The following is a 71899-nucleotide window of genomic DNA, read 5'->3' as shown; positions in this document are numbered from 1 at the left end:
GACCCAAAAAATGTATTATTAAATACATGTAAATAGCTGCAAATTGATTAATGTCCACATCAGTTGCTTAAGACAAAGTTATTAATTGTGGTTATTGTCAGTTTGTTTTTTAAATTTATATCTTGTCCCATGATATGGTGTAATAACATAAACACGTGGCTACTTGAAGACAGACCTTGAAGTAGCATGTGAGTGATGTTCATTAGTGTAGGAGTTGTTTGAATTATTCAATCTTCATCCTCTTCAACCTTTGCCTTTTTACAATGAAAGATATACTTGCCACCATTTTGTGATAGATTCATATAAATTATGTTTAAATAGGATGACGTAATATAGATTTTTTTAATAATTTTAGTTGATAACAATAAAATATTTGTATGATTTTAATTGTAAGAATATTAGAATAATATGGAGAAGAGATGATAGGTTCATTATATTTTTTAAAATGGGAAATTGTCATATATAATTGAAGTATTTGGTTGTGAGAGGCAAATGATTTGAAAGCTTTATGTTTGATTCGGACTGGGATGGTGTAAGTTTTGAAATAAATGGAAAGGTAATATACTTTCATGAATTGATTTATTAGAAAATCGAAAACAGAGGATGTTGAAGAGTTTTGCAATAAAAATTTGTAAATTATGTTTAAAGGTAAAATAAAATATTTTTTTTGGCTGTTAAGTTACAGCACTATTGAGCAACATAAAGAGGTCCTTTTATTTTTCTAACGACATTCAATTATAAAATTTGATATCAAATTACTAATGAATCAATTATTGAAAGTAGTATATGTATGGTAATGGGTAAGATTTTGGCAAAGTAGTTGGTGGTAGTATATTTAGGTTCCTCAATCAAATGAAATCCACCTAAATGAATTAGATTTTTTTTTTTTTTTTGAAATACAACATTGTTTGTATTTTAACACATTTTTTATAAATAAAAAAATTAAAAGATGAGAGAAAAAAAGAGATATATATATTTATATATATTTGAATAGATTAGGAGGATGTGGTTTAATTTAGATGTTAAATTAAAAGATGATGTTTTGATTGTCAAATAATGAAGTTTGTAATTAAACTTAAGTGAGTATATTTCATGAAACAGAAGTAGCTATAGTTGCTGGCTAGTATTGAAGCTTCTTCTTCTTTGATGACTTTTGTTTTGTAACTTTTCAATGATTGATTAGATCTTGAAGGAACATGTTATCGTCATTTGGTTCTGCATCTTCAACATTAGAGGCAGAACTCATTGATGGGATGGCATCATCATTGTCTTCTTGTTTTGATCCACTTGCATCATTATTTGCGTTTGTTAATTGTTTTGTATGAAGAACTTAAAATCTGTTTTTGTCTGAAGTTTGATCTGCTTTTTTCTTGATTTCATAGTTCTCCAATGTTTCCTACACCAAAGTATGTTTATTAAATTATATTGTAGATATTTTTTTTGAATGAATTTGCAAATAAATATAGCAGTAGAAAGCTTACTGTTGTGGTATCAGCATTATTTGTGGGTGGATCACTTGGATCATTATTTGTGTGTGGGGATGGTTTTGTATCAATAACTTCAAATGTTTTGTTGTCAAAAGTCTATTCAAGACTTTTCTTGATTTCATCCTTTTGCGGTGGTTCCTAAAACACAGTCTGTGGATTAAAACACAATGTTTGATTTTGCAAATAATGGTAAGTTTGTAATTGTTGACAGCTTACTATTGTGCTATGATCAAGTTTCATTGCCATTTGATCATTTGAAATGTTGTAAAACAACTTTTCAATTGTATATAATTCCCAAGAAAAGTATAAAAATAAAAAGACACAGAAAAAGTACTATGGAAACCCAATGAGGAAAACAAAAACCATAAATACATGTGACCAAATCTAATAGTGGAGAAGTTCTTGAGTAAATGTAGCTTATTTGATCAGAGTAACGTAAAGAGTAATCATTTAATTATCACTGGCTTGGGCGTGAACATTTTTACAAATGCCTCTGATTGAATAGTATGCAATAGTAGTCTAAAAATTGTCAAATTTAAAAGTTACATATCCCCTATCGAGATATTGCAATAAAAAATTGCCTGCAATTTAGGCCTTCCTTCCAATTTCATTAAAAAATTGCCATTAAAAATATATCATTCTCACATGAAATAGATCTATAAAAATAATTAAAAATATTTTTTCATAAATTAATTACATACTTTCAACTTCAGATATTAAATGGGAAAGACGTATTGAAAATATGTGGAAGTCGTATTGCTCAAAAAAGAACTAAAGACGTAATTTATATAATGTTTGAACTAAAGAACTAATTTGCCCTGCTTTTTTTTTTTATAACTAATTTGAACTAAAGAACTAATTTTTTTTAACTAATTTGAACTGAAGAACTAATTTTTTGAAGTATGTAATTAACTAATTAACTAAATAAGAGCAAAACATCTTATATTATGTCTTTCAAGTTAATTACATATTTAATGGTTAGTTGAAACTTGCAAGTAAGAACCACCCAGATTAATAGGATGCATAAAATGTTTACTATAATGTTTTGCTCTTCTTGAAAGACGTATTTTAATGGGATGCATCAACTTTCCAAACATCTTTCAACTTAATTACATATTTAATGGGAAGTTGACTAAAAAACACAATTACGCAGAAAAATTAGGCCTTCTAAATCTCGACTAGAAAACACAATCTTAGCACAAAATAAAACACTTGCATAGTGACTTAAAATTGAAACCATGAATATCAAACCATGTCTAAACCAAAGACCATGATAAACACAATTATGCAGAAAAATTACTGCAAAAATTGAGACACCGGGAAAACAATTTGCTTTGATTCTAAAATCCAATCCATGTTATACAATCATGATATTGAAGTACACTCTGATATCAATTGTTGAAAAACAACAAAAGCAAATAGAATTAAAAACCTAGCAATCAAAAAACTCAAAATGAACAGACCCAAAAGAGGTAGAGATCTAATTAAAAAACCCAGCAATCAAAAATTCAACACCCTAAAAAAGATGCAATAAACAATCAGCCACACCATAGCAGCCTTATAAATCTTGATTACAAAACACAATCTTAGCACAAAATAAAAACACTTGCATAGTGACTTAAAATTAAAACCATGAATATCAAACCAAGTCTAAACCAAAGACCACAATAAACACAATTATGCAGAAAAATTACTGCAGAAAATTGAAACACCAGGAAAACAATTTGCTTTGATTCTAAAACCCAATCCATGTTATACAATCATGATATTGAAGTAGACAGTGGAAGCAAACACCACAACACTATGCTAAGAAATCAGAGTCACACTAAGTAGTTGGAATCATATAGAATTATAACAAAATCTAATAAGGGAAACAGAAACCATAAAGCAAAATAATGGGGCAAAAAAGAACTGAGATGTAGAGATACCTCAACCGAAGCTGGCAAGTTCTGTCAGTATTTATACATCGTGTGGAAAGGAAGACAGGAAGGAAGGAAATCAGATAGGCAACCGTTACTGTGAAACGGTAGAGCAGGAAGGTGTGTAGCTTTCAAACTCTTTCTTTTCTCATGCAATACTTGAAGGCTTCAACTTTTTTTTTTTTTTTAAAGCTTCCCTCCATGTTACAATCTTCGAACTCTTTGTCTCCTCACATTTCTATTTGGTCACGCAAAACCCTAAAGGCTTCAACGTTTTTTTTTTTTTTTTTTTTTTAAGCTGAAAAGGCTCACACAAAACCCTAAAGGCTTCAATATTTTTTATTATTTATTTTTTCCTTTAAGATGAACTAAAAAGGCTTTGGGTTGGGCTTGATAGTGTAACTAAATAAATAAGAGGTGGGCTACATTAATTATACAGATTTATTATAGGGTGATAGTGAAAGTAAATAAATAAGTAGTGGGCTGGATTTATTATAAGGTGATAATGGAAGTAAATAAATAAGTAATAGGCTGCATTTATGGGGCTGAGATTTATAGGGCTGGAAAATTGTAAAAACAATTTTAAAATTGTAAGACAAATTTTTATTTTTTTTTAAAATGACGTGGTAGCTGATGTGGCGCAACGTGAGAGTAGCAATATTAAATGCTGCGCTTTAGCTTTTAGTAATACTAGTCGCAGACCCGCGCATTGCGCGAGATAATTTTTTTTAAGGGTGATCTTATTAAATATATTTGGGGTAATAAGTAATAACACTCTCCCATTCTGTTTATATTAATAACAAAATATTTTAACTTTATTTAAAAATCTGTTTATAAATGTTTAACCATGGTTAGTAAAGACATTACTCATAATTTTAGAATTAAAATACAAATTTATAAAATACCAAAACATTTGAAATGACAAATCTCTCCATAACTCATTGGGAAAAGAAAAGGAAAAGAAAAGGAAAAAAAAAAAGGAAAAGACATTACTTAATATTTTGAAATAGACTTTAATTTAAAATTTTAAAATAAGAGAATTTAATTTTAAAATTAAGGTTAATTTTGGAACCCACCTTAAGCACATGCAAGTTAGTACACAATATTTTAATATTAATTTAACAAAGTTTGGTCAAACAAATGTAAAGGGTGAAAATATTTTTTCCTTTCAAGTTTGAGGTAGAATGTCATTTCTTCAAACCTCAAGAAAGAGGAATGTAATTACCTCTATATTATTATTATTGTTGTTGTTGTTGTTGCTGTTATTAATAATTGATTTTTCATTTTCTTCTAAGTTAATAAAAACCTTACATATACCTTTTTATTTATTTATAGAATATACATTTTTTTAACCTTTACATATCTTATTTTTTAATGTCAATCTTTACATATACCTTAAGTAAACTCTATAAATTCCACTTCTTTAGATGTGCAAAATCATAGACTACTACTTCATAATGATAGTAGCTAATTAGTTTTATCACTCTTTTTCATAATTTCATTTATAACTTTTTTTACTATTATCATAATTTCATTTCTTATGTAATTTCTATTATTTCATGAGAACATCTCCTTTTAGTTATGAATTAGAGTTTGATTAGTTTTAAGTTTAAATATATTGCTATGATTGTGTTTAATTATTGATTATTGATTCAATTTTTTAAGTGAATGTAACAGTTGATTTTATTGCACTATAAATTTTTAATGTTCTTCATATTGGTCATATTTATTTTTTATTTTTACTTCTCCTTACAACCTTTTTGTTTTCCAATTAATAGTTACTAATTGACATTTGATTTTTTTTTCTTTACCATCTCTCTCTCTCTCTCTCTCTCTCTCCATAGGCAATCTATTGTTTTCCAAAACTTGATGATTATTTTATTGCATTAAATATGCATTGTAGTTTTTTTTTTTTCATTTAATTTTGCTACCCTTAAGTTAGTATATCCATAACTATTAGTTTATTTATATTATATTTGGTTTGATATCCTCATTATTATTATTATTATTATTATTAATTTAGTGTTTCCCAATTGGCATTTGTTTTGTATTATATTTTTTCTTTGATGTATTGGGTTTGAGAATGAGTGTGTCCCTAGTATTACTCCACTTTATGAGGACACTTTTATTTATTGAATTTAAGTAAAATTTTAAAATTTTAATTTTTTTTAAATAAAAAAGGAGAGAAATTAAAATATAAATAATTTAATGATATGGAAGATGTGGGGAGATGAATAGTGATATTAAGGTAGAAGGTAGTGGGGAGATGAAAAGATAAAGGTAAGGAAAAAGCTTGGACAAAGTGTAGATGAAAAAAAAAAGAGTACAATTTTTTAAGGATAATTTTATTGATTTAAATTTAAATAAAATATTCCATGTTTAATTATTATATATATATATATATATATATAGATGTGACTGAATTTAACTGTTGAATAACATAAGATGAGAAGAAAAAAAAGGAAAAATAAAATATATAACAATAAATACCAATAAAGAGAACAATTGCACATAAAAGATTTTTATTCTTTCTTATAACTCTAATTAAGATTGATGATTTTTTTTTTAATATGTGGTTTTAGAATTGTGTTTTTTTAATTTCCCATTAGAAAGTCTTTTCTTTCCCTTTTATAATTTTCAATGAATTTTGGTTTGGATTAATACTTAGTTGTTCTTGGAAATAGGAATTTGAATATGCCTACCAATTTTTTGACTAATAAATTATTATAAAATCTATTTTTTATTTCTTTAGTTTTATTTTAATTTTGGTTAAGTTAACCTTGTAATTTTGTGATGATTTTTTATTATTATGGTAATTTCCTTATTCCATAAGAGATGAGTTGTATATTAAGCAAATGTAACACACTACAAAAAAGTTAGAAGAATATAGTTCACCTTAAAAAATATTAATGAAATACACAAAAAAAAAATATTAAAATGATATCCACCCCAAATGTTTTCCTATAATGACAAGCTTTATCTTTTAACCTTTAAGAAATACAATGCAATAACCAAAGGATATGCCCCTTTAATATATTGTCTCTAATCAAATAAACAAAGGCTCTTGTCCCCTTTAGGTACAGGTTTATATGGAATTCAATTGTTTTCAATTTCTTCTTTCCTCTGTAAGAAAGAACCATCAACCTTAACTAACCAAAAAAAAAAAACCATCAACATTAATTAGAGTTATAAGAAAGAACAAAAATAGGATAACATTTAACAATTAAAGAGAGAAAAAAAATTTAAAAACAAATCTAAATGGCATTAACCAATGTGGAGTTTTAATGAACTCTTGGTCTACCTATAATATAATAGAGAAAATAAAAATGAGACTAATACTGATTCTAGGAAACATATATAGAGAAATAGAAATAAGGATGCTAATTAAAGAACATTGACAATACCATCAATCCCGTTTAAAGCTTAATCATAGCTCCACTAATTTGCTGACTTTCAACTTTTGGCTAGTATATATTCAGGCATTCTCCAATGCCATAAAATTCCTTATTGCCTGGTTTTACTTGAATTCCGGCAAACTACCCAATCAAATTAAGGAGAAAATAAGAATAATGATTCTAGTGTAGAAAAAAAAAATCCCAAAGATTAGTAATTTGGCATAAATAGAAGAATATATAAAAAAATTCATCGAAAAATTGAGAGAGAAAGAGAGAGAACCTTTTTTTGAATTCTGGCAAACTACCCGATTAAATTAAGTGAGAAAATGAGCATAATGATTCTAGTGTAGAAAAAAAAAAAGAAAAAGAAAAGAAAGGATTCCCAAAGATTAGTAATTTGGCATAAATAGAAGAATGTATAATAAAATTCATTGAAAAATTGAGAGAGAGAGAGAGAGAGAGAACCTTTTTTTTGTGAGAGAAAACCATGCATAGAATGGAATAGATAGTTACAAATTTATAGTAAGAGAATGTAAATAAGAAGAGACAAAATAAAGGAAGTTGAAGAGAAAGAAGAAGAAAATATTTATGTAGAGGGTAGTGGAAAGATGAAAAGAAGAAGAAGAAGAATATTTATGTAGAAGGTAGTGGGGAGATGAAAAGAAAAAGAAAAATATTTATATACAAGGTAATTGGGAGATGAAAAGGTAAGGGTGGAGAAAGTGTGGAAAAAGTGTAAATATTAAAATAAAATAAAAAGTAAATGTTAAAAACAATTATAGGAAAATTGAAAAGAAAATGATAATGAGGTGGACAATGATGTGGCTCAACTGGAGCGTAGCAACAATAAATGCTACGCTTCAGCTTTTAGATATAATATAGATTCCGGCAAACTACCCAATCAAATTAAGGAGAAAATGAGAATAATGATTCTAGTGTTGAAAAAAAAAATCCCAAAGATTAGTAATTTGGCATAAATAGAAGAATATATAAAAAATTCGTCGAAAATTTGAGAGAGAAAGAGAGAGAACCTTTTTTTGAATTCTGGCAAATTACTCGATTAAATTAAGTGAGAAAATGAGCATAATGATTCTAATGTAGAAAAAAAAAAGAAAAGAAAAGAAAGGATTCCCAAAGATTAGTAATTTGGCATAAATAGAAGAATGTATAAAAAATTCATCGAAAAATTGAGAGAGAGAGAGAGAGAGAGAACCTTTTTTTTGTGAGAGAAAACCATGCATAAAATGGAATAGATAGTTACAAATTTATAGTAAGAGAATGTAAATAAGAAGAGACAAAATAAAGGAAGTTGAAGAGAAAGAAGAAGAAAATATTTATGTAGAGGGTAGTGGAGAGATGAAAAGAAGAAGAAGAAGAATATTTATGTAGAAGGTAGTGGGGAGATAAAAAGAAAAAGAAAAATATTTATATACAAGGTGATTGGGAGATGAAAAGGTAAGGGTGGAGAAAGTGTGCAAAAAGTGTAAATATTAAAATAAAATAAAAAGTAAATGTTAAAAACAATTATAGGAAAATTGGAAAGAAAATGATAATGAGGTGGACAATGATGTGGCTCAACTGGAGCGTAGCAACAATAAATGCTACGCTTCAGCTTTTAGATATAATATAGATTTGATATTTTTATTATTATATAAAATCCTTAGTTATACACAATATGCATTCATTATATAACCCAATGTAAAAGATTACTTTATTTTTATTATTTAATTTTAATTAAATTAATAAAAAATTTCATCAGTGCATATTATTCTTGATTAAACTGTGCATCGCACGAACATAATTCTAGTATATAAAAAATATAAAAATTGGAGGCCTTGAATATTAATTAAGATTGCTTCCTGCTGTTTGCCACGTAGGATTCGTTGTCCACTCTCTCCCTTCTTCTTCGAAACCGTTTCAGATCGCCAGCTTGTTGGTTTTCCTATTTAAAATGGTCGTTTACACCTGACCACTTATAAAGACAGCGGTAATGGCAATTGAGTAGATGCGACGCCAATATGTGAGTCGGTCTCAATGATCATGGAGGCAGCAGCACTGTTAGTAGATGATATGACAAGAACTTTTTTTTCTTGATAACCAATATGACGAGAACTTTGTACAAAAGAAAAGGGGTGGTATCAGAAACCAGTCACAAAGCATGGAGACAGCTTATGTTCCGACATTGACAACTTGAAATACCCAACAAATATGCAGCATATACCCAACAAATATGCAGCATATACCCAAGCTACCTAATGGTTTTTTTTTAATCAGAAAAGATATTATTTCAAAACAAACAGTGTTACACAAGGCCTCAAAGGGCACTAAACAGCTTGCGAATGAGCAAGCCTCTGTAACACCAGATACAGAACAGAAGCACAGCAGTACAATCTTCAAGATTACACAAGGCCCCAAGGTACTATGATAATCTAAGCCACAACATGGTAAACACGGAGCATCACAGCACCCTAACCAGGGGCGGAGCCAGGAATTTTTGTCTGGAGGGGCCAAGTTGCAACACTAATATATTTATCAAGACAACCCTATACACACACATAAATACACATGTTTTTTTTATTATATATACACACTTTTTTATTTGATAAGTTGTATATATACACACATCCAACAAAAAAAGAGCTTAATATTTTCAATCAAAATTATGTTTGATAGCTATCTTTCTTAAAATTAATAAAATACATTTTCACAATTTTCATGGTGAAATTCTTAAAAAGTTTCATTTTCTATAAAAATTATCAAATTTTATACTATTGTAAGTAAAATTATTCAATTGAACTAATGTAATTTTCAAAAACAAGAATGATCCAAAACTTGGAGGAACAAATTAGGCTCCAAACATATTTGAAACTATTTTGCTTTGACCCATTATGTGGCAACTAAAGAGACATTTCATGTGTAGTTTTAGTGACAATAATTTTATAATGAGTCAATGACTTGTTAATCGCCACATAACAGGTTGAAAAAGATAAATTCAAACATGTTTGGTGCCAAACATTTTCAAATATTTAACATATATAAAAGCACACTTTACAATAAAAAATAGAATTACGAAAAATAAAGTTGTCACTATAACTATTAAACTATTTTTTTTTTTTTTTAAAGCATCATTGGACTAATTCAAATACTTAGGGGGGGCAACTCTTATTTTTTAGACTAAATTTTAAAAACATTAAAATAATTATATATATATATTTAAAAAAAATTCAAAATTTTGGGGGGGCCATGGCCCCCCCACCCTTCAACGTGGCTCCGCCCATGACCCTAACGCCAACAGGGTACCGAGACTAATAGATACACAGCAGCAAACACAGACAGCCTAACATGGCCTTTTACACAGAAAAGCAGGGTTAATGCCCCATTTGCAACACAATATTCTGTTAGGCACTGAGTCAATTGCTCTACTTTTGCTCTCCACTCTGCCTTTGATATCCCTCTAAATATCCTTAACTATCTGCTCCTATGTTTATCTTCCTTGAGTGGATTACAGCTCTTCTGCCATAGATAATACACAGCAGCCCACCAAGCCAATTTTCAAATAGCTGCTTTAGAGCTATTGCCTTTGAGATGAGTGATAGCCCATTCAAACAATTCCAGCCAACTGCATTTAACTTTTGAGATCAAACAAAGCCGTGTTTTAATAGTCGTAAAAGACCCTTTTTTTTTTAATGGAACAAAGGGAGATATAGGCTACTCTTTGAGTATGAAATATGAAGTGCCGCAATTTTTTTTTTCTTTTTTTATATTGATTCATGTAGCATTTCTACATCTTTGCCATAAGTGTGTGCCTTTAATTTACAGATAATTTTATAAGAATAAAAATGCAATCATTGACCTTGTTTGATCTTTGGTTTTTGCCATGTCCAGGTCCTATTTTTCAGGATCTGCCTTGTTGCTTGTTGATTCTGTATCATGTTGGTAGCCAATGTTCATAACAGGAAAAGACAGGTTGGCAGCAGATCTCATGGTATTCATAGTAAAATCAGTCTTCTGTTGTAGTCATGGGCTAAGGCCATTGCAGCAGTGGCAGTAGATTCCCGCTCCTGATAGAACAAATAGTTAAATTTTGGCTGCAAAAAGCAATTACAATCTGCTTCTTCTGAAATTTAAAACTTTAGCAGTTCTGCATCCAAATAACTTCTTAGAGCCATGGAAATGCTAACAACCACTACCAACATATAGCAACTACTGCCAATATATGCATACATAAATTATTGCAAGTGGAACGTGCAGGTACCATCACCCTTCTTTTTTTTTCTTTTTTCTTTTTGTGGGGTTAAGGTCTATGATTACCTTAACAGAGACTTGATTCAATTTTCAATACCAGAATTAAATTAAACTATACATTCTTTGGAGTTGCTAAGTCTGCAGCAACTGTAGAACACTTATGTTCATATGTTCCAGACACAAGCCAGTCTACTGAATCTGAAAACAGATTAGGCAATACTGAGGTTAATAGAAGACCAATTTGTGTGCAGACTCACACAATATAGTATACAACAAAGGATGAAGCTTCGCAATTGTCAATCTTCCAAGCAACACCTCAAACATTATACTTGTAGTTTTAAATCTCTTGATTAAAATAACATGTTCTAAAAATTCTCTTGAAGAAAACCAGAATACAAAAGCTTTAAGAGCCGAGCTGCACTTCCTGCACTTCATACATTACAAATCCAATTCAGTGGTGCTTTTGTCACTGGATCCTGAAATGCAAGCTACTTCAAATTATGAGAACAGAAAGCTGTAAAACCAAAGATTTGGAACACATTACAGGAGGTACCAAAAACAGAGTAATCCATGTGAAGAAAAGCATTCTTTTAAGCTAGGAACAGAAATTTCCAATGGGGTAGCAACTTGAACCTCAGTTGTCCTTCCATTATGGGTATATTGAGCCACAAGCATTTTCTGGTAGGATGATAGCATGAATATCAGATACACTTCCTCTGCCTACCTTGATTAAACTTAATTGTCCAGCAGCTCAACACACCTAAGAATCTACTGAGGAGCCAAATATGACAGCCAAATCCAAGAGAATGTCTTGCCCTGTGATCCTACAACCATAACGGAAACCAATTAGTCACCAAGTTGCAGAAACCCGCCATCCAATATACAGTTAACCGGAAAACACAACGAATCTCTACAATCTTACGCATTATCGGATTAACACTAAAAGTGAGGTCAATGATTGCTCAATAAACCAATGCACGTAGAATATTAATCGCCTGTTTAGTGAGAGAAGTAGAAACTTAGGTAATCATCAACAAGAAGTTCCCAATTGTATGGAAAAATTTTACCAAAACTAATTATTTTTAAGTTCCAGTTGTGTAGGAGGGTAAAATAATATAGACAGTTAAGGCTCCTAACAAAGAGAGAGAGAGAGAGAGAGTTAACCACCAAAAGAATTATCTTGCAAGAACAGAGGAGATATGCTGAACATAGAAACCAAGAATTAAATTATTCTTAAGCAAAAAATCTAGACCAGGTACTCTCAACAAATCTATAACGAGTCTTGATTCATTAAATATATGTGGAACAAAAAGTACCAAATTTGGACTGTGAAAAAATTAAAGTGACAATAATAAGTAACATTATTATTAGAAAAGAAAATATTACTTTTATGGTGTAAATCCCATCGAGCAATACTAGCAACTTGTGTAAAAGCCGCTTCCTCGCATGGGTTGTTGTATAACACATTTGATAGATAGTAACCTAAGGTTTACTGTTATGAGCAATATAGTCCTGTGTTCGATTGTAGAGGGACACAAGGCCAGAGAAAAGCTGCAGATTCGTATTCTGCAAACGCAAAACCTAGAGGTTTATCTCGGGGAACGTACAAGTCTACCACCCGCCCTGCTTGAATCAATATATCATACAAGACCCTATCGCTCTCCCTCTCATGCAGATTGCCTTTGTATGAAAATGAATAATAACCACCTCAGAACAAATTGTGCCTATTGATAACTGTTAAGGGGAATTTTTCTTTTTAAAAAGAAAAGGCAAGAGAATCCCCACCTCACTAACAATTTGAATTAAATACACTTCTTTCATATTGATATCGCTCCGAATCAGTAAGGTGGATGATCTGGCTTCGGTGGGCTACTGAAGTGGTTGAAGGCCTACAAGAAGCAAACACAGTCAAAGAAGAGACCCGAGAAGACCGGCCAAACCCCCTCCGATGAAAAAGTTAGCCTCGCAGAGAAGGAAGTTCCAAGTATTTGGGAGTAGTGTCTCAGAAAAATTCTTTCCTCTCTCGGGTTCAGACCGGTCCTTTATATAGAGATCCTAGGGATGGTTATTTGTCCAATAACCTCCCCAAGATTTATGGAAGCCAACGAGTCTGGAGTTAACTTCCTCAACGGCTACTAAAATTGTAACCACTAACGGAAGTTAACTTATTTGATGGATTCAGGGCGATAGTTGCGGGTTTAGTAACCGCTACAAAGAGTCGAAAGTTTTAAGTGTTGCGTATTCGTCCGTCTGGTGTAGGACGGTTTGGTCGTCCACGGATATCTGATGATCGTCCATGGACGACCTTCATGGACGAGCTTATCGTCCATGGGAGACTTCACTGATCGAGAGTAGTATTATTGTCCATGAACGTTTTTCCTTCTTCTGGGATGACTCTTGGTCCAACTTGCTCTATTGGATCTGGACGAGCCATTTGGACGAACTGGAGATTATTTTCTACTTCTCCATCAGTTGCCCCTTTGTTCAGAGGGTCGTCCAGGACATTGTTGTGATTTTAACAAAATTTCACTTTTTCGTATGCCACGTGTTGCGAAGCTATTGGTTGGCCAATCGTGTCGATCCCGTTTCCCAAAGGAACTGCCACGTGTCAGTTTTTGAGTGGCGTGCATCGTTTCATTGATCTTGTTGCTGGGGCCTATAAATAGTGCATTCTCTTTCATGCCCCTTACTTTCCTCTCATTTTCCGTCCTGCCATCTCGTCCAAGAGTCTCGTCTAGCTCTCTTCCTAGTTTTATCAGGTATTTCCTCTTTCTTTTTTAGGTTCTCATCTTAAATCTTTTCCATATTTCAACCATGTCTTCGTCTAGTAGTTTAGAGAGGGAGATAGACGAGTACCAGGATGGTTCTTCTGGGAGTGAGGGCAGTGAGGGTAGTGTAGATAGTTCGTCCTGTAGTGATTCCTCAGACGAGCATTACTCGTCTGGGGTTCCTGGCATTCCCTTTGAGGAATTTCAGGAACTACGACGTAGGGCGGCTTCTAGATCTGGGGCTAGCTCGTCCAGACAGCCATCTAGTCCTCCTTAGGACGAGGAAGAGGACGAGGAAGACGTCATCTATAGTTGTGCCCCAGAGGTAGCATCCACTTTAGACGCTGGGAAGTTGAAAATTCTTGTAGATAGGTACCAGTTACCTAAAGAGTTTGCCCCTCGTCTACCCAAGGCTGGAGAATGGTGTTGTTCTCCTTCCTCTGGCTTAGGGGTATATGCTTCTTACCTTCTAGCTGGTCTTAGGTTTCCCCTAAATTCTTTTTGCAGAGACCTCTTCCAAAGATTGGGTATTGGACCAAACCAGCTCAACCCCAATGGTTGGAGGACGATAGTCGCCATGCAAGTGTTATGGCGTAAGGCATTGGAAGGGGACCGTCCAATTACAGTGGACGAGTTCCTTTACTGTTATAAGCCCTCGGAGATAAAAAAATCTGCTAGTTTCTACCAGTTCTCGTCCAAGGGTTCTTATTACAGTTTAATAAAGGGCCGTAGCTAGTCAGACCGGCTTTGGAAAAAAGAATTTTTTATTATTTCTGGAAATTGGGCTGGGGACCCAACTGACGTGGGTAATCCCCCCTTCCCACCTTTTACCAGCCCTCTAGGTCGTCTTCGTCCTGAAGGTATGTTTTTCTTTCCATTTTATTTCGTTTGTTTTTATATTTTTTCTATCTCTCAATCGTCTAACCCTTTTTCTTGGTGATGCAGCCGTTGTTCATCCACGCTTGGACAAATTTTACTTGGACCGGATAGAAGTAGTTCGTACCTTTCCAGGGAGGAGCTTTCACGACTTGGTTACCCTCAGTCGTCTAGCAGCTTGGGGACTTGGCCCAGTGCCTACTGCTGAGAACCTCAGTCACGAAGAGCTCACTCGTCGAAGTAAGTGTCGTCCACTGCATTTTATTATTTCTTCTCTCTCTCTCTCCTTTTTTTTTTTTTTTTTTTTGATTGATTTTCCTCGTCATAGGGATAAGTACAATGAGGGAAAATAAAGAGAAAACAGTGACTAGCGGGGACGAGGATGTTGCTGCACCTCCATCTGTCTAAGTGGCTTCCGTCCAGGCTGGGAAGAGGAAGTCTAAGCCAATATCTAGTGCTATGGACCTGGACGACCTCCCAAGTCATCGAGGCCCTAAGAAGCAAAAGTCAAGTAAGACTTCCCTTCCAAAGGTCCCCAAGTTTGTACCACCAATAGTGAACTTGGACGAACCTCTGGTGGATGTGGAGCCCGTCCAAACGATCCATCCCATCCAGACTTATCCTCCCCCTCCACCCAAAGCTTCTCGCAAGCCTAGCTTTTCTGAGCCCTCTAATCGTCCTTCAAATTTAGTTCTGGACGAGGGTTATGCTTGGAGGACGTTCAAAGGAATCGTCACTGATCGTGAAGTGAATGAGTGCTATAATATGTCAATGAAGGAGTTTGAACGTTCCGGCGTTCATGACCTTTTTAAGGTAAGTCTTTCCCTCGTCCTTGTGTGAAAAAATTTTAATTATTTGAATAGGACATTTAACTCCCTTTCGTCCATATGTAGGCTATGTCAAAATTTTATACAGAAACCTACCAAGCTAAAGAGCTTGCTACAGAGGCTAAGACGACTAAGGACAAAGCCAAGGAGCTGAACAATGAAGTTCTGCTAAAGAAGGGGGAGGTCCTTAGGTTGACCGAGGATTTTAATCGTCTACAAGGAAGTGAGACGAAGCTGAAGAACGAGGTGGAAGAGCTTAAGGCTAATAACTTGGAGTATCATCCATCTCGAAGGACAAGTCTCTGAGTTTGTCTCATCCTTAGAAAAAGCACGTGAAGAAGCCATAGCAGCTTTTAAGAAGTCAGACGAGTACAAGAATCGTCTTGACAGCCATTACGCAGCTGGTTATGAGGACTTTCATGCTGATGCTAAAGAGGCATATCCTGACTTGGACTTCAACTCTTTTAAGCTTCCCCTCGCCACTGAAAGTTCCTTGTTGCAGACGAGCTCTGAGGACGTCAACATAATGGACGATGCTAACACTGAGGTGACCAAGGACGACCCCAAGACAAGCTTGCCCAAGTGAAATCATTTTCCTTAGAAAATTTACTTTACTTTTATTTGTCTTTTCATGGAAGTGCCCGTTGTTTTGGGCTTTTTACTTTTTTTTTTTTAAGTTCATACAAGTACAATTGTGTCGTCCAAGATTGTGGACGAGTTTTATATACAATTACTTTCATTTTAACAACTTAAGGGGTTTTTGGACGTGGGTCGTCTATCCTTCTTTAAATTTCATGAAAAAATGAATATTTTCTATTTTCACCTTCCATTGTGTTTGAATACATACATTTTTAGCTTTATGTATGAAATTTTTATTTTCGTTAATCATATCATTTGTGGTTATGTGGTTCGTCCACCCAGGAATTCAGATTGCCTCGTCTTGATTATGGGGGTGAATTTTTATTACATCACCAAGATAGAGCAATTTGAATCCTTTTAGCTTATGTACAGTTCATCTATGAATGACTTCCTTTTCGATTAGATCTTATTCATCATTCAAATTTAGGGACAATCATTTTGTCGTCCTTGATAAGACTTTCCAGCAATTTCTCGTCCAATACAATGGATTGTTATGCTGGTTTTTGCAGTCTTTGTTCGTCCGTGTTTTGGACGGCCACTTCTCGGATTTCATCTCGTCTTGAGCTTTAGACGGATATATCCTTAATTCAGGTTTCATCTCGTCTTATGATTTGGATGGATGTACCTTCATTTTTAACTCAGGTTTCATCTTGTCTTAAGCTTTGGATGGATGAACCTTGTTTCTTTTTTCCTTTTGAGGAAAGCTTATGGACGATATATCCTTGCGTCCAAGGATTTCGTTCGTCCGTGCTTATTTTTCTTCTTTTTTTTTTTTTTTGATCAATTTGAATGAATATACAAAGATGAAGGATTCCAATAATATACTTGAAACTACATATATATATTTGAAAATCCAAACTTATGTAAACATTCGTCCACAGGCATGGCACATGCTCGTGAGCTAGTGCCTTATTGAATTAAAAATACAAACCAACTCATCCATGAATAGCACAAAAGTGAAAACACTAATGTACTTTCTAGGGGATTATTAAAATACTTAGAACACATAATAGTAGTAAATAAACATGATACTTCTGCTCGTCCAGATACCTCGTCCAAGGCCACTTTTGTCAAGAGTCGGCACTTACTGATGGTATTTCCTTAGGTGCTCAACATTCCAAGGGTGTTCTAGCCTCCGCCCATCCAAAGCTTCCAAATAATAAGATCCTTGCCTCTTGCAGTTGATAACCCTATAAGGTCCTTCCCAATTTGGCCCAAGTTTCCCGTAGACCGGGTTTCTTGTTGCCAAAGTAACCCTCTTCAGGACGAGATCTCCGGTGTTGAAGCGCCTAGGCTTCACCATGGCATCATATTGTCTTGCCATAAGATTTTTGTACCTCGCTGTTCTCTGTTCTGCATCCATCCTGACTTCGTCCATGAGGTCAAGGTTAAGACGGAGTTGTTCTTCGTTTTCTTTAGCTTGATACTTCCTCACTCTGTGGCTCGTCATGTGTACTTCTGCTGGTATAACTGCCTCACTTCCATAGGCTAGTTTAAAAGGAGTTTCCCCTGTTGGAGTTCTCATTGTCGTTCTGTAAGCCCATAAAACACCTGGTAACTCATTCGGCCATACTCCCTTTGCCTCTTCGAGCCGAGTTTTGATGATCTTCAACAATGATCGGTTTGTTACTTCTGCCTGGCCATTGGCCTGTGGGTGGGAGGGTGAGGAGTAATGGTTCTTCATTCCAAGCTATTCACAAAATTGCCTAAAAGGTGCATTATCAAACTATCATCCATTGTCAGAAACTAGTACCCTAGGTACCTTAAATCTGCATACAATGTTCTTCCAGACGAAATTCTTGACATTTTGTTGTGTAATTTTTGCTAAGGGTTCAACTTCCACCCATTTTGTGAAGTAATCTATTCCTACCACCAGAAACTTCATTTATCGAGTTCCAGTTGGAAAATGCCCCAAAATGTCCAGTCCCCATTACGCGAAAGGCCAAGGGGCCATCATTGGCGTAAGATACTCTGCTGGTTGTCTAGGAATGTTGCTAAAGCGTTGACATTGATCAAATACTTTAACATATGCCTTAGCATCAGTTTGGATGGTTGGCCAGTAGAATCCGCTACGGATGACTTTATGGACGAGTGATCTGGCTCCCGAATGGTTACCACATGCTCCTTCATGAACCTCCCTTAACATGTAGTTTGCCTCGTCCGGAGCCAAGCATCTTAAGAGAGGCTGGGAAAAACCTTTCTTGTATAACACTTCATCCGTAAGTATGTACCTGGTTGATTTGACCCTGAGCTTCCTAGTTTTGTCCTTCTCTTCTAGAAGCCTTCCATCCTTCAAGTATGACACTATTGGGGTCATCCAATTTCCGTCACCTTCTATTTGCAGCATTTCTGGAAGGTCTATACTTGGCATGTATTGTACTTCGTCCAATTCGTCCAATGCTTCATTCGCAGACGCTTCCTTTGCTAGTATATCTGCTTCCACATTCTCTTCCCTTGGGATTTGAATGAAATCAGCTTCTTTGAATTTCTTTACAAGGCGTACTACCTTCTTTAGATATTTCTTCATTCTGTCTTCCTTGGCTTCGCATGTCCCATTTACTTGGCCTATGACCAACTGAGAGTCTCCCAAGACAAGTATTGAGTCTGCTTCTACAGACTTGGCCAACTCCAACCCCTTTAAAAGGGCTTCATACTCCACTTCATTATTAGTAGTCTGGTATTGCAAACGGGCCTTGTACTTTAACTTGTCTCCTTCTGGCGACTGCAAAACAACTCCTATTCCTCCAGCATGTAATGTAGACGATCCATCTACATGGACAACCCATTTGTTGTTGTACTCTCCTTCCCCAAGATCCTCGTAACTTGGAGTGAACTCTGCGATGAAATCTGCTAGGGTTTGAGCCTTTATTGCATTTCTCGGTTGGTACCGAATGTCGAATTCACTAAGTTCCACCGCCATTGAATCAGCCGTCCTGCGGCTTCCGGCTTGTTCATTGCCTTCTTGAGCGGATGGTCCGTCATGACATTGATGACATGAACTTGGAAATAATGTCTTAACTTCCTAGAAGCTGTTATCAGTGTAAAAGCCAATTTCTCTATAAGCGGATACCTTCCCTCTGCTCCTCTGAGTGCTCGGCTAGTGTAGTACATGGGTTTTTGTACTTTCCCTTCTTCTCTGATTAGAGCTGAACTTACGGCATGTGGGGACACCGCTAAGTATAAGTACAGTTCTTCTCCTTGCACGGACAGACTTAATAATGAGGCGGTAGTGAGATAGTCCTTCAGGTCTTGGAAGGCCCTTTGACATTCATCCATACATTCAAATGCCTTCCTGAGGACTTTGAAGAAAGGTAAACATTTGTCTGTGGCTTTCGAAACAAATCTGTTCAAAGCAGCAATTCGTCCAGTGAGGGATTGGACTTCCTTGATATTCTTTGGTAGCTCCATGTCCAATATAGCTTGGATCTTGTCTGGATTCGCTTCGATTCCTTTTTGCGAAACCATGAACCCCAGAAACTTTCCCGACGATACTCCGAATGCGCACTTACTTGGGTTTAATTTCATCTTATATCGCCTAAGTGTTTCAAAGGTTTCCTGTAGGTCGTCCAAATGGCTTCCCTCGTCTATGCTCTTCACAAGCATGTCGTCGACATAAACCTCTACATTCCATCCTATCTGTGGACGAAACATCTGATTTACCAACCTTTGATAAGTTGCCCCTGCGTTCTTCAAACCGAAGGGCATCACTTTGTAGCAAAACAAGCCTTGGCTGGTAATGAAGGAAGTCTTTTCCTGATCAGTTTCATCCATCTTGATCTGATTATACCCTGAGAAGGCATCCATGAAACTCAGCAACTGATGGCCAGCCGTAGAGTCCACCAATTGATCAATGCGTGGCAAAGGATAACTATCCTTGGAACATGCCTTGTTCAAGTCAGTGAAATCTACGCACATTCTCCACTTGCCATTTGCTTTCTTCACCATCACCACATTGGCTAACCAATCTGGGTAATAGACTTCCTTAATGAACTGTGTCGTGGTCAGTTTCTGAACCTCTTCCTTGATTGCCTTATCCCACTTAGGAGCGAATACCCTCTTCTTCTGACGAACAGGCTTAAAAAAGGGGTACACATTCAATCGATGAGTGATCATACTTGGGTTGATCCCTAGCATGTCATCATGACTCCATGCAAAAATGTTGATACTCTTTCTCAAGAACTGGATGAGGTCTTTTCTTGCCTTCTCCTTCATACCTGTTCCAATTTTGGTGAATTTCTCGGGATCATCCTCTTGCAAAAGAACATCTTCCAATACTTTTGTGGGCTCTGCAACAACCTTTCTTTCCTCAATGCTCATTGTCTGCACCTGTTCATCCAAAGCCATCATGGCTAAGTAGCATTCTCTAGCTGCCAATTGATCTCCTTGTGCTTGCCCTATCCCGTACTCCTTAGGGAATTTGACTGATAGATGGTAAATAGATGTTATCGCCTTCCAACTGTTCAGAGTTGGTCTTCCAATAATGGCATTGTATGAAGACGAACAGTCCACCATAAGGAAATTGACTTCTCTAGTTATCTGTTGCGGGTATGACCCTACCACTACTGGTAATGTAATGGTGCCTACGGGCTGCAACTTCATTCCTCCAAATCCTATCAATGGTGAGCAAACTGGACGAAATTGGTCCCGCCCAAGCCTCATCTGTTGGAAGCCAGGGTAGTACAATATGTCTGCTGAGCTTCCATTGTCAACTAACACTCTCCTGGTTGTATAATCTGCAATAAGCAGTGTAATGACAATTGCATCGTCATGCGGGTGATGGATCCTCTCAGCTTCTTCGTCGGTGAAGGAAATGGCAGGCTCGTCTATGGATCTCGTCCTTGGTGATCGTCTAGAGAGCTGGACATTTTGCACCACTTTGAGATACGTCTTCTTCGACTTGGAAGATTGCCCCATCGAGCTTCCTCCAATGATAATCCTTATCTCTCCTAGTGGGGGCCGGGACGATTCCTCCATTTTTCCTTTCAATTTCTCATCTCTATGATCTCTTCCAACGAAGTGCCTTAACTTCCCTTGTCTAATAAGGTTCTTAATTTGCTGTTTCAGATTATAACATTCATCCGTGTCATGCCCATGGTCCTTGTGGAAGCGACAATATTTACTTTTATTGTGCTTATTGGGATCTCCCTTCATCTTCTCTAGCCATTTTAGAGAAGGGTCGTCTTTGATTTGCATGAGCACCTGATCAAGTGGAGCGTTCAGGGGCGTATAGTTCTGGCTTCTTCCCAAGGGACCCGTCTTCCTGTTATCTCGTTCCTTCTTATCTTCCGTCCGTCCCTTCTTTAGATGAGGGGCTTGTTCTGAGAGGCGTGTTGGGTGCGCTTCCATCCTTTCAGCTCTTTTCCTCTTCTTGGCTATGATCGCATCTTCTGCATTCATGAAGTTCTGAGCCGAATGGACGAGCTCAGCCATGGTTTGAGGCTCCTTCTCATATAGCTTGTGGATAAATAGGTCAGAATTAATCCTGTTGTGGAAGGCTGCCAATAGAAGCTTGTCATCTACCTCGTCCACACTAAGGGCTTCTCTGTTGAAGCGAGTGATCAATGATCGCAGGCTTTCGTTTTCCCCTTACTCTATGGTCAGCAAGCTGGACGAAGAACGCTTGTATCTCTGTCCCCCGATGAAATTGTTAACAAACAATTTGCTCAACTCTTCGAAAGAACCTACAGAACTTGGGGGTATTTTGCTGAACTAAACTCGTGCCGGGCCTTTAAGGGTAGTAGGGAAGGCTCGACACATGATTTCATCAAGGACCCTTTGAAGGTGCATCGTTGTCTTGAATGTAGCAATGTGATCAAATGGGTCACGCGTCCCATCGTACGAGTCCAGGGAAGGCAATTTGAACTTTGATGGTAGAGGATGGCCGTTGATGGAAGCTGTAAAGGGAGAGTCAGTTCTGTGGACCAAATCTTCTATAGGATTCGTCCTCCTCATGTTCTCTTTCATTTCCTCCATGACTTTCTTCATTTGGTCCATCTCTTCTTTCAAGTGTGGTACCGTCCGTGAAGTGGTGCCTCTAAACTGACTTCTGATCTCAGTATTCTCTCTGTCACCATGGCCTTATGTTTGTCCTCCTCCTTTGTGTTCCTCACGTGTCTGTCTTCCCTAATTGATCTCCATTCTTAACTCCTGGTTTTGGCGAGTCAACTCCGCCATTGCAGCCGCCATAGATTGCACATGCTGAACGAACGACGTCTGCATGACTGGTGCAGATTGGCGATCACGTTGGGGATCACTTGAAGCGCCTCTGCTTCCTTGACGGCTTGGGCTAATAGCCCTCACCTGGTCCTGACCATCCTAACCCTTTGTCACGGAAAAGAAAGTCGCAAAACAATCTCTTCCCATAGACGGCGCCAACTGATATCGCTCCGAATCAGTAAGGTGGATGATCTAGCTTCGGTGGGCTACTGAAGTGGTTGAAGGCCTACAAGAAGCAAACACAATCAAAGAGGAGACCGGAGAAGACTGGCCAAACCCCCTCTGATGAAAAAGTTAGCCTCGCAGAGAAGGAAGTTCCAAGTATTTGGGAGTAGTGTCTCAGAAAAATTCTTTCCTCTCTCGGGTTCAGACCGGTCCTTTATATAGAGATCCTAGGGACGGTTATTTGTCCAATAACCTCCCCAAGATTTATGGAAGCCAACGAGTCCGGAGTTAACTTCCTCAACGGCTACTAAAATTGTAACCGCTAACGGAAGTTAACTTATTTAATGGATTCATGGCGATAGTTGCAGGTTTAGTAACCGCTACAAAGAGTTGAAAGTTTTAAGTGTTGCGTATTCGTCCGTTTGGTGTAGGACAGTTTAGTCGTCCACGGATATCTGATGATCGTCCATGGACGACCTTCATGGACGAGCTTATCATCCATGGGAGACTTCACTGATCGAGAGTAGTATTATTGTCCATGAACGTTTTTCCTTCTTCTGGGATGACTCTTGGTCCAACTTGCTCTATTGGATCTGGACGAGCCATTTGGACGAACTGGAGATTATTTTCTACTTCTCCATCACATATCAATGAATGTATCAGAATAAAAAAAACCATACAAAAAGCAAGGAAAAAATTAAATATATCACAGGCTTAATGCTTTATTTGTTACATCTTCAAAAACTACAAAACAAACCTATTCAATTGATAACAGAGAATCCATCAACTACAAATAATCTAAGGAAATAAATCAATAACACATAGCTTTACTCTATAAACTCAAACAGAGCTCACTTTTCACACACATACACACAAATTTCTGCACTAAACTTCATATCTAAAATCAAATAGTTTAGATGAAAACATAGAATAATGAACTTAAAAAAGTTTCAATGAACAATTACATGCCCAATTTGATTTTCAAATACCAAAAGTCAAAATTTTAAAGGTTTCTAACCAATCCTAGCAAAACAACATTAACAAAATTCATAAGGCTTTTGAGGTGAAAGGGAATTCAAATGAAACTTACCAACGTAGACTTCGCAATCTGAGTTTCCTGACATGGTTAATGCACTTGAATTTGAATACGTGCGAAAACCTATAACGAAAATGACACCGTAAAACCACGAGATATTATTCTGAACTGGAAGCCTTTGAATCCACCCAAAAAAAAAAAAAAAAAAAAAAAAAAAAAAAACATCGTCTTAGATAGATATAGGAAAGGTAGGAATCACCGACATTGGGTTGAGAGATTTAAATAGCGTATACAAAGTCAACACGTAGTTTTTTTTTTAATTTTTTTTTTTTTTTAATTTAGTTGAGAAGGAATAGTATTTATTTCGTATTTACTATTTAGTTATGGTGAAATTTGAATTTTCACTCCCTATGCTAATCAAACATATTCAAACTAGTATGTAATTCGTGCTTACGCACGCCGCACGGGAATAATAAATTGAAGTGTTGCTATTAATGTTAGTTTAAGTTACTAAACATATAGGATATTAGTTCAACTATGATATTTAGAGGTATTAAAATGGTTTTTTCTTATAATTTTCATGATATTAGTTACACCAAATTTCTCATTACATTGCTATTATGCATATAATTTTGAAAATTATTATTGGATACTACATATAAAATATCAATTCATAATTATTGTACGTGAAATTCTACTAAATACAATACAAAATAAATAAATAAATAAAAATAGATTGGTCCGATAGTATCTCCTAAATTGAATGATGATAAGTGCATGTGATCGTTCAACTCAATTACAATTTTTATGTTCAAGATCTTCGCATACAAAATATCTGAATAGAAACAGTATAAAAATTATGCTCATTAGTTTAGAGAAAAAATAACAGCAAGAATCTGAACAATTTACTGTAATTTTTATAGAAAGCTAACAAAAGCAAAATCTAATTTTGATTCTAATTGAATTTTCTATATATATATATATATATATATATTACCTAGTTAGTAACGAAATGGTCCTACATAGTGATACAAGCAATTTTTAAAAAATTATAATATGACAGTGGTTACAAAAATGAAATATTAGTTCTTCTTAGGTTAAAAGATACATGCTAGTTCTAGCAAATAACTAAATTCTTTCCTATATTAAACCTTGGTCCCCACTCCTCTTTGTGTATTACTCCCTCCGTCCCACTTTGTTTGTCCTCTATTCCATTTTGAGATGTTCCAAAATATTGTCCTATTTCTAAAAATAAAAGTTATTAGTTTACTAATGTTCCTATTATACCCCTAAGCCTCATTAAGAATAACTCCTTTTAAAAAAGGTTGATAAATTTATTTAAGGGTAGTTTTGTAAACTTATATATTTTTATAAGATAGACAAGATAATAAATGATGTTCCCTTAAAATGTTTGACTTTTCAAACAGGACAAACAAAGTGGGACGGAGGGAGTAGTCTAAGTCTTTCTCAAAAAAATAAATAAATAAATAAATTCTTTCCTTTAGCAATTCAAGGAAACAGTGACAATTGACAAACCCAAAAACAGGTTTGAGCATCCTGATCCAATATATGATCCATCACATTAACTCATTAATGAGTAATTTTAGATTTAGAAAAACAATAACAACATTTCAATAACACAAACCAATATACCCCCACAAATACTTCAACAACAAAGCTTTCATTCTAAACAAGACCAGACTCTCTCTTCTTCAGAGAGTTCTTTCTTTCTGTTCTGTGATTCTAGTCACAAATCAAAATGACAATAATAAAAAGTCTTAGCAACTTAAAAACCTTAAAAATTTTCACTTCTAGGCACTGTACATGGACTCCACTTTCCCATCATTCCCACCAAGCAACATGTACTTATCCTTCCTAGTCAATCCAGTGCACTCAAAACCCAACACATTACCCAACACTTTCTGCACATAGTTCGCAGCCTCAATCGATGATTTCCCACCAGCCTTACAGCTCATCTCCTCCGGCAACCTGTCCAGAAAAGTCACCTCGTACGTGGGCCTAGGATTCATGAAAAGGAAGTACGGGTCCCAGAACTTGACCCCACGCACGGTCGTGCCGTAATATAAAGAAGGTAGGAATCACCGACAGGTTTAGAGAGATTTAAATACAACCGTGTTGCAGCGTATAGGAAGTCAACACGTCGCGGGTTGTCCAGGCTCTTGTTGTCTTTTTGTTTTTGTTTTTGTTTTTGTTTTTTTATGATAATTGAGAAGTTGTCATTTTTTTTTAATGATAATTGAGAAGGAGTAGTATCTGTATTTTAGTTATGTTTTTCCTTTTTTTTTTTTTTTTAAGGGAAAAGTTAATGGATGGACATTATTTTATGAAATATTTTTTTAAAACGTTTTATGGATGAAGAAAAAATTAATTTTTTCAAGTCTTTATATTTCTAATAAAAGTAGTATAAAAATTTTCCAAAAATTGTTTATTAATAAATTACTTAAGGAGACTGACTTTTTGTTTAACAATAGGATGGAGAAATTTAAATTTTAAAGCTTTATGATTTATTGGAACACTATTTCTAAATAAAATATCTCAGTGGTCTTGTATTTGTGGTAGCCTAATGTCAACGGGCCAACTAAGACTCGTCCTATCCCAGCCTCTGCCGCTAGCAAGATGCTCGACTCGGCCCACTTTGCCTCCGCCCAACAATTTTTTCAATTAACTAGTTACCACTTGTAAAGATACCTGTAAAGATAACGTTGATGGCAATTGACTAATTGAGTTGAAGCAATTATGCTGCAGTGCCAATATGTGATGTGGTCTTAATGACCATGGATGCAGCGGGACCGTTATTGGATGATATGATAACTACCGTGTATGAAAGAAAATATGTTAACTGTATTAAGGAGAATTTTATTATATTCATTCAAATAGTTTTCTATATCTTTCCCATAATTGTGTTCTTGCCATGTTCAAGTCCTAAACTATCCGGATTTGCCTTGTTGCTTGTTGATTTTGTATGATAACATAGGTTGGCAACATATATTATAGTATTCACAATAAAATCAGTGTGCAGAGCCAATGAATTTCCAAACTAAATTACATTTTTCTTCTTCTGAAATTATTACCTTTAGCCCTTTATGCATCCTAATAGCTTCTTAACACCAGTTAAATCTTAAAACCATCAACAGACAGGACATTTTATTCATTTGCTTTGTTTTGCCAATTTATGCATAAACAAATTTTGGCAAGTGGAACATGCAGGTCTAATACCACCTTAATAGAGACGATTTGATTTTTCAACACAAGAAGCAAATTAAATTATAGCACACCTCTGGAGTTGTTGAGTCCACAGCAACCGTAGAACCTTTAAGTTCATGAATTTCAGACATAAGCCAATCTACTGAAAAACAGACCAGGTATTCTATGGGGTAAATGGAAGACCAATTTGTGTGCAGACATACACAATACAGAAAAACTAAGAAGGCGATGCTGATGGAATAAAAGCCATAAAGGAAATTGACGTACTTGAACAATGAGTTTACAGATTTAGACTGATAAACTCAGAAGGCCACTTGAAATATCGTGTATTTTGAATGGGCACTATGAGGCAGAGGAAGTAGCATTCAAGGGTCAACAACTCATTTTCTATTAGAATTCGCGTTACATGACCCTCCTCTTCTAGGTATCTTCCTGGCCAAACCATTATTTAAATTAAATTGTTAAACCATATACTAATATATTGGTTGTTAATGGGAACAAGCATTTGAAGGAAAAGTTTTAAGTTTAGCGGCTAAAAGCAATTGCACTTTGCTTCTGCTAAAATTTTAAGCCTTTAGCTTTTCTGCATCCAAATAACCTCTTAAAACTATCACCTGGCTCTTGCCTTTTTAGCTAGAGAAGAAATTAGATTTTGAAATGCTAACCAAGCATTACTCCCATATAACAGGCACCTCAGCAAGTGGAACATATAGGTCTAACATCAACATATAAACTTGATTCAATTTTCAATACAAGAAGCAGATTAAATAACAGCACACCTTTGGAATTGCTGAGTCCACTGCAACCATAGAACCTTTGAAGTTCATGACATTATGAGGTATACTGAATCTGAAAACAGACCAAACAATACTATGAGGTAAAATGGAAGACCAGTACAAAAAATGATGAAGTTCCACAATTATCGATCTTCCAAATGACACCTCAAACACTATGTTTATAGTTTAGAATCTCTTGATTAACACTATGTATTCTACAAATTCACTTGAACAAAAAACCAGAATACAAAACTTTAAGACTCAAGCTCCACTTCCTGCATTTTCATGCATTACAAATCCAACTCCATGTTTTGTCAATGGATCCTGAATGCAAGCAACTTCAAATTTCAATATTTGAATGTAAAAATAGTGAGAATGCAGTTCAATGTAGAATATACAAGCAAGAAACTCCAACAAAATAACAAATTAGATTACAAATAACTGGTCATTATTATAAATTAGTGTAAGTACTTATTAAACCTGAAAAGGAAATGTCAAAAACACCAATAACATTCAACTTTGTTAACTTGGCAAGGCCAAGTTTCACAAAATCAAAAGCCAGAAATGGAAATGTTAAGATAAAATGAAAATATTTGAAATTACCATTAAAGTTAAGAGAATTAAGATACCATATGCCTTAGGTGTAAGCATCTATAAGTGGACTATAGTTCATAAAGTAACTGCAACAATCATCAACAACCCATCCAATTTTAATTATTTTACAATCCTACAGAAGTAATTAGTGATGCATGCGGCCCTTGAAGCATTTAGGTCTGCTAGATATAACTAATTGCACCAAGAGGTGGTGAATGTGATCAAGAATTTGATACCTGCCAAAATCATCATCTGTGACACTAGTAGGTATTCTAGCAACAAAAACTCGAGTCCCACCCTTGAAAGTTAATACCATTTTTTCCTGTTGAAAACAGTGAGTAAATGTTCTGTAAAGACAAGTGAAGAAGAGAGCTTTTTCTCATGAACATATTGTAAAATTCAACTTCAAGGGTTTTATATATATAAATAAAAAATCAAGAGAGTATCCCAAGAAGCTACAAATTATCTTGGGAAAATAATGGCAAGGGAAAAAGGCAACGTCTACCCCGTGGAGTAAATAAGCCTTAGTGCATTAACATTATTATCATACAAGCAAACTGCTATAGCTGTGTAATGGAAAAACCAAATCAAATATTTCTTCAACATTTTTTTTTCAAGTAAATAACTCATTGATTAAAAAAAGGTGCTACTCTAGTAAAGGGGCTGCATACATAAGAGTATTACACAGAACAGAAAATAAAAGAAAATTTGGAAAGCGAAAAATCAAAACTAATGGAATACAAAACTGGTGAAAGTTCAAAGAATCCAGAAATTCTAGGAAGCTTGCAACAGAGAATGAAGAAGATGGTGAAAACCAGTCAAATAAGGATACTCTTCAAATGGTGTTAGCAAAGGCTACAAGCTGAAAATTTGAGTTTTTCTTGTTACTCCTATGAGGATGTCTTGCAATAAACAACTAACAAATTATGCTGTGATAACTTGGTTTTCCATGAGATAAAGAAACATATCAATGCAGATGATCATCACTTAGTACTGGTTTTCAGCATTGAAAGTTAGAAACATAATGAGCTTATACTCTTGGGATTAAAAGGATTTATATTTCAAGCCGGCCATTGTAGATACAATCTGTCCAATCTATTGTAAAAAGTAGGTGGGTTCTGGCCAATAGCAGTGGACTCACTGCTGAGATGCTTTAGGGGGATTATATGCCTACATAGGTCTTGGTACTAATTTTTTTTTTTTTGGTGCTGTTTTCCTCACCTTCTATGATGTATTTTCCTTTGTTTCTTATTGTATCCAAAACAGAGGTCCACTTGAGGCTAGCTTTTCTTTAGTATTGTATCTTTTATACTCTCTTTTAAATAAACTGTGTCTCATAGACTTAATATATTGTACAATTAAAAAATAAATAGAGAAAGTTCTTTGGTAAGAGGCACCTTATTGATCTTTGTAACAAATTGGTCATGACAGATATCTATGAGCCAGCTTCAAGAGCATGGAGGAAGAATTTTTTTAATTTAACATGGACTATACAGCTTGATCCACAAAAAGTCCTATGTTTGAAAGAAATTCAAGCTCCTCACAATATAAAATCAAAATGGTAAAAGTGAACATGAAGAGGCAATACTTCATAATGTCAATATAAGTCTTAACACTTAATCAGAAGGATCAAGCAACATAGTTTACAATTATTTGAAGTTCAATCAATTAATTTTCAATTTCATAGCAGAAATAGCTTTTGTCTACCAGCTTCCAGCTAACAAAGATTTTTTTTACCTTTTTTTTTTGTGTGGCTACTAAACATAAGTTAAAGAAGGAAGTAAAAAGAGTTGGGAGTAAAACAACAGGCCAATCAAGTTTAAACACACATGCATTGACTTAGGATAATGCAAAGATAATTTAGCACAAAACTAAGGTCATAGGTTATTTACTCTTACACAAATCAAATGGTTGGATACTTAAGACTGTAACTTGGGCTCTTATATTGAGCTATGGGCAACTAAATCTGGGCAAGCTTTGTTGCAGAAAACAAAAGGAAAAAACTTAGATAAATACTAGTAATCTCATTTTGCTGACTGAGGACTCCTATAGTGAGGAGGCAACACAACTATAAGATCCATCTTTAAATAACAACATGGCCAATCATCCAAATATACAGCCAGTCAATTTTCGGTTTTTTTTTTTTTTCCTTTACAAAATTAAATTACAAGACAATGGGAACATAAAGCTGTAAAACCAAAGATTTGGAACACAATACAGGAGGTAACATCAAGAGTGTAATTGATGGCATCCTGATGATATTCGTTACATCACCAGGTATGCTTACAGAGTAGCATATGATGTTGCAAGTAGCCTTAAGGCAAAAGCTTCCAGTGTATTGGTGGAATCCTGATGATATTCTTTATACCAGGTATGGTTACAGAGCAGAATATGATGTTGCAAGTAGTCTTGCAGAAAATTTTCAGTTGTATATTAGGAAAAAAGCTATGTCTGGAAGCCACTTAAGTCTAATTCTCTGGTTTCTATACAAAGCAAACTTCCTCTCGTGGATATTCGAGAAGTAGATAGACCTATTTGGGTTTCTGCCAAGGGGAGCACTTATACCTGCTAAGAAACTTGGAGTCCAATTCAATTGAGGTTGTCTGAGGTTAACTAGCGGAAGCTAATCTGGTTTTTTCCCGCCTTTTCTAGACATGACTCATCACTTGGCTTGCTATGAGAAAAAATTATCCATTTGGGATAAATTGTTATAGTGGGGGTACAAGGGGATATTCTGTTTGCATTGCGCAGAAGTTGAAATATGTCCAGACCATTTATTTTTTAAATGCAGTTTGTCAAAAAGATTGTGGAGGGAAGTAATAAAGAGATGCCTCATAGGCTCCCCTGAAACAAATTGGATTAAATGGGGGTTGGAAAGTTTAAAAGGTAAGCTGAAAGTTTCCTCATGTAAGTTAGCATGGGGGCGTGGTTTACCATTTATGGAGTCTGAGAAATGCAAAATTTAGGGAGGGAATATTTAAAGTGAGGAGCAGTTGTTGGAGAAATGGAAATTGGCGTGAGGATGGAAGCTAGAGGGAATTTTAAATACTCTAGAATGAAGAGATATCTGTGTAGTAGTTGGAATATTAAATTATCTGTTTTCCAAGTGAAGCCATTTTTTGTACGTGATGTCCTAGTAAGGGTCAAGATGTCATTAGGAAAATTTAGAAGTGTTTCTTTAGTTTGACGAAAGTTTTGTTCTGCTTCAAATTTGTGTGTATTGTGACTAGTTGTTCTGTTGTTACTACAACGATGTTGTGTGTGGACCTGAACTGAGTGTTCTCCTAATTATATATTTTCCTTCATCCAAAAAAATAAACACCTGGTCCAAGATCATATAGGTTTGTACTTATCAAAAGATCATGTAGGTATGCAACTTTGGAAAATTTGATTGACAGGAAATCTAAATAAAGGATAATGCCTAATTTTGGTATAAATTTCTGTGAACTGTTAAACTCAGAAATTTTGGAAAAAAAAAATGAAAAAAATTGGGTAGTGGTAATGTAAGTTGAAGTTTCACATGGGAATGTTACATCTAATCAAATCACAAAGAAATGAGGAAATAAATGTGCTATTTTTATAAATCTATGACAGAAGACTATGGGATGAATGACATACCATGAGCTTAGATATGAAGAGCTCAAAAGTAATAAAGGCAGCAGTGCAAGCAGAGAAGAGGTTATTCTACAACTCATTTTCCCGTCTTTAAGCATGGAATCAACGGAACACCAAAGCTGATTTGAATTCCACATTACCTATCAAAACAGAAAAGCACTTTCTCATCACAGCTTCTAATTCTGCAGGGTCTTGCTTTACCATTACAATTTTGCTTATTTCTTTCTCTATTGTCAATCATCAGTTGACAAATGAAACCCAAATGATCAGATAACGAACCCATGAAGTGACAAAGGCCATACTCCTGCACTTGGGCAACCGCTAGCAATTGAAGCTTCGATGCAATTGTATTGATTCAAACAGTCTAGAAATAATCCCACGCAATATGTAGGACAGCCAATCAGTGCACCTAGATGGAACAACATGGCACCCAAATGACAAATAAGACAATGAGAAGTTTCTAATTCCAAATTGTCAAGGATGATAGTTGGATGCTCATAGACTGAAAAAGAAGCACATAGAAAACAGGGAAAAACCAATAAAGCAAAAGTTTCACACTGACTGCTGAGTACATCAATAATCTGATTTTGACCAGCAAGAACACAACAAATGATATTCAATATATGGTAGTGTAGCCATCTATTGCTAATATTCCAAATCCAAAGAAAATAATCAACAGAGCTAACTTGACATACAGACACACACACATTAGGAAATCTAGACAAAATTTCGTACTTAAATCAAATCGTTTCAATGAAAACAGAAAATAATGATATTTTGTAAGCTTGTTATAAGCAAAACAAGTCAGAACTCAGGAACCTAATTCAACTGTTTCAGGCCTAATTCAAGGACGAACTCAACACAAAATACAAATACCAAAAAGGAAAATTTCCACAGCTTTCCCATCAACCAAACAATGGGTGGTGTGGTGTGAAGTCAAAATAAAACAAGAGAAAAGAAGGGTCTTTTAAGTTTTAAAATAGTTGTCCTACTTCTAAATGATAAAATAGTTGCATTACAACGACAAAACGCTTTGCAAATAATTTTATCTACTTTGCTGCAATTTAACTTCACTTGGAAACAGAGGCCCAAATTCTTCTTCATTCCATTTGCATTATTACTATGGAAAGTTGTAGTAAACTAAATACTAAAAAGAGAGCAATGCACATTGAACAAAAATGATACCATACAATCAGTTCCACATTCGTCAGCTAGCAATGTGACATCCAACAAAGTCCAAATACTTCTTCCTATCCAGCAAAAATGAGAAAACAAATTACCAAACTAAAAGAATTGGCATATGATTTTTCATAAAGAAAAAAAAATAACAACTACAAACAATCTCACGTAAGAGGGAGAAAAGATGGTGTGATTTACAATAAAATCAGAGAGAAGAAAGTTGATCGGCAGTGCAGATTCCATAAATGCTATAACTTTCATTGAGATTCCTCTTCCTCACAATCAGAATTCCCAAACCAATTTTCAATTAGATTTAGGTGTGGTGGTTCGTCATTTGGGGTAGCTTCTCCAATATTTCTTTCCATTTCGCTGCAAAGAATGCAGAGGGAAAATATCTCAGCGACAGCTGATACGATTCAATCTTACCAAATTCCTCGGATAAAATAAGGCTCGCGCTTGTTGTAGATCCACCAACGGAACAACAAAGATAATGCGTACCTATCATATCTCCATAATCGTTAATATGAAGTTGGTGAAGTGGATGATGCTGGCGGAATATAAAAACAGCGCATATTGCGATTCCCATCAATTTGTTACATAATAAATCTGAGGGCACTTGCAGACTCACTGAAGCCCCCAAATTTTGGTAGCTAAACCATTTCGGAATTTCACTTCCAGGAATGAGATGGTAAAAAGGATAATTATGCAGACCCTGAAACATACAATTCATGATGCTTAGAACTTCACATGTGAGGGAGAGGGAGAGGGAGAGAGAGAGACAGACCTGGGTATTAATGATATAACGTCCTAGTATTGTTGAAAATAGGTCACCGTAGCCTTGATTCTTGATCAAATTGTCGCAATTGAGAAGACGAAATATCGGCTGAAAATCGTATTCTGGTCTTAAAGATAATGTTTCCAATGAGGTACACATTGTTGCATCAATATACTCAATATTTAATGGAAGCTTGGGCAACATTCGAAGATGAGTGCAACCACCCATATAAAGCCATCTCAGATTAGATAGTTGAATGATACTTTCAGGAAGGGAAACAAAATTATTTCCCCTTAGATTTAAATGTTCTAAAGATAACAAGCACCCAAGAACATTAGGAATTGTCTGAACATAGCAATAACTTAGATCAAGTTTGGTCAAAGAGCATAAGCCTATTAAAGAACGCTCTAGCATGCCCATGGGATCTGGACTTCTTCTAGGTTGCATTAAAGGAAGCCTTGTGAGCTTAAATGATTTAGATGATAGCCCCACACATCTGGAGAGAGATAGTTCTTTGAGATTTTTCAAGTGAACAACGGATGAAGGTAGGCCCGTTATAGCAGTCCCACTCACATCTAACTCCTCCAAACCTTCAATTTTCCCTAAATTTTCTGGCAATTCATCAAGTTTTGGGCAGCTAGATAAATTGAGAGTTTTTAGAGACATCAAACTACAAATTGCAATGGGTAGACTTGAAAGGTTTTTGCAATCTCTTAGATCCAATTCTATAAGGCCAGTTGAGTGTATCACTAATAATGATAGATCTTTTATAGCAGTCTCACTCAAACAAAGTTTTGACAAACGTGGCATATTTTCCACAATATCTGGAAATTTCTTTAGTTTTGAACAACCATTAAGATTGAAAAATTCAAGAGCTTCCAAGCTGATCTTGTAAGGAAGGCTTTCGAGACATTTACAACCATTTAAATCCAATCGAATAAGCCATTTGAGATCTCCAAGAGATGCATGCATCTTATATAGTCTTGTACAACGTTGGAGAATCAGTTGCTTAAGATTTGGGACTCCACTAAGATCCGGGATCTCAATCAAGTTTTGAGAGTCACTGAGGTCAATGAGTTTTAACTCGTTTAAAACCTATTATAAACCAAGAAATAATTAGACAAACTCAAGCCTTAATGAAAATGATGGAAAAAACACATTTGCATAAGTGAAAATCTTACCATAATTCCTTTCCATAGTTGTTTGATGTCGCTGTAATGCATTCTCAATTCAACAAGTTTGTTTGGTTGGAAACTAGTTGGCATGGATTTTAAAGGATATCCATGCCAATCTATTGCACGTAACTCATTAGAAAGATAACTGAGACCTTGTGGAAGTTGGACAGGACCTCTAATGAGGTCTTGTGGAGGTTGCTCATAGCCAATTTTAAGCAATCTCAATTTTTTCATCTTTGAGAAGGCTTCAGCACTCAAGTGTTCTTCTATTTCAATAGGTGTGTTTAACTTTATGCCTTCAACTACCACTGTTCCCTAATAATGAAGAGTAATGAAATTAGAGTAATTGGCAAGTCTTTAGAAGAAATTGCAAGAATATATATATAGTTCGGTAAGTTTAGGTGAAGGCTAATTAACTTACAATATTATTCTTCAATACAAAAAGTACGTCCTCATAAAGCGACAACCTTCTACGTCCACCAAGCTCTTTAGGGGATTCATGACTAACAATTTCTTGACCCATTTCTTGTAGCATATCATGCATCCATATGGTTTCCTTTCGCTCAATGGTTATGAGAGATTTGTCTATAAGAACACCAATATTGTACTCTGGATAGTAACCAAAACTTTTTAGTATATCTCTTATGCAATTCTTGTTCTCTCCTTTGAAAAAACATGCAATATCCAAAAATAATTCTTTCTGCGTATTCGTCAACCCATCATAACTTATTTTAAGAATATCTAAAATTTTTTTATCCGGCTCTACTTTTAGTTTATCCAAAGCACTATTCCATTCATCTATTTCTTTATCAAATAACAAAGAACCTAAAACTTTAAGAGCCAAAGGAAGGCCGTTAGCATAATTTACAAATTGCTGAGACAAATCCATATAATTTTCTTTAGGATCAGGTTTCTTGAAAGCTCTCCAACTAAAAAGCTTCAAAGCATCATTGTTATTCAACTGCTTGACTGTATATATAAAATTCATGTCACATCTTCTCAATAAATGACTGTCTCTGCTTGTTACAATGATTCTACTCCCTGAACCAAACCAAACATGGTTCCCTGCTAATGCTTCTAGTTGTTCTTCTCCATCCACATCATCAAGAACAATAAGAACCTTTTTATTACGTACTATATTCCCTATGACATTGATTCCCTCAGAAATTTTCCATATATTTATTTCGCTTTCCATAAGGATCTTGGAAATAAGTTGTTTTTGTAAAGAAACTAGACCTTGATTTCTAGTTTCTTCTCTTACATTATCAATAAAGATGCTAGCTTCAAAGTTAACAAAAATTCTCTTGTAAATTTCTTGTGCAAGAGTTGTTTTGCCCATTCCACCCATCCCACAAATCCCTACAAAGCGAACACCACCCGATCCTTCATCCAAATATGAATCCAACACTTCTTTTACACGTGAGTCTACTCCAACAAGGCCCTTGAGAAAAATACTTGAGAATTTAAAATTCAATTCACTAAATATCCTTTTAAGGATTTGTTGGATATCTGATGATTCATGGCTGCAAAAAAGATAGCATAAAAATGTTTTTGATGAAACGGAGCTAACCACTTTAAGGATACAAAACATTCAGCATAAACACAATCTCAGCTTCATTCAGTAGCAAAAGGGGAATTCAAAAAATGTATACAATTAAAGCTATGGCTATAACAGTTCTTTGAGTTGGGAGTGTGCCTAATTTATTTATTTATTTTGAGCAGGGGAGTGTGCCTAATTGTATTAAATCCTTTGTTGTACATTTCTTGGATTTCTATTGGTTCTTTTTTTTTTTTTTTTCTTTTTCTTTCATCTTCAAAATAAAATAACCAAAAAAATTAAACTGTTTACTGTATAATTCTACTTCTAGCCTAACCATGTGTCCAAGACATTAACAAACAAACCTGCTCATCAAAGCAATGTTACAGCTTTCAAAAATTATTCCCAATTATTTATTTCGAAATTGAAATTTGACCACTACTCAATTTTTACATGATTCTTGATTTCTTATAAATACTTATTAAGTTATGGGTTCTAAGTTCTAACAACTACCTTGTTTTGTTTTATTTTTTTAAAAATAAAAAATAAAAATCGGATACAAGCGGATTTCAAACTTGTTATGTTATTTCTAGCTTTAACATTTATCTAACTCATTGTATTTTAACACTTCAGGTCTTCATGTTTTAGACTTTTAGGTAATTTTTCTTCTACAAAATCTAGGCTTTCAGGATGATGATGATGCCAATGTTTGATTTATAATGAATATACACTTGACCCTCTCTTTCTCTCTCTAAAAAAAAAGGAAAAGAAAGTGATGCATCTATCGTTTTAATTTTTTAATATATGTAGATTGATGTTTGCTCTCGAAGAAAAACTACTATAAGTTTCTTTAGAGAGACGGTGTTTCTAAATTTCTCCGTCTGCAATATTTGGCTAGTTGACACCTAATTTTGTTTTTAAGGTCACCGATAAGCTCTTCATATCAATAGTAAACAACTTGCAAAAATGATATAGGTATGAGAAATCTACTAAGAAGAATACATGTGATGCATATTATGAATTAAGTAGATGACTAAACAAAGTTGTCTTGATCATGGCTTAGTCTGAGTCTTGTTATAAAAAGCAAAGCTTCATTGAATGGACAAATCACTTATAGAATGCGGATTACCAAGTTGTCTATATTTTGAGGAATTCAGTATAGAGTTCCATGCATGAACCATATATGCCTCAAACTATGCATAAGTTCTTCTACCTAAGTCCAATTTAAGCTTATAATTTCCTACGTTGGTATTATAAATACAGTGAACAAATTGAAATTTTCTCTAGTTCGATTGGACTAAAAAAAGTAAATAAAATCTGTCATGTTAATCTACGCTACCGGAAAGTTGGAATGGCTTTAGAGAGTAGAAAATGACAAAATTGTCAAATTGACAATAATTTGAGCAAAAATGTTTTGTAAAAACAAATGATACCTGTCATTTATATGCCATCCAGAGATATTGCCAACTTCTTTTAAAGCATCTTTCCACGCTTGTACATCCTTTATGTTAATCTTGGGATCTTGCTCATGTTTAGCAAAAGCTTCAGCAAGAGTCCCAGTTTGGTTCCGTACATGAGAGGGATCCACATGGTAAAAAACGGGCAAAACAATCAACCCATTGTCTTTCATGCATTCGACAATCTTTGCCAGTTCAATCAAGCACCACCTTGAAGAAGCATAGTTTCTTGAGAGAACGATGATTGCGTACTTGGACTCTTCTATAGCTTTTAAGAGTTCTGTAGAAATATATTTTCCACGCTCAAGTTTCTCATCATCCTTGAAGGTGACAATACCTTTTTGTTTCAAAGCTGTATAAAGATGGTCTGTGAAATTCTTACGGGTGTCAACACCGCAAAAACTCAGAAACACATCATATTTCCAAGTAGAGGAGGAGGCTGTTTGAGTGGCCATAGAAGGAAATGGAAGCAATTGGATCAATGACCAAAATTTTCAGTCACTTTCTCTGTAAAATAAAGAACCACCAAATTAAAGATAACCAGAGAGAAAAAGAAAGAAGAAATAGTTTTCAGTGCGTAAACTGAAAAGCTGTTGAATGGGCAAATCTTGGAAGGTGAAAGCGAGTGAGGTTGAAAATTGAGAATTGGGTTAGCGTTCAGCTGAGAAGCAAGGGAAGAAAGAAGAAGAATAAAGATAAGGATGAGATTAGCATCAGGATGATGAAAATGCAGTGTTGGAAAGAGAGAGAAGGAAAAGGATAACAAATAAACAAAGGAGATTGTCGGAGTTGGTGCGCCTTGTTTTTTTTTTTTTTTTTTTTAAGTCACTACTACGAAATTTCTGAAAGGTATGTTTTTATGTCACTACTTCGAAATTTCTAAAAAGTATCCTAATGCTAATGTGCTTTCAAGTTTCCTTTTCCTTTTGCAGTCAAGTCAACAAACCAGTGCTCCATTCCATTAAATTACCATTGACATGATTCTCAACCAAAATATATATATATATACCATTTACTTTTTTTTTTTTTTGGCTAAAACCATTCACATTCACAAATAGGCTCAGGTGTAGTTAATCTTTGTCGTATAAGATGCGACTACAAATATTCTTTAAAGTTTAAGAAAATTCCTTGAAAACCTTAACTCACATATATGGCTCTCATAATAATTGCCTAGCACTGATAGCCTCGTTTTCCTAGATACTCTCATAAAATACTTCTAGTTTCCATTGTTGAAATTGCAGATTTAGGAGGTTGCTGGTGTATTGCGAATGGGCACTATGAGACAGAGGGTCCGGCCTTCACAAGTCAAACAATTCATTTTTAAATAGAGTTGGTGTGCAAGTATCGCTCAAGTTGCTATTTGTTAAAAGATTAATTCTATTGTATGTTTCAATTTTGGTGGTGACAGATTCTACTGTTCGAAAGCTGCTTCATGATTTATTGGGACAATATTTGTAAACCAAAACTAGGAGTAAGGAAGACTAAAACATACGCAACAACAACAAAGTCTTAAAATTTAAAATTATCTTAAGAGGACTCGGAGTAAGCAAATAGTCTCAAAATATATACAAATTTTTAAAATTATATTGACATTTTTGAAAATACAAAGAGTATGTTAAGTACAATAATGATTATTTACAATTGAAATAAAAAATATATATAGATAAGATGACCTCAAATGAATTTAGAATTTAATGTTGATGCCAAATGACTAGAAGTTCTTTCTTTCAAAGAAAATGTGACCAAAAAAGGCCTGTTACTTGACTGATGAGATATTAAAATGCAAAGGCTCTCTCAATAGAACGTGTTTCTTCTTTATTGAATCAAGTAAGTAAAAGGAGAGAGTACAAATAAATATCTGCTATTCTGCTATATACATCAGAGCAGAGCAAAGGAAATGAGGGAAAAGAAATGGCGCCAAAATTCTAACAAACTAACTACCTAGCTCTAACTACACGGAGCCAATCATGTCATGACACCTGGACAGCTTCAGTAACTGTTTCTGGTGTCAAGTTGTGCACGTGCTGATCTTGTGATTTCATTTAAGTCCAACACTGCCGTTTTGTGCCTTCTTAGATTTTTTTGTTCATATACACTATACGACACCGTTTCTTTTCTTTTCTTCACAGCATCGCCATCTGAGGAACAGAGAGACAGGCATTAATAAAGTGATCTTTATCTTTATATTTATATTTTTATCTCACTTTTGACTAACAAAAAGAAAAGTAGGCCTTTGTTTGTGTTTGAAGGAGATGCGAAAGATTGTTTTGATGCTCTTTCAGTTCAAGGTTTCCAGCCTAATTGGGTCATTAGTAACTTTGTTTGTGATATTCTTGCTTTAAGTAGGGCCTTTTTTTCTGTTTCCTTTGTTTGGGTTAGAAGAGTCTGTAACTCTGCAGCTCACTATCAGGGGCGGCCCAACATAATTTGGGGCCTAAGGCGAAAAATTTATACGGGGCCTTTAATATGTAAATATTAATTAAACAAAATTATTTAATACTAATCAAATTAAGGTTAATTTGATACATTAAATACATAAATAATACCAACTAGACTAATGTTAATTTCATATAGAGAATTGAATATCATAGTTGAATTATAAATATTAATAAAAAGAAATAAAAATATATTATGATTGAAAAAGATACTTTATTTTGGATATAAGACGATGCATAGTTAAATAAAGTTGTAATCTAATTTTTAATTTTATATTTTTATTTTAAGAGAGAGAGAGATAGATATTATTTGGTGTATGGTTTTGTAGGATATTAATTTACAAAAATCAAAGTCTCAAACTCTTAGAGAAGATTAATCTATAATTGATGATTTAACACATTTGTAACATCTTTTTGAAATATTTTAGAGTTTCAATTGAGTTAAGGTTCTATTGGTCTCGTACTTTGAGAGTCTTAATAGAAATGAAAAAGAAAAATGCGCTAATTAAAAGCACTATAAAATGTTCAAAATATAACGTGATATTATTTCTCATTGATAAACTTCATCAATTTAACTAATGAGTTTACATTACGTTTTTTGTGATTAATAACATGACAATTTGTAAGCCAATAGTAAAATTTTTATATCACTAATAAAAAAAAATGTATAACTTTTAGAAAATATATATGATTATATAAAAATTTGGGCATTTAACTATGAAAAGTGGGGCCTTTTTTTCCTAAGGAATTTTTTTTTTTTGGTGGGGCCTTAGGCCTAGGCCTAACTTGCCCAGGCCTTGAGCCAGCCCTGCTCACTATGCTGCCAAGATAGCTCTTAGGACCCCCTGCTCTATGTTTTTCCTTAAGGATAGTCTGCCACTAGAGTTACTAGAGGTTTGTAAGGCAGACTTCCCCCCTTGTTCTGCACTTTTTTAATGAAGTTCCATTCAAGTTTAGCAAAAAAAAAAAAAAAAAAAAAAAAAAAAAAAAGTTTAGCAAAAAAAAAAAAAGAAAAAAAAAAAAAGAAAAGTAGGCCTTTCTTTGAGTGCGCCCTTTATTCCTTACCCTGTAGAATAAAGTCTCCAAAAAAGAATCAAGTAAAAATGAGACGGCGTTCACATGTCTGACCAATTAAACATTCACACATACGAAGAAAGAGAAAGAAACAGCTTGAGTTTAAAGCAGCGTATGTGTGAAGTTGAAGTGGTGAGGAACCATTATATTATAGTAATGTAGGAAAAGACAAGGTATCTTTAAAAATGGTAACTTTTATTCTTAAATAGACTGTTGGATGTTGTTAGAGCATTTACACTGTGCATTAACTATTAAAATATACTAACTTTATAGCACGTGCATTATGATTTTAGTTAGAAATGCACTATTTAATCTTGAAACACAATGAGTGTATAGCAATTAAAGACATGATAAGATTAATATTTAACTCTAAAATTGAGCTCAATGATTGCGCATCAGACCAATGTATGTGAAATATTGGTTTCCTGCTTAGTGATGGAGGTAGAAATTTATACAAATCAATAATTTTTTGTTAAATGAATTAAAGATTACACATTAGAATGTATTAATTTTTTGTGGGTTCTAGTTAGGTTAATTGGTAAAAATATCATAGGTTGAAACTTTATAAATAAATAAAAAAGTTTTAGGTAACATAAAATGTATATAAATCAATTAATTTAAAGTAAATTAAATAATAAACGGCACTTTTATATGCCTTAATATACAAAGGAATATCATAGAAATACAATCATAACATCAAATGAAAACTTTTCTTTTTGTTTATGGGTTGCAATGTACAACATGTCTCAAATTTGTAACAATAAAATTTATAGCATTTTTTCTAAAAAATAAAAAATCCATGCATTCATGTATCTCTAATTCTCAAATTACAAAATGAAGAGGAGTTAGTTTTAGGGGGGAAAAATAAAGAAATTTTACTAAAGAGATATATTTTTGGAAAGATATAGTAAGATGTACCAAAAAAAAAGAAAAGAAAATACAAATAAATGTAGATAAATTGGGGTGTAAAGTGTTAATTCTTACTATTTAAAAATGATAATTAAATATAAAATTTACATGATCAAGTCATGAAAAGAAAATTCAAATCCAAATGATCTTGTATTGTAGAATTGAACAATGCCACGTACCATAAGATCAAAAAATAAAAAATGTTGAAGAATCATGTACACATAAATCTTTTTTTTTTTTTTTTTTTTTTAGGTTTAAAGTTTTTAGCTACTTCAATAACAAATACAATAAGAAATGAAGATCTGATTCGACATGTCGAGTATAAAGAATTTGTAGAACCAATACTTATTTTACTTAATCAGTACCAGCAGAGGAGAAAAGTGAGACAGGGAGTTTTAATTTTTCTACATAATCAGTTTGCAAGTGGCCTCACCATATCTTCCAGGAATCTTCCTGGTAAAATTATTGAAACATATGAGTTCCACTTCTGCTTCTATAATGACTAGAGTAACTTTCCATTCTGAGTCAAAGCAGCGTATACATGTCTGTAAATAAAGTTGAAGTGGGTGTAAGAAGACTAGCTAGGAAGACCTGCAAACAGATCATAGGTTAAGTAAAGAGTGGTGGAAATTAATTGGAAAGCAATACAGACAACGATCTTTATGGAATAGAATCCCGTGTGGACGAATGAATGTTGGCTCATTGGTAAAGTACAAGAAACTATAACGCAGCCTAATAGAGAAATCTATAATAAAACAATGCGTGTGCGTGTACTACGTAGGAAAATATATTATATTGGAAAAATGAACAAAAAAATCTATAATAAAGAGGCAAAGTTACATTCGCCAATAATAAAGAGGGGGAAATGAGCTGAGTCACAAATGCACCAAGATCTTTAAGGGGGTAAAGAGCACAGCCCACACCAATTGAGCTGAATCCCCAAATATTCAGTGGACCATTATATATTGTTGAGCCCAACTGGAACCCATCGAGCCAGTTCACATAAACAAGGATTAACTTCTTCTTCTTTTTTTGTTGAGAAAGTAAACAAGGATTAACTTGATATATTCACAAATGTTTTTTTTTTTTTTTTTAATTCAAATTTTATAGACTAAAATATAACCTGACCTAAATTTTATGGGTCAAAAGTCTATAATTTTATAGAAAAATAATTTATTTGATTAGATGTCCCTAATTTTTGTTTAAATGGTTATCGGTTGGTATTATACCTAATGTCAATTAGATGAAAAATGGTTCAGCTCAAAGAAGGTGAAGAAACAGAATATTTAAGAAAAGGATTAAATAGATTCTTGGATAGAGTTTAAAACTGCCAGAGCAATCATATCTTTGTGGAAAATTTTAATTGCAATTAAGGAAACCTTTAACCTGGTCATTGCAATAGGGTGAGTGTGTTGTAATCCAAACATATTATATTAGGGAAAAATAAAAGACAAAAATTAACTCCAACCAAGTTTTGGAGGAAAGCAATGAACACCAACAAAAGTCCTCATATAATGTGCAGCTGACAAGCTCGATCAAAAATCAAAAGTTAACATGATTAATGTTACATGTTTTTTCAAAAAGTTATAAGTAGAATAGAGAAAAAAGTGAAACAGATGCTCCGGCTTTCACGTCTCAAGTATTCATTTTTTCTACATAATCAATCACTTTGCAAGGCCTCTCCATTTTCCCGGAATCTTCCAGGAAATAAAAGATTTAGAATTATAGAAATATATGGGTTCTTTTTTAGCTGAGTCTGATTTATTCATAAATAGCCTAATTATTTAAAGCTCTATGAAGGTTTTGAGTGCAAACTTCATGGGATTCGATTTTTTTAGGGTAATACAAAACCTCCATGTCGTGTCCTAATTTTTCAAACATTCCTGTGTCTCTATGTCATACACATACCCATATTTGTATCCATGTCTATACTTCCTAGATTATAGTACATTTACCTTATTTTCAATTATGAAAAAGAAGAATTAGACATTTAATTTGTTCATATCCAACATATTAAAAGTATACTTGTAAGATTACCAGGATTGAAGTTCATAATCGATGAAAATGCTATCCTTGTGTCCTATCAATCCAATCACAGTCCAACAACACCAATAACTGCTATGTCATCAGTGTTCAGTCCTCCCTATTAGAACCAAAAAAAAAGAAAAACAACTAATTAGACAAGAGTGGTTCTAGAAATGGACTTAAATGTAATTACAACATCATGTTTAGATTGTTCTAAAATCAAATGCATGCATATTGACTCAGCCAGAAATCAAACAATGAAAACTACGTCTGAGATGCAAGAATCAATTTCTGAGGAGCTAAGAAACTTTCCTTTGCTGGGAGGCTGCAATTGCTATACTTTGTGCTTTATAAACAATAAGTATACTGATCTAAGTTATCTAACATCTTCTTACTGCCTAAAAAAGTCATTATGCTGACAAAGCAGCAATTTAGCAGATTCTATGGAGTTGAAGTGATAACTCATGAAGTAAGTAGCTTGGAATTCAATATACCGACAAAGAGTGATGGAGGTTTGGGTTGCAGGAGAGTTGCAGACTATAAAAAGGCAAAATGATGAGGTATACATGGAATGTTTTCGCTCAAACTGGCTCAATTGGGGTGGCTTGGACAAGAGAAAAATCTGCTGAGATCTATCCTTCTGGATGCTAAACTCCCTCAAAAATTCTCTTGGGGATGGAGGAAACTCCTCTACCTTAGAGAGTTAACAAGACAGTTTATATGATCTACTGTGGAGGATGGAAAAATAATATTATCTTGTGGGTATGGCTGCAGAGTAGTATATGATGTTGCAAGTAGTCTTAAGGCAAAAGTTTCAAGTGTATTGAAGGAAAAAAGCTATGTCTAGAAGCCACTTAGGTCTAATTCTCTGGTTTCTATACAAAGAAAACTTCCTCTGGTGGACATTGGAGACATTGAAAGACCCATTTGGATTCCTGCCAAGGGGAGCATTTATGCCAGTTAAGAAACCTAGAATCAAATTTCAATTGAGGTTGTCTGAGGTTGATTGGTGGAAGCTAATCTGGTTTTGTACCACCATTCCTAGACATGCTTCATCACTTGGCTTGCTAAGAAAAACAAATTACATACTTGGGATAAAAGCTTATAGTGGGAGTACAAGGTGATACTCTCTGTGCTTTCTACAGAAGCATAGGAAATCCAGACCATTTATTTTTCAAATGCAGTTTGTCAAAAAGATTATGGAGGGAAGTTATGAAGAGATGCCTAATAGACTATCCTGAAACAAATTAGAATAAGGTTGGTTGAATGGGGGTTAGAAAATTTAGAAAGTAAAAGCCTTCCTCATGTAAGCAACTTCAAATTTCCACATTTCAATGTAAAAAAAAGTGAGAATGCAGTACAATGTAGGGCAATATAAAATCAAGAAACTTAAAAAGATATTATCGAATTATATGACAAGTGCCTGATCATTATGATAATTAGCGTAGGTACTTATTAAACCTGAAAGGGAAATGTTTTGTGGAAATATATACAAGGAATTCTTCATCAAATAGACCTCATGTGAAAATAATCCTCCACAAGACTGAGTTTTAGAATGGAAAAATAGCCATCTATACTCTGAGCTTTGAATAATCACAGGATTTCTCCCAAAGAGAACATGTAGATGTCGGTAAAGGCTATCAAGTGAAAATTGGAGTTTTTTCTTGAAACTCCCAGGGAATGTCTAGCCATAAAACCTTACAAATTATATTGTGATAACCCAGTTTCCTATGAGATAAAGAAACATTTCAATGTATATGATCATCACTTAGTACAGATTTTCAGCATAGAAACATACTGAGCTTATACTCGTGGGCTTAATGGATTCACATTTCAAGCAGGTCAGTGTGGACATAATTTGTCCAATCTATTGTAAAGGGCAGGTGGATTTTCTGGCCAAGAGCAGTGCACTCACTGCTAAGACGCTTCATGGGGATTATATGCCTTCATAGGTCGTGGTACTATTTTGGTATTTTGTGCTGCTTTTTTCTTTATAAGTTGTGTTTATTATTGTATTCATAATGGGGGAACACTCATGGCTAGCTTTTCTTTAGCATTATATGTTTTATACTCTCTTTTGAATAAACTCACTGTCATGGACATAGTATATAGTAATATTAAAAAACAATTAAAGAAAGTTCTCTAGTAAGAGGCAACTTAATTGAAATTTGTAACAAATTGGCCATGATTGATAGCAATGAGGAAGCTTCAAGAGCATGGAGGGTGAATTTATAAGTTAACAGGGTATATTTAGGTTGTTTCACCAAAATAACTATATTTGAAAGACATGTAAGAGCTCCTTACAAGTTACAATATATGATCAACATACTGAAAGTGAAGACATTAGGCAACACTTCATCCACATAGATATTAGTCTTAACACTTGGTCACAAGCACCAAGCAACATAATTTTCAAGACAATGGTGTATTCAGGTTCTTTTTTTTTCTTTTTTGTATAAAATTTTATAACAAGACAATGGAAACAGAAAAATGAAAACCAAAGATTTGGAACAATACAGGAGGTACCATCAAGAGGGTAATCCATGAAAAGAAAGAATTCTTATAAGATAGGAACAAAACTTGCCTTTGGGGTAGCAACTCAAACCACAAGTGCCCTTCCTTTAAGGGTATATTGAGCCACAAGCATTTTTGAGTCTAATAGCATGAATATCAGATAATTTAATTGGCAAGAACGTCCACTTCCTCAATCTACCTTGATTAAATATTATAATTGTCTAGCAGCTTAATACATAAGAATCCTGAAGAGACATAGCCAAACCAATTAGTCACAAAGCTGCAGAAACCCACCATCCAATACAGTTTAATGCGGAAACACAGGGTATGTATACCATATAAGAGAGGTAGAAACTTAAGTAAATAGTTCCCATTTGTATGGAAGAATTTTACCAAAAAAACATAAGTTGTTGAAGATATTATAGAATGTTAAGGCTGCTGACAAAAAATGAGATAATTCAAAACACAGCTAGGCTTAGAAATAATGAAGAGAATGCCGCATGCATGGCAAACTGAAAGGTATATAACACGCCATTTGAATTGGGTAAGTATATTCTGTACTCGTTGGGTCATCATCGTATTTATTACTAATTTTCAATGCCTATTAAGAAGGCCCTGATAAATTTGGGCCCTGAGCAACTCCAAATCATAAATAATATCACACCAAATATATAGAGTTAACATCCCACACACATACCCCTTATGCAAGTCCATCAAGCTATGGGGTAAGTTTTGTGGCTGGATTAACAACATAAAATAACTCAGGGCCCATTTAAGAAAAGAAATGCCAAGGAATTAAAAAGAAAAAATATATATACAGCTAGAAACAAGTTCTGTTTAGAGAATAGCAAGAAAGACAGCGCGACTTACAAAGAAAATCAGAGAAAAATAGTGTATTAGCCTTGCAGATTCATCAAAGCTACCAATTTCACTGGGATTTCTCTTCCTCGTAATCAAAGTCATCTTGTTCTTGTGTGCTTGAATTCCCAATCCAATTTCCCAAATGTGGAATGAATCTTTCAATTAAATCAGGGAGCCGTATCCTCTTTGGGTGTGGTACATCTACCTTATTATAGGTAACTTCTCCACTAGGTCCATCCCCATCCCCATCATGGTCATCATGACTTCGCTTAATTATGGTATTTTTTGCTAAATCATCTAAATCATCCTCATAAGAAGTGATGCTGCAGCTACAGGAGCTAGCCATATTTTGTTTGAGATCTTCAATGTCTTGCTCATATACCAAACGAGCCCCGCATCTCGTCACCTCCAAGCCTGTACCTTCAATTTCAATTCCAACATCAACTTGACTCAATTGATCATTAGCATCGACTTGACTCAAGATCTTGTCCCATAGCCCTTCCATAGAAAAATATTTTATCCAAAGGTGATTTGAATCAATCTTACCAGATTGCTCAGAAAAACCAAAGCTTAAGTAATCTGGAACTTTATATCCATTGACATTACAGAGAAAATTAATAAAATGAGTAACTGGATGATTTTCCGAACTTTCTTGAGGATGTTGGAGTGGATAATGCTCGCAAAGTACAAAAACAACACACAGAGCAATTCCTATAAAACTTGGAGGCTCTTGTAGATTCAATGAAGGCCCCTCACTTTGATGGCTAAACCATTTCGGAATTCTACTTCCAGGTATAAGAATATTTTGGAGACCTAAATCTGGTCTCTGAAACACACAAATCAAGATATTAGAATTTCAAGAGAGAGAGAGAGAGAGAGAGAGAGAGAGAGAGAGAGAGACCTGAATGTAACGTCTCAACATTGTTAAGAACATGCCACTGTAATCTTGATTGTCATTTAATTTGAAGCAGTTAAGAAGATAAAGATGTGGATGAAAATCTTCTTCTGGTCTTAAGGGTAATGTTTCGAGTGAGGTACAACCTTCTGCCCCCAAATAATCAATACTTAATGGAAGCTGTGGCAGTGACCGTAGATTAGTGCAACCACTCAAATAAAGAGAATCCAGTTTAGATAGTCGAATGATATCTTCAGGAAGGGAAACGAAATTATTTCCCTTTAGATTTAAATTTGTTAAAGAGTACAAACAACCAATAACATCAGGGACTGCCTGTAGATTGCAATAACTTAGATTCATATAGGTCAAAGAGGATAAGCCTGATAGAGCAAGCATTGACATGCCCATGGGATCTAGACTTCTTCTTTGCAATAAAGGAAAGTTGAGGAGTTTATTTGATGGTTTAGATGATAGAAAATTACATCCACGGAGAGAGAGATTTTGGAGATTTTTTAGGAGAACCATGGACGAAGGTAACTCTTTTATAGCAGTTCTACTCCCATCTAGCTCCTCTAGAACTTCAATATTTCCCAAGTTCTCTGGTAATTTGTCAAGTTTTGAGCAGTCAGATATATTGAGAGTTTTTAAAGACGTCAAACTACAAATTGAAATAGGAAGACTTGAAAGGTTTTTGCAATCTCTTAGATCCAAGTCTATAAGGCCAGTTGAGTGTTCCACTAATAATGATGGATCTTTTATAGCAGTCTCACTCAAACAAAGTTTTGACAAATGTGACATATTTTTCACAATCTCTGGAAACTTCTTCAATTTTGAACAACCACCAAGATCGAAAAATTCAAGAGCTTCCAAGTTGATCTTGTGAGGAAGGCTTTTGAGACATTTGCAACCATTCAAATCCAATCGAATAAGCCGTTTGAGATCTCCAATAGATGCATGAATCTTATATAGTCCTGTACAACGTCGAAGAATTAATTGCTTAAGATTTGGGGCTCCACTTAGGTCCGGGATCTCAATCAAGTTTTGAGAGTCACTCAAATCAATGAGTTTTAACTCGTTTAAAATCTATTATAAACCAATAAATAATTAGACTAGCTCAAGCATTAGTGAAAAAGCAGGAAATACAAATTAGTATAAGTGAAAAATCTTACTATAATTCCTTTCCATAGTTGTTTGATGTCGCTGCAATGCATTCTTAGTTCAACAAGTTTATTTGGTTGGAAATTGGTCGGCATTGATTTTAAAGGATATCCATGCCAATCAATTACACGTAACTCATTAGAAAGATAATTGAGGCCTTGTGGAAGTTGGATAGGACCTCTAATGAGGTCTTGTGGAGGATGCACATAACCAATTTTAAGAAATCTCAAATTTTTCATCTTTGAGAAGGCTTTAGCACTCAAGTGTTCCTTTGCTTCAATAGGCATGTTTAGCATTATGCCTTCAACTACCTCTGTTCCCTAATAACCAAGAACAATGAAATTAGAGTAATTGACAAATATTTAGAAGAAATTGTTAAAATATATATAATTCTATAAGTTTAGGTCTAGAATGGACAACTTACAGTACTATTCTTCAATATATGAAGGACATCCTCATAACGCCATAACCTACTTCGATGACCAGGCTCTTCAGGGGATTCACGGCGAACAATTTCTTGGCCCATTTCTTGTAGCAAATCATGCATCCACAAAGATTCATGCATCAACAAACTTCTCTCTCTATCAATGGTTATGAGCGATTTGTCTATAAGAACTTCAATATTGTAGTTTGGATAGTAACCAAAACTTTCTAGTATATCTCTTATGCAATTTTTGTTCTCTCCTTTGAAAAAACATGCAATATCCAAAAACAATTCCTTTTGAGTATACATCAGACCATCAAAACTTATTTGAAGTATATTTAGAATGTTTCTATCAGGTTCTTGTTTTAGTTTATATAAGGCACTTTTCCATTCATCTATTCTTTTTTCAAACAACAAAGAACCTAAAACTTTAAGAGCCAAAGGAAGGCCATTGGCATAATTCACCAAGTCCTTAGACAAATCCACATAATTTTCTTTAGGATAGGGTTTCTTGAAAGCTCTCCAACTAAAAAGCTGCAAAGCATCGTTGTCATTCAATCCCTTCATTGTATATATATCATTTATACCACGTCTTCTCAACAAGTGCTTATCTCTACTTGTTACAATGATTCTACTCCCTGAACCAAACCAATCATGATTCCCAACTAATGCTTCTAGTTGTTCATCTCCATCCACATCATCAAGAACAATAAGAACCTTTTTGTTACGTAGTCTATTCCCTATAACATTGGTCCCCTCAAAAACATTCGATATATTTTTTCTACTTCCCTTAAGGATGTTAGAAAGAAGTTGTTCTTGTAAAGAAACTAGATGATGATTTTTAGTTTTTTCTCTTACATTAGCTATAAAGCTGCTAGCTTCAAAGCTACCAGAAATTCTTTCATAAATTTCTAATGCAAGAGTTGTTTTACCCATTCCACCCATCCCGCAAATCCCAACAAAACGAACACCACCCGACCCTTCAACTAAATATAAATCCAACATTTCCATCATAGGAGATTCTATTCCAACAAGTTCCTTGGAAATGGCACTTCGAAATATAAGATTCAATTCACTAGATATCCTTTCAATGATTTCTTGGATAATTATTGATTCATGCCTGCAAAGAAGATAGCAAAAAAATAATTTTGATGACTATATAATATATAGCATAAATACAGGAGACAAAATATTCAAAATACAATCTTAGATTCATTGAGCAAAGTGGAATCTAAAAAGTGCATAATTTGATTTGTTTGTCACGTCGGATAGTCTATGTGAGAACCATGTGTTTCCTTCTAATTGTAATAGTTTAATGGGTTAAGAGTGTGCCTAATTTGTCACGCTCTAACTATCGCGATAGTTAGAGTGTGACAAATTTTAATGTCATTTTTTGTAAGTTTCTCAGATTTTAATTTTCACACTCCTTTTTTCTATTTCTTTTATCTTCACAATAAGAAAAAAGATAAAATAGATAGACCAATTGAAGTACTTAACTATTTACTATATATTTATGCTTCTAGCCTATTTATTTGCGCAGAACATTTTAACTGCTCAAAGAAGAAATTCTACAAGAAATAAAAATTAGATGAAAATACAATGTTATTGTGAGGTATTGTGCTCTTTATTTTGTAGTGATTGAGTTTTTCAATTGATTATTTATGCTTGCTATTGCTATATTGTTAATTGGCTAATGATGTATAACATTGGGCTATAAATTGGTGGATTAGCTTAAAATTGGAATTAGCCGTAATTACAGCTTGGGGTCTAAATCATTACCATAATTAAAATTTGGTAATCTCAAGAAAGAAAGGCAAAGAAGAAAAAATTATTAGGTTCACCGAGAGGATTGCTGATGTGGTCCTCCCAACCAATGAAATGATACCATTTATGCAAATATGTGAGTGGGTGTCCTAAACAGCAAGAGGAATAAAAAATAAAAATTACCAGGTGATGTTATATTTGCATATATTACAGCATTTTATTAGTTGGAAGGTAAGGGAGAACCATGTCAGCAGTTCTCCTAATGGACCTAACAATTTCTCGCGAAGAATAGGAGAATGTAGTGAGAAATAAAATTGTGTTTGACATGGCATTTTTCTAACCTTTATATCATTTATTTGCCATGTGTCATCCATCAAAATAAAAATGGGAGAGAATGGGAGGGTTTCAAATGGGAGGCAAGCCAAATGCAAAATGATATGGGTATGACCACATGAGAAATATACTATGAAAAGAAGTATATATGGGACTAGACCATGCATGTTCGAACTTTGGAAATTACAAGCATATTGATTAAGCATATGTCTAAACACTACTGGCGTGATCAGGACCTAGCTTAAGTCCTGTTACAAGATAATAGTTATTAATTGGCAGAGCCAAGATTTAACTTTAAGGGGGCAAAATGTATAAGTGACGCACATCAGGGGTGGCGCAAAGTGTTAATCAGGGTGGTCACATGACCACCCTAAATTTTTTTTTTTTTTTTTAATATACCTTAAATTTTTTTTAAAAAAAATTAATATGGGTCTTTTGACCACCTAGAAAAAAACTTGACCACCCTAAAAAGAACTTGAATACCCTTAATAAAAATTGAGTCCATTACAATTAAAATTCAACCTTTCCAAAATTTTGGTCCATTGAATGTTAAGCTAAAAAATTGTGAAAAAAACTATGTTCACAACATTTTTGCAACATTTTCGTACCAAATCATAAATAGTAGGTTGTTACTGCTAAACAGATAATTAATTTCAATGGTAAGTTCAAATTAGAACCAATAAAAACTTACCGCCAAGGCTTTATTGTGAAAGTGTTACAAAAATATTGTGAATGTAGCACTTTAAAAAAGTTGCCCAAACAAACAAATTAGCCTAAAAACCCAAGTCAAACTTTTAATTGTGATTTTTAAAATTGTGTTTTCAAATGGCATATTTTAAAATTGCTATTTTTTTATATAAAAAAAAAAGACACTTTTCAAATAGCTAGTCTGTTAATTCTTGCTTTAGTCTTTAACTAAATTTATTGGATTTATGTGATACATTTTTTTCAAAAAGATAATGCATTTTGTTTATATTATTACTTATTTAGGCAATATGTTGGTAATTAAATGGGAGATCAGTAGCTTAATAATTGCTTGGTTGGGTATATTGAAAAAGATGTAGTAAATAACATTAATAGTGAAACTATCATATCACACAACGATTTCAAAATATAAAAACTTGTGAAATGAAATTTTAAAACTTTATGTATTTGCGTATGTTTTTATTTTGTGATGTTAATATATTCAAATTTTACTTTTATTAAAAAAATTTAATGACCACCCTAACAAAAATTCTTGGAGCCGCCACTGACGCACATGCATGAATATGCCATTTTGTGATTTTTTTTTTTTTTTTGTGTGAAAGGTATTAGACATTCTAAGCTAAAAGAAGGCAAGCATTTGAATTGAGGCCAAATATAAGAAGCAAAGCTTCATTGACTCTACAAATCATCTATATATATATATATAGAGAGAGAGAGAGAGAGAGAGAGAGAGAGAGAGATGCATTTCTTTTTTTTGATTTAGCCCCAAAAACTTAACCTAAGATGTGTGTATAATTGTAAATGCTTTTAATTGTACCTATGCATATAGATGAGGTTATAGACTAGTTTATATAATGTGAATTACCAAGTCTTTTTCTTTTTTCTTTTTTTGTCTACATTGAGTAATTCAGTAACAGACTACCATGCCTCATACAATGCAAAGGCTCTTCAACCAAAGTCAAACTTGAGCTTATAATTTCCTAAGTCATAATATACATACAAGGGACAAACAGAAATTTTCTCTAGTTAATCAGATTACAAAAAGCAAATAAAATTTGTCATGTTATTCCAGGGGAAAGTCAGCAAAGCTTTAGTGTAGAAAAATTACCATATTGATGATAATGTGAACAAAAGTACTCTAGCGAAAGACAAATGTTACCTATCATGTAAATCCCATCCAGAGATATTGCCCACTTCTTTCAAAGCAGCTTTCCATGCTTGCACATCCTTGTTGTTAACCTTGGGATCATTTTCATGCTTCTCGAAGGCTTCAGCAAGAATACCCGTCTGATTCCGTACATCAGAGGGATCCACATGGTAAAAGATGGGAAAAACTGTCAACTTTGTCTCTTCTATGCATTCAATAATCTTTACTAGTTCAATCAAGCACCGTCTTGAAGAAGCATAGTTTGTTGAGAGAATGATGATTGCATACTTGGATTCTTCTATTACTTTCAAGAGCTGTGAAGAAATATACTTTCCTTGCTTATGTTTCTCATCATCATCCCTGAAGGTGATAATACCCTTTCGTTTCAAAGTAGTATAGAGATGGTTTGTAAAATTCTTGCTAGTGTCATCACTGCAAAAACTAAGGAACACATCATATTTCAAAGAAGAAGAAGAAGAAGAAGAGGAGGAGGAGGAGGAGGAGGAGGAGGAGGAGGAAGCTGTTTGAGTGGACATAAAAGGATATGGAAGAAATTGGATCAATGACCAAAAATTTCAGTCACTTTCCCCGTAAAAAACCACCAAATTAAGATAACCAGGAAAAAATAAAGAAACAAGAAAAAAACTCAGTAAACCGAAACGCTGATGAGGGGCCAATCTTGGCAGGTGAAAGCGAGTGAGGTTGAAATTGAGAATTGGGTTAGCGTTCAGCTGCAAAGAAAGTGAAGAAAGAAGAATAAGAATAAAGAGATAGTCGGAGTTAGTACGCTATCTTTTTTATTCATGTTTACCTTTTGCAGTCGAGTGAACAAAACTGTCTTCCTTTCCATTAAATTACCATTTACATTATTTTAAAAAATATATATCATTTAAATACTTTTTTTTTGTTGCTAAAACCATTTACATACTTAGAGTTTAGTCATTTATTATTTATACCATAATGTTTAAATACTTAAGTATCAATGTTATATAGCGTTTTATTCAAACTTTCTACCCATGTTCAATGTTATATATCCTTTAAGTATCAATTAAATTCAAAATGATGTAATTGTAACATAATAAAAATAGTCGTTTTGAACACATGAAAAAAGATATATATATATATATATATATATATATAAACTACATTAGCGTTATTAAGGACTAATTTGTAGGAGTAAATGAATATTAAGGCAAATGATCTTTCTTTATACATTAGAGGGACTCAAGATACAACATAAATGTGCACTCACATGCTTAATATGCTCAAGTGTAGTTAGTCTTTCTCGAATAGGATGTAGTTACATATGCTCTTTACAATTTAAAAAAAAATTCCCTAAAATCTCAACTCGCATATACGATTCTCACAATAATTGCCTAGTGCAGAATCAATATGCTAGGTTTGATGTGGCCTCATTTTATTAGCGACTTTCATGAATAAGGTTTGATGTGGCATGTCAGAAGTTATTTTCCTAACCTAATTGAGCAATTTCTCAGAAGATAATGGTTTATGGTATTCGTTATTGTTTTAACTAGTAGCAGACCCACGCGATGCGTGGGAATATACAACTATTTTGTAACGTCGTATAATGTATGATTTATTCTATAAAACATACTGGAGATATTATTTCTAAAATTATTTTTCATCTCTCCATCTCTACAAATATATCATTCTATTATTTTGAGTTTTTTTTTTTTTTTTAAATCTTAGATGCATTTGATTGATATTATTCCTTTTTTTTTTTTTTTTTGAGATAAAAGATAGAAATACTATTCTTTTTTCAAGTGATCTATATTATTCAAACTTTTGTATAGTGATTAGTGTGTTATGGTTTTTTTCTTCTAACAACTAAAACTTTTAAGTTCCAAAATTAATTATTTGAATTTCTCATTCTCTTAAGAACATTATTGTAGGGTCGCAATTTGGGGCACAAGCCCAAAGTGTATGGGATCTTGGTCTAAGGGGCCCAATACAATGAATTTGTAGAGAGTGGGTCGAAGAACTAATACCTAATGAATCGTACAACGGCAAGTGTTAAGTTAAATGTCAATCAAGCACAAATAAGAGATATTGGTGTCAATGAACTTTCAGTTCGAGGAGGCAATAATTATATATGTTCATCACAGTTAGATATTAAGACAGTTTAAATTGCTACAGTGTTCTCTCTCCTCTTTTTTCTCTCCCATCTCATGGAGGGTCTCTCACATTATATAACTCCCTTTGGATCATCTTGATCCTACATTTGTTGATCATCTGAGCCCTCACTTGAGTACCTGTCCAATCAGACACCCTCTTTGGTTTTCTGTGAGTTGTGGTAGCCAAGGCAGTACTGTTCAGAGGTCTTCTCCACATAAATGCGGCCAGAAAAGCAGTTGCAATGCATTTAATGCGGTGGCAGCAGCTTTCCCTTAGATATTTTTGGGCTTCCTTCCTTCTCGTTTGTTCATGAGGCACGTCCCCATCATTGGGGCTTCTTGGAGGGTCATTCTAATTGCTGGAATACATACTTGAGCTGCATACGTCATATTCGAAGGAGGAATTCCTCCTCGAACCACCTTCCATTCGTTCCTTACTCATGAGACTTTAAATAGGAACCCTCAATGACTATTTGCCCCTCCTCGGACCATTCAGCGTCCTCGGACAAAACCAATGCCCAATATATGATCTTGGGCCTTTGCCCCTACAATAGCCCCTCAAAATTCCGGTTTTTCCCTCTTATCCGAGGAGAAAATGTGGGATTTTGATATTTAAGGGATAAGACCCACTAATCCTTTGATTTACACGTGTGGGAGCACGGTTTTACGCGCCTCATAATTGTTACTAACGCTTCGTAGCCCACGAGGCGCCATTAATTACTCTAGGCGGCTTTATGTGCCTCGCATCCAACTGTGAGGCGCTGATCCAACAGTTAGCATTTTTTCCCTAGAATTCTGAGCGGGAGTTGTCCCACTCACTTTCTCCCTCTATATAAAGCCTTGAGGGAAGCCATTTTTCTCCTTTCTTCAAAAATCTTCAACTGCTCTAGAGAATTTTTGCGTTCCGTCTCACAAAACACTCTACATTACTGAGTCCCCATAGCTGTTTCCTATAAGAAATCTTCACAAATTTTCCTAACGGTTTTAGGGATTAGCATACGTGTTCCTGTAAGTCTTTCATTTTTTCATATTCTTCTTTTTCTTCTCGGCCTTCTTCCTCGGCCTTTTTCTTGTGGAAGCCTTTCCTCGTGTCATTTCTGTTCACTTAGATGGGTAGGTTCAAGCACCTGGTAGATTTGCCGGCCGGCATGGAGGGCTTTAGGGCCAGATACCATATCCCACAAGGAGTGGGTTTAGAATATTGTCCTTCGGACCAAATACTCACTGACAAAAGGACGGGTCAAGTCATCATTTCTATGATTGCTTTCATAAAGGGAGGAATGACGCTTCCCATGGGTAGGATAACCAGAGATTATTTGATTAACCATAGGCTGACCCCCTACCAGTGCGCCCCCAATATGTTCCGGGTTCTAGGATGCGTAGATGCCCTAAACGACTAGATGAACCTCGGCCTCACATGGCACAACGTTGCTCACTTGTACGAGTGCCACTCCCTTTCGAGGGATACTACCTCAAATCTCGGTCCGACGAGGTGAGGCTGATATCTTGCCTTCCAAAGTCCAACAAAGGCTTGAAGGACGATTATCTGATCGTTTCCGGGAAATGGCATTACGGTCTTCACTGCCCAGTTAGGGCAGGAACACCAGGTGGGGTATTCTAGGATTAGGTCCCTTGGCCGGGATCTTAGTCTTCTTAGCTTTTCCTTCACTTGTTCTAGTTATTTGTTTTCTCAAACTAACCATAATTTCCCTTTTGGATGTTTCGAAGACAAAGATCACGTCACCCCGAAGCTCATTCTGGTCAACATTCAAGCTCTCAATTACCTCCTTAGGTCGAAGATTTTCGTGAGTGAAGACGGACAGTTGCGGGCCGCTCATCTCATTTTGGACTACGAGTCGCTGTCACGCATCTTCCAGGACGTAGGCTAGGTAATCAGAGCCGGGAGTTCAAGATTGGCTCGGATCGACATTTCCAAGTTGGGATTCCTGGCTCGAAGAGACCTTCCACCCGTTCAGCCGCCCGTTCAGCGTGTTCTTCAAAGGGTAGCCGGTCCTAGAGAGGAGATTGACTCTACTCACTCATCCCTTGAAGCTGAGATTGATCAATTCCGCTTTAACAATGAGGGTGAAGTGCCGACAAGGCCAATAGAGCTCTCGGACTCTGACCTGACCTTGACCGATTCTTCGCAGCACATTCTCCGAGGTTGATAGTTGCCCAGATTGATACCAGCCAAGAAATTGAAGAGGAAGGCATGGATCTTAAGCAAAGGTCCAGCCTAAAGGGCCTAATGGCCAATAGGAACAAGGGACAATCCTGCCAGAGATGTCCCTAAGGTACAAGTTCCTCCCAGCCTCCCCCCTCCTCCTCCTCCTCCTTCCACTGACCTCGGCCTGCAGGCCAACCCGAATCTGAGGAGGAAAAGGCCAATTGATGATCTGGAGGAGGGAAAGGTCAGACCGCAAAAGGCCAAACAGCAGAAGAAGGCCAAGGAGCCCAAAGATAAAAGGGCCAAATCCGTGGACAGTTGGGATGAGGCTGCCATGCGTAAGGGGCAATGTACATGGTCCCCTCGGCTTGAGCTAGATGGCGCCCCCATTTCCTGGGATGCCACGATTTGGGAGTCCCAGAGGGGACAGGTGACATACCTCGCCGAGGCTTTGCAGCAGCCCCTTCTCCTTCCCCGGGACATGGATAGGCTTAGGAATACAAGGCAGCCGAACCTCTTCATGTCGTTGAAAAGGGACCTTGCAATGGTAAACCAAAACCCTTCATCATTCAAATTCTGGATTCTATGTTTATTTACTTGTTGCCCATGTTTTGATGGTCCTTCCACTACCTTTATGCAGGTAACCCAGCAAATCTACGTGGCTGAGGAATGGGCTAAGAACTCCCGAGAGGAGGTAAACCCTGAGATTCAATCCTGCCTCGTAGCTGAAAAAGCTGTCGAAGTCCTTAGGCAAGAGAAGGAGAGTCTGGCTGAGAAGATCAAAGAGGCTATCCAGGCCCAAGACAGTGCCGAGGCGGGCCTTAAGACCACAGAGAGGTAGGCCGAGGACATGCGCCAGAAGCTGCATGTAACAGAAATAAACCTGGCCACCGAGAAGCAAGTAGTCCTGGACCTCAAGACGCAGCTGCAACAAGCCAAGGAGGCGGCTTAGCTGGCTAAGGAAGCAGTTGAGGCCGCGGTGAAGGCCTCTTATGAGCGTGGGGTGCGGGACACAGAGACCAGGCTGACTGAGGAGGTGGCCGTGGTTTGTAGGGACTACTACACCGAGTCCTGGGGAGTGGCAATGGACCGAGCGGGAGTCCCTGCAGACTCTGAGATTAGGAGGGCCGAGAATATCTTCTTCCCAAAGGATATTCAAGAGATTCCTGATTCGAACCCTCCTGCCGAGAAGCTCTTTCCCGCCCAGGCGGCCTTTCCTGACAACGACGTTCTTAGGGGGGGAGGAGTGGACAAGGAGGCTCAACCACCGGCCAAGGATAAGCCATCCGAGGATTCCTTCACAATCAGGGATGTCATCTCGCAGGCCAAGGATGCTGAATCTAAATCAAAAGCTAAAGGTGCTCATTCCGAGGCTGCTGATCCCAAGAAAGATCCCCCTAAGGACAAGGCCTAGAATTATAGACGTAGGATTTTCTTTTGTTACTCTGTTTTTGTTTTCCATTCCTGTGGCTTTTGCCACTGCTTATAATGTAAATTTTCCTTAAGTTTAATGAATGAACTTCTTTTCTATTTTTGGGTCTTTATTTTCATTACTCTCAATTTTATTGTTATTATAAGTGAGATTGGACAATTGTTGCTCCATTTCTAATAGTAATTCATTACTCATATTTCAAGAAATTGACTAAGTATGAACAAGATATAGATATTTTACATTCGTGATACAAATTAACTCTTACATAGTGAATGTTGGATTCGAAGGGCGCAAGAAATATGCTTGAATAAATCTCTAAAGTAATTAATTTTCCCTAAGCCTGTGGTGCGGGGAGCCATGCAGGACTTAGGTTCTATTTAACACTTGAATAAATGAGAGAAGTAATTAATTTCTCCTAAGCCTGTTATCCGAGGAGCCATGCAGGACTTAAGTTCTGTTTAATACTTGAATAAATGAGAGAAATAATTAATTTTTCTAAGCTTGTTGTCCGAGGAGCCATGCAAGACTTAGGTTCTGTTTAACACTTGAATAAATGAGAGAAGTAATTAATTTCCCCACAGGGTCTGAGGATCCATGCAGGACTTAGGTTCTGTTTAACACTTGAATAAATGAGAGAAGTAATTAATTTCCCCTAAGCCTGTTGTCTGAGGATCCATGCAGGACTTAGGTTCTGTTTAACACTTGAATAAATGTCTGAAGTAATTAATTTCCCTTAAGTCTGTTGTCCAAGGAGCCATGCAAGACTTAAGTTCTGTTTAATACTTGAATAAATGTTTGAAGAAATTAATTTCCCCTAAGCCTTTGGTCCGAGGAGCCATGCAGGACTTAGGTTCTGTTTAATACTTGAATAAATGTCTGAAGTATTTAATTTCCCCTAAGCCTTTGGTCCGAGGAGCCATGCAGGACTTAGATTCTGTTTAACACTTAAATAAATGTAAGAAGTAATTAATTTCCCTTAAGCCTGTTGTCTGAGGAGCCATGTAGGACTTAGGTTCTGTTTAATACTTGAATAAATGTCTGAAGTAATTAATTTCCCTTAAGCCTTTGGTCCGAGGAGCCATGCAGGACTTAGGTTTTGTTTAATACTTGAATAAATGTCTGATAAGAAGCACGAGGGATTTATGAATCAGAAGAACTTATCGAGAAAGGAAACTTCCATTAATAATAGTACCTTTTCAGGTTGTTTACATTCCAAGGGCGTGGTATTACATGCTCATCTAAATCTTCTAGAAAATATGCCCCAATGCTAGTCACTGAGGTGATACGATATGATCCTTCCCAATTTGGCCCAAGCTTCCCCCATGCTGGATTTTATGCAGTGCCTAGAACTTTCTTCAACACTAAGTCCCCAGGCACTAGTGGCCTTATCTTTACTTTGGCATCATAACCTTGCTTAAGCTTGTTTTGGTAGTAGGCCAGTTGGACCATTGCCCTTTCCCTTCTTTCTTCGATAAGGTCCAAGCTTTTTTTTAGTAGCTCGTTGTTGCTGCTCGGGCAGAATGAGCTGGTCTTTAGCATCGGAAAGCTTGTTTCTAGAGGAATAACAACCTCGGCCCAATAAGTCATTGAAAATGGGGTCTCTCCTGTTGACCTGCGGGGTGTGGTTCGATACGTCCACAGGACATGCGGCAGTTCTTCCACCCACCTTCCCTTTACATCATTTAACCTCTTCTTAAGTCCATTCACTATGACCTTATTAACAGCCTCGGCTTACCCATTCCCCTGGGGGTAGGTTGGGGTAGAATATCTATTTGTAATTCCCAATTCGCAACAGTACCTCCTGAAGGCCTTATTATCGAACTGAAGACCATTGTCCGAGATGAGGGTGTGAGGGACCCCGAACCTGGTAACAATGTTTTTCCAGACGAACTTTTTGACATCCACATCTCTGATATTTGCTAGAGGTTCAGTTTCAACCCATTTGGTGAAGTAATCAATGACGACGAGTAGATACCTTTTGTTCCCTGCTGCCTTAGGAAATGGCCCAACAATATCCAAGCCCCACTGAGCGAATGGCCAAGGGCTAGACAGTGGATTAAGGATCCCTCCTGGTTGATGTATGTTTGGCGTAAATCTCTGACACTAGTCACACTTCTTCACGTATTCGTGTGCTTCTTTCTGCATGTTTGGCCACCAGTAGCCTTGGGTGATGGCCCTATAAGATAAGGACCTGCCTCCCGTGTGGCTTCCACAAATCCCTTCGTGTAACTCCTCCAAGATTAGTTCTGAGGCCTTAGGGTGTACGTAGAGTAAATATGGTCTAGAAAATGAGCGTTTGTACAGCTTCTGGTCCTCAAACAGCCAGAACCGAGGAGTGTTTCTCCGTATTTTGTCGGCTTCGGTCTTCTCTTCGGGCAAGATGTCTTCCTTCAGAAACAGTACTAGGGGGTCCATCCAGCTAGGTCCTACTCTGACATGGTGGACATGGATCACTTCTCTTTTCGTCACTGAGGGTTTGTATAAATCTTCCACAAGGATGACTCAGGGCAAACTTTGAGACGAGGAGGTGGCAAGCGTGGCCAAGGAGTCGGCATGAGTATTTCCACTCCTAGGGATGTGCAGTAAGCTAAACGAATCAAAGCGTGATTGTAGGAATTTAGCTTGGTCTAAGTAGTCTTGTATTCTTTCGTCTCTTGCTCCTAACTCCCCATTTACTTGGCCAACGACCAGTCTTGAGTCCGAGAACATGTTTACTACTTTTCCGCCTAGATTTTGAACCATGGACATTCCCTCCAGGAGGACTTCATATTCAACCTCATTATTCGTGGTTGAGAAGCCCAGTCTTAGTAATTTTTTGATGGTAATCCTTTCAGGGGAAATCAGAACTAGCTCCACTCCGGAGCCCCTTTGGTTTGTTGCACCATCAACATATATTTTCCAGCATGTGGGCCCTTGAAGGGAGATTGCGCCAACTAATTTTTCATCCATGCCTTGTGCCCCTGCTTCTTTTTAGCTACCAGATCTGTAAGGACTTGGCCCTTGACGGAGGTACGAGGCATGTACTTGATGTCAAAAGCCTCTAGAAGCGTGCCCCACTTAGCAACTCTCCCTGTGTAATCAGCACTACGAGGTATGGACCTAAGCGGAAGCTGGGTTAGAATGATAACCGTGTGTGCCTGGAAGTAATGGGGAAGCTTTCGTGTAGCTTGAACCGCTGCTAAGATGGCTTTTTCTAGTGGCAGGTAGGGGATCTCGGCTTCTTGCAATGATTTGCTCATGTAATAGACTGGTCGTTGTATGTCATTATCCATTCGAATTAACACTAGGCTTACTGCATGAAGGGCCACAACAATGTAGGCGAACAAGACTTCATCGCCTCGGGACTGGACATGATTGGTGGTCGAGATAGATATTCTTTAAGTTGTTGGAAGGCCAAAGCATATTCTTCGGTCCATTCAAATCCCTTCCATTTATTCAACAAGAGAAAGAAAGGTCTACACCTGTCTGCCGACTGAGAAATAAAACGGTTTAAGGTGGCAATCATGCCGGTAAGCTTTTGGACCTCCTTGGGATTCCAAGGTGGCTGCAAGCTATTTACAACCCTGATTTGATCAGGAATGACCTCGATCCCCCTGTAGGTCACCATATAGCCCAAGAATTTTTCTAAGCCTACCCCAAATGAACATTTGGATGCGTTGAGATGCAGTTTGTGTCTCCTCAGAACTTCAAAGATGTCCCCAAGGTTTCTCACGTGCTCGGACACTACCATACTCTTTACCACCTATGTCATCTATATAGACTTCAATGCTCTTACTTAGCTGTGACTCGAACATTCTGGTCATCATCCTCTGGTAGGTGGACCCTGCGTTTTTCAAACCAAAATGCATCACCTTGTAATGGTAGTTTCTAATGGGAGTGACAAAAGCTGTCTTTTCTTGGTCATCTGTGGCCAGCAGTATTTAATGATATCCTTGAAAGGCATCCAAGAAGCTCATCCGAGGATGGCCCGCAGTTGCATCTACCAACTGATCTATCCGAGGTATAGGGAACGGATCTTTTGGGCAGGCTTTATTCAGATCCGTGAAGTCTACGCAAACTCGTCATTTTCTACTCTTCTTCTTTACTACTACAGTATTGGCCAACCACTCGGGATAAAAAATTTCCTTGATAACCCCTGCTTTTTTAAGCTTCATCACCTTGTCCTTAACAACATTGGCATGCTTTTTCGACAGGCACCAGAGTGGTTGCTCCTTAGGAGTAACGGACGGGTTAACGTTTAGGTGGTGGCAAATGAAGCTGAGGTCAACCCCTGGGGCCTCGTAGGCGTCCCACGCAAACACGTCCACGTTTTCTCTAAGGAACCCAATCAGTTCTTCTTTCTCTTGAGGAGGTAGTTCTGAGCCGACTTGAAAGAACTTTTCTGGATCAACACGAACGGCTACCTTTTCTAGATCTTCGCATTTTACCTCCTCGATTGACTCATTACCATGCAACGCCGTGGTGGCTGATTGCTATAAGCCCCTTCCAGTAGGGGCCGAGGGCTCAGCACCGGGTTGTCGTGAGATGGCAGCCACCATGCACTATCTGGCCAAGGTCTGATTCCCCACAATCTCTTTAACCTGGCCCTTTGACAGGTACTTCACCTTCTGGTGCAGGGTAGAGGAGACAGCCTCTAAAGCATGAAGCCAAGGCCTAGCTACAATAGCTGTGTAGGGTGAATAAGCGTCAACTACAATAAAATCCACCTCTACCATGTCCGAACTGGTTTGTATGGGTAGTCTGATCTGGCCCCTTGGAGTGACGGTTTTTCCCTCGAAACTTACCAGCGGGGAATTGTACACCGTTAGGTCCTCGGGTTTCAAGTTCAGCCCTTTGTACAGATCGGGGTACATTACTTCCACAGCACTGCCTTGATCCACCAGCACTCTCTTCACATCATATCCTTTAATCCTGAGTGTGACTACCAGAGCATCGTCATGGGGTTGGATGGTTCCGATCTTATCCTCGTCCGAGAATCCTAACACTAGCGAGGCTTCCTTCTTGGCCTTTTTGGACTCCTAATCGTTATCCTCAGTGGAAAGCCAAGCCACAGATATTACTCTGGAAGGACAAGAGCCGGTCCTTCCCAAAGCAAGAAGAATGACATTAATTGTGCCAAGAGGAGGTCTTAAGGAGGTGTCTTTCCGGGCCTCAGGATTCGCCTGTCCTTGTTGACTACTGGGATGATGTAGGAGGTGCCTTAATTTTCCTTCTCGAACCAGCTGGTCCAAATGGTTCCTCAAGTTCCTACAGTCCTCGATAGTGTGCCCCGGTTCTTGGTGGTATTGGCAATACCGGTTTTAGTTGCACTTCATAGGGTCTCCTGCCATCTTATTTGGCCATTTGAAGAATGGCTCGTTCTTGATTTTCTCCAGAATCTGATGCACCGGATCTCGGAACACAACGTTAACTGCCTGCATGTTGGCAGATCCGGATTGCCCTGCAAAGTCTCTCCTCAGTCGGTTGTTGCTGTTAAATCGGTCTGACCTGAAGCCCCTCTTCTTTTGAGGGACAACCTTCACCTTACCTTTTCCCAGCTGCTTCTTCAACCCTTTTATACTTGTCGATCAGGTCCATGGGGTCTCCTGCCATCTTATTTGGCCGTTTGAAGAACGGCTCGTTCTTGATTTTCTCTAGAACCTGATGCACCGGATCTCGAAACACAGCGTTAACTGCCTGCGTGTTGGTAGATCTGGATTGCCCTGCAAAGTCTCTCTTCGGTCGGTTGTTGCTGTTAAATCAATCTGACTTGAAGTCCCTCCTCTCCTGAGGGACAACCTTTGCCTTACCTTTTCCCAATTGCTGGTCTTCTTCAACCCTTTTATACTTGTCGATCTGGTCCATGAGTTGGCGCAGGCTGGTGACAGGCTTTCCTGTTAGGGATTTTATTAAACCATGCTCGGTTGGGAGGCCACTCTTGAAAGTGCTGATGGCGACATCCTCCTAGTTACCCTTTATCTCGTTGTACATCTCCCAGTACCTGTCCGAGTAGGCTCTCAGGGTCTCGCCTTCTCTCATGGACAAAGATAGCAGAAATCTAAAGGTTGAGAAACCCTGCTACTCGTGATGAAGCGAGAGCCAAAGGCCTGGGTCAGCTGCTTAAAGTTCCTACGAAATTTGGCCTAAGGCCATCAAACCATCTCATCACCATCGGCTCCAAGATGGACAGAAATACTTTGCACTTCAAAACCTCGTCTTTGGAATGGACAACCATCCTCTGGTTAAACTGGCTGATGTGCTCTACAGGGTCCGTTCGACCGTTATACATTGTGAAAGTGGGTTGATGGAATCGTCGAGGAAGCTTAGCCTCTTCTATCTTGCGTGTGAAGGGTGACTTGGAGATTCGATCCAGGGCCTTGCTCATGGCGTTGTTCACTAGGCCCTAACGAGACGGAATTTTGTGTCTGCGTTTATGGTGGTGCTCTTGCTCGTAAGAAAAGGTCTCACTTGGTGGAGTTCTTGACCTTTGCCTATAATTGTCGTCCCCTTCATCACTAGTATTTGAACTGGAGGCGGAGCGCCTCCGTTGCTCATGACGTAGTTTCTTCTTTAAGTCTTCAATCTCCCGCTGTAGGGCTTTGTTATCGTCCTGCTTTTGAGATACGTGACTTCTCACTCTAAAATGGTTTTTGCTTGTATGGGTGGTACGTACACTACCCTCTCGATGTTTGCCCTGATCTCTTTCCCGTTCAAGGTTAAGAAAGTTGTCTTGCCGCTGAGAACCTGCAGGCTCTGTTTGGTGTGGTCCTGATCCCACCATGTTTAGCCATTGCGCTCGCTAAGGCACAAGTTCTTCCCACAGACGGCGCCAATTGTAAGGTCGCAATTTGGGGCCCAAGCCCAAAGTGTATGGGGTCTTAGTCCAAGGGGCCCAATACAATGAATTTGTAGAGAGTGGGTCGAAGAACTAAGGCCTAATGAATGGTACAATGGCAATTGTTAAGTTAAATGTCAATCAAGCACAAATAAGAGATATTGGTGTCAATGGACTTTCAGTCCGAAGAGGCAGTAATTATATATGTTCATCACAGTTAGATATTAAGACAGTTTAGATTGCTACAATGTTCTCTCTCCTCTTTTTTCTCTCCCATCTCATGGAGGGTCTCTCACATTATATAGCTCCCTTTAGATCATCTTGATCCTACACTTGTTAATCATCCAAGCCATCACTTGAGTACCTGTCCCATCAGACACCCTCTTTGGCTTTCTGTGAGTTGTGGTAGCCAAGGCAGCAATGTTCAGAGGTCTTCTCCACATAAATGCGGCTAGAAAAGCAGCTGCAATGCATTTAATGCGATGGCTTCTCGTTTGTTCATGAGGCACGTCCCCATCATTGGGGCTTCTTGGAGGGTCATTCTAATTGCTGGAATACATACTTGAGCTGCATACGTCATATCCGAGGAGGAATTCCTCCTCGGACCACCTTACATTCGTTCCTTACTCATGAGACTTTAAATGGGAACCCTCAATGACTATTTGCCCCTCCTTGGACCATTCAGCATCCTCGGACAAAATCAGGACCCAATATATGATCTTGGGCCTTTGCCCCTACAATTATCATGATAACCAAACCTCATAACAAATTTATAATTGATATTACTCAAATAATTTATAGAGCCATTCAAATACATAATCATCTCACTTCTAAAATATCTAAAAATTAACTCAAACTAAAGCTATAAGAGGGATAGAGAGTACATGTGATAAATAACTCAAAAAACACACCATCAAAGTGTATTATCCAAAAGTAGAGACAAAAAAAAAAAAATCATCAATCTAAAATAGAGTTGCAAGAAAGAATTAATAATAGAGCGAGAGAGAGAGAGAGATCACCTTTTTTAGAAGAGAATATGAGACAAATAACAAAATTATATAAAAGAAGATGAGTAGAAGAATATTCAAAAGAAAATGTATAGTTGTAAACACCAAATTATCCAAGTCATGCTATGTAATAGAATAATATTAAATCATTTTGTAATTTCATAGAATAACATGTAACAAACAAAGAAAATAAAATTAAAAAGATAAAAAATTAAAATATAACCAATTCTTATCAACCTAAAGTAGAGTTAAACATAAAAATTCATCAATCTAAAGAATTAAACATCCACCAAAAGAAAGAATATATATATATATATATATAGAGAGAGAGAGAGAGAGAGAGAGAGAGAGAGAGAGAATTCACCTTTTTTGTGAGCAAAATATGGATTGAATGGAAGAGAAAATAACAATTTTTTATAGTAAAAAAAATGGGGCGAAGGAGAGTAAAATTAAAAGGAAGATAAAGGGATAAAGAAATTGTAAGGTTAAGATATAGAGTAGTGGGAAGATAAAAAGGTAAAAGTAAGCAAATGTTGGAGAATGTGTAATTGTAAAGTGACAAATTAATAAGGAGAAAAATAATTAAAAGGAGAGCCTTATTGTATGAGAAAAATATGGATTGAATGGTAGAAAATATCAAATTTTTATGATAAAAAAATGGAGAGAAGAAGAGTCAAAATAAAAGAAAGATAAAGGGATGGAGAAATTGTAAGGTTAAGGTATAAAATAGTGGAGAGATAAAAAGGTGAAAGTAAATAAATGTTAGAGAATGTGTAATTGTAAAGTGGCAAATTAATAAGGAGAAAAATAATTAAGAAGAAAAGTGAAAATATTGAAAATAGGTTGATGATGTGACGCTGATGTGGCTCAACAGGATCGCAGCAACATTAAACTCTATGCTTCAGCTTTTACATATATATATAGATGGTTACTATTGTGAACAAGTTTTGATGTGGCATGTAAAAAGCAATATTTCTTTTATAATTGAGTGATTGCTTGGAAAATAATAGTTTATGGTATTTGTTTTTAGCCAATGATATATTAAACCTAGTTGTATTTTCTTTCTTTTTTGAAAGAAAGGAGTATGTCATTACTTAGAAACTTCAAAAGGTATTTTCTTATCTCTTTGTAGCTTTACTTTACGAATAACTTTTAGGTACTTCCGAAACACGGAGAATGGTGTTTTCTCCTCTCACATTCATGGTAAGATTCACTTATTAAATTATGATGGAGTCCACCATGAATGTGAGAGAAGGGAATACCATTTATTAATACTCATAGAGTACCTAAGAATTTCTCTACTATATGTTTCCTTTAGTAGTCAAGTCAAAAAGAGCTGCCTTTATTTGCAGTCCCCCCTCCCTACCCTCAACAAAAAAGAAGAAATGAAAACTCGGTTATCAATAAAATAATGGGATGAATGCTAAAGTGGGAACACAATGAAAATCCAATCATCATATATATTAAGAAATTATAGTGTTAAGTGACAAATGCGACCATTAACCATCAAAGTCTGGGTGCTTCACCTTACCCCCCAAGACCCAAATTGTTGCATCCACACAAAAAATAATAAATCAACAGTTCATTTTTATAATTTTTGGATAATTCAGAAATTTCTATTAATATGAAACAAACCAATACAAACAGAAACATTTGAAACACTGAGACTTCAGCTCGTCCACTACAACAAGGGCATTCTGCCCTGACATAAACTCCCTACTGAACATGAAAATAGTGTTACATCACCCCAACCCAGTTCTACAAAAAGACAGTTTTCAGACAAAACTACAGCACCTGATTGGTGCTAATCATACCCAACATGTTTTTACAGACAAAACAATCACAAACTTAGCTACTAGCAAACTTTTAAGCGAAGGTCATGAAGGATTGAATAAGGTACAAACCAGTTACAACAGAGAGCTCTGTTTAGGATAGAGTTGCAGCCACTTCCTTTAAACATCAAGGTAACTCTACATTAAGCTTCCCTCTGTTTTGACCTCTCCAAGAATCCTTGAGTTTCTCTGAGATAATAAGGAAATTTGGAGGCTCTTTCCTTTGATACTCAGCCACCCACATGAGTGCCTATTAGGCCCAAGCATGACCCAATGCCAACAAGAGGCGTGTCATATATCATGATAACATCTATTGACACACCTCGGCCTATCCAATGTACTTTTTGAGAAGCGTACTCAGCTAAAATTTCATCAGAAAATTTCACAAAATCGAACCCCCTATGACACGCTTTTCTTTCATCCTGAAGAAAAATGCATCACGATATGGCAACACCCAAAAGGATGTGATAAAACTACTAAGCATATGCAATTACAGTACAAGATCAGTTTCCATGATGTGCAAATAGCAATGCGAAAAAACCATGCAATCAATTAGTACCAGGAAAAGCCTTTAAGCAGTTACTAATTTTCAATTCACATCCCAGGATGAATTTTGCAGAATAATTTTCATTTGTTTTCCAATTGGTACCACCTCTAAGTGTTCATTTTCCTCCTTGTAGTCATATCTCAACGTCTTGATTTTAGCCATTACTAGTCTTGTGCAATATTGAATTTTTGCTATATAGAAAAGGTGGTAAAAGTATCTCTCGGCAAACAAGCCCATTAAAACCTTGAACAAACCCAAAGCAAGTTTGACAACACATCCAATTACATGCTGCATGACCACGGTTTAAGCATTTTGAGAAAAGTTGTCAAGAAAAAAGATGCAGTAATATTTTCATCATCAAATTGTGATGTCCTTAACAGAATTACAGAAGCACACAAATCTAAATTCAAATAAAAAAATAAATGACAGATCATATAGGACAGATTTAAGTTTGGAAATTTTGATTGACAAGAAAATTTAAAACAAATAAATATTTTTGAAAAATGAGGCAGTGTTAATGTAACAGTGATGGAAAAGTCATATCCCACCAAATCATTGACTTTCTCATCAAATCACAAAGAAAAGTATAATTAAATAAAATATTTTATATAAATTTATGACACAAGGAAGAGCACAGAAGTAATGAAGGCAGCAATGTGAGTAGTGGAGAGGTTATTTCAAAACTTGTTTTCCCTCGTCTTTAAAAATGGGATTAAGGGGTTGTCTCAGTCTCTCAAGGTCAAATTCCTCTTTAGAGCTTCTATTTCTACTAGGTTTTGCCCCATAATTACATTTTTGCATTTTTCATTGGCTATTATCAAACATCAATTGACAAATGCGACCCCAATTATCAGATAAAGAGGCCACGCAATGCCTTATTATTTGTTTAAACTTTAAACTCTACATATCACCAAGTTCACATTCACATCAGTCCGCGTAAAATTTTATGTCTATTATTTTACAATAAGAACCTACTTTTTCTATTTTACACAAACAGTTTTCCAAAACACCAACACCAGTCAATCTATTTTAGAAGATATTTCAATAAAATATTCATTCTTCAATAATTTTTTATTATTTTCTCTAACGGTTATACTTTTTTAATTTAAACTTATTCAAATAAACTACCAAAACCGATGGCTCAACCAATGGAGCAACTTGTGCCAAAGGTCCGGTGGTCAAACCGCCAGAATAGTGGTTCCAGCGACTGCTGCAGGATCGGCGTCTCTACCCACCGTACCGCTAGCACCAGTGGCCAGACCACTGAAATAGTGGCTCCGGCGACTACCGACAGATCGGTGCCTCCGACCATCATACTACTATCAATGAAATATTTCGGTGTGTCGTTTTAGGGTTACGCACCGGAGAGATATATATATAATTTACTATTACTATAGTGAATGACATAAAATTTTAGTTAAAAAAAAGTACTGATTTGAATTAAAAATTTTAATATATACTTTAATAAAATTCCAAATAAAATCATCAGCTTTTAAAAAAAAACCTCAATTATGATTCTTTTGTAATTAAATTATATTGTAGAAATATTTGCAAACTAGGAAGCTTCCTTTACCACTCACTTTCAACCCCACCCCATAATATTTTACCCTCTTTTTTTCTCACAAAATCACATCTTTTCTCTACTTCCTCTCCCACGGTCTTTTCTCTTCATTTTTTTTTTTTTTTTGATCTTTTCCTTTGCCGTAGCTCTCAAGCACTTGTTTCTCTCCTCTCTCATGGCAGCAGCAAGCTCTCCATGAGCAAAGAAGCAGCAAGCTCTCCATGGCAGTGGTGACAACGACGGCTTCAATTTGG

The 71899-nt window shown here is 35.9% G+C and overlaps 3 protein-coding genes and 3 long non-coding RNA genes across 9 annotated transcripts in view; all 6 read right to left on the bottom strand.

Annotated features, from left to right (window-relative positions):
• Positions 1 to 10107: 10107 nt before the first annotated feature.
• On the bottom strand, positions 10108 to 12591 carry LOC115992648. Its single transcript, XR_004092590.1, has 5 exons — positions 12433 to 12591; positions 11600 to 11870; positions 11165 to 11522; positions 10655 to 10862; positions 10108 to 10420 (listed from the first exon to the last, which is right to left on the bottom strand). It is a non-coding gene; the product is annotated as an uncharacterized LOC115992648 (long non-coding RNA).
• A 15044-nt stretch (positions 12592 to 27635) lies between these two features.
• On the bottom strand, positions 27636 to 32703 carry LOC115989418. The gene is made up of 4 exons (XR_004091918.1): positions 32063 to 32703; positions 31787 to 31923; positions 28405 to 28490; positions 27636 to 27898 (listed from the first exon to the last, which is right to left on the bottom strand). It is a non-coding gene; the product is annotated as an uncharacterized LOC115989418 (long non-coding RNA).
• A 572-nt stretch (positions 32704 to 33275) lies between these two features.
• LOC115988867 (TMV resistance protein N-like) lies at positions 33276 to 38644 on the bottom strand. The gene is made up of 5 exons (XM_031112493.1): positions 37883 to 38644; positions 35334 to 36435; positions 34919 to 35227; positions 33747 to 34832; positions 33276 to 33674 (listed from the first exon to the last, which is right to left on the bottom strand). Exons 1-5 carry the CDS (start codon positions 38359 to 38361, stop codon positions 33276 to 33278), a joined length of 3375 nt encoding a protein of 1124 aa, XP_030968353.1. The 5' UTR covers positions 38362 to 38644.
• A 2729-nt stretch (positions 38645 to 41373) lies between these two features.
• On the bottom strand, positions 41374 to 54780 carry LOC115989161 (TMV resistance protein N-like). Of its 2 annotated transcripts, XM_031112818.1 has the most exons (8): positions 54163 to 54780; positions 50202 to 51321; positions 49789 to 50097; positions 48626 to 49702; positions 47734 to 48550; positions 44362 to 44467; positions 42758 to 42915; positions 41374 to 41407 (listed from the first exon to the last, which is right to left on the bottom strand). In XM_031112818.1, the coding sequence occupies exons 1-5, from the start codon at positions 54684 to 54686 to the stop codon at positions 47792 to 47794; spliced, it is 3789 nt and encodes a 1262-aa protein (XP_030968678.1). In that variant the 5' UTR covers positions 54687 to 54780; the 3' UTR covers positions 41374 to 41407; positions 42758 to 42915; positions 44362 to 44467; positions 47734 to 47791. The 2 variants fall into 2 exon arrangements, with proteins under 2 accessions (XP_030968678.1, XP_030968679.1); XM_031112819.1 differs by lacking the exons at positions 41374 to 41407; positions 42758 to 42915; positions 44362 to 44467 and adding an exon at positions 46939 to 47108.
• A 9645-nt stretch (positions 54781 to 64425) lies between these two features.
• LOC115988860 lies at positions 64426 to 66644 on the bottom strand. Its single transcript, XM_031112486.1, has 3 exons — positions 66332 to 66644; positions 65663 to 65757; positions 64426 to 64902 (listed from the first exon to the last, which is right to left on the bottom strand). The coding sequence occupies exons 1-3, from the start codon at positions 66642 to 66644 to the stop codon at positions 64426 to 64428; spliced, it is 885 nt and encodes a 294-aa protein (XP_030968346.1).
• Positions 66645 to 69344: 2700 nt separating this feature from the next.
• The window catches only part of LOC115989163, a 7628-nt gene continuing 5073 nt past the window's right edge, over positions 69345 to 71899 (bottom strand). For 2 of the 3 annotated variants that reach the window (XR_004091828.1, XR_004091829.1), the window contains one exon: positions 71733 to 71899. This exon is cut by the window's right edge. This is a non-coding gene — a long non-coding RNA (uncharacterized LOC115989163). Of the gene's footprint in view, positions 69960 to 71732 lie in introns of those variants that run through there. The other variant, XR_004091827.1, reaches the window with a different exon arrangement.

The sequence above is a fragment of the Quercus lobata genome, chromosome 5, assembly GCF_001633185.2.
Source record: "Quercus lobata isolate SW786 chromosome 5, ValleyOak3.0 Primary Assembly, whole genome shotgun sequence".
Taxonomy (NCBI): Eukaryota; Viridiplantae; Streptophyta; class Magnoliopsida; order Fagales; family Fagaceae; genus Quercus; species Quercus lobata.
This window is presented reverse-complemented; position numbering and strand designations above follow the sequence as displayed.

Excerpts from the sequence above, each read along its gene's own strand:
- LOC115988867 (XM_031112493.1), bottom strand. The coding sequence starts at position 38,361 with ATGGCCACTCAAACAGCCTCCTCCTCTACTTGGAAATATGATGTGTTT. Across the intron at positions 35,228-35,333 it reads TTGTATTGAAGAATAATATT|GGAACAGTGGTAGTTGAAGG; the intron begins GTAAGTTAATTA and ends CTTCATTATTAG. Across the intron at positions 34,833-34,918 it reads AACTATGGAAAGGAATTATG|GTTTTAAACGAGTTAAAACT; the intron begins GTAAGATTTTCA and ends GGTTTATAATAG.
- LOC115989161 (XM_031112818.1), bottom strand. The coding sequence starts at position 54,686 with ATGTCCACTCAAACAGCTTCCTCCTCCTCCTCCTCCTCCTCCTCCTCC. Across the intron at positions 50,098-50,201 it reads ATATATTGAAGAATAGTACT|GGAACAGAGGTAGTTGAAGG; the intron begins GTAAGTTGTCCA and ends CTTGGTTATTAG. Across the intron at positions 48,551-48,625 it reads TGTTGAGACGTTACATTCAG|AGACCAGATTTAGGTCTCCA; the intron begins GTCTCTCTCTCT and ends TGTGTGTTTCAG.
- LOC115988860 (XM_031112486.1), bottom strand. The coding sequence starts at position 66,644 with ATGGTGGGATCAGGACCACACCAAACAGAGCCTGCAGGTTCTCAGCGG. Across the intron at positions 65,758-66,331 it reads AAGGTCAAGAACTCCACCAA|GAAAGCCTGTCACCAGCCTG; the intron begins GTGAGACCTTTT and ends AATCCCTAACAG. Across the intron at positions 64,903-65,662 it reads TGGGAAAAGGTAAGGCAAAG|GAGTCCAAAAAGGCCAAGAA; the intron begins GTTGTCCCTCAG and ends GATAACGATTAG.